Genomic DNA, 72,089 nt, shown 5'->3' with positions numbered 1-72,089 from the left:
CTTTAATTGCACGCTTACATTTCCTTGTAGTAGGATAGCAGTCCTTGCACTGACTCTAAAGTGGAATCCAGTACCTGTTTCACGTAGTGTGCCCAATTTTAGGCACTGAACTTCTGGAATAACTAACAAAGGATTAAATGAAAACATGAAGTTTTAGTTTAGGAAATGAAAGATTTGAAGAGATTAAAATCTGGAACAGGTAACAGCAAAGAAGATCTATCACTGTTGGTGAGAAACAAGATAGAATTCGTAAGTGATAACTGCAGTAAGGGAAATTCATTTAAGACTTGAGACAGATATTTTCTTGAATAGAGTTAGACAAGCATTAGGCCGCACTGGAAGACTCAACTGTCCATTGCTGCAAGTTTTTAGGAAAAGTTAAATATCTATGAGGTACTGTCTAGGTAGAGCTGATCCTGACTTAGAGGAAGGAGGAGGCATGGCCTAGACACCTTTCAGAGGTTCTTACCAATCTTTTATTCCTAATTAAATATTTCCCTAATATTTTGTTGTAATTATTACACAGCTATGCCTAGGATAGAACCAGACTAGTCTGTGCTGAACAAGAGTAGGCCAGGAAAATACTGCTAGGACATGATCCAGATCACTGAGAAGTTTAGGTGCAGCGTAGACCAATGGCATAGAACAGCAACAAATGCCACCTCAAATAATGCTGGAGAAAATACAAAAACGGAGAAATGTTAAAGACTGTCCAAATCAATTGATGGGTTTTATGTAGAGGGACAGATTCAATTCTAAGTGTGCAAGTTTCCCCTATCTTGTAAGCTCTCTGGCAGGAATGGATGAAAACAGTTTTCAAACCTTTTGTGTTGTGGAAAGATTAAATTTCAAATCAATGTGCTGCTTTATGAAAACAATTCCAGACTCTCCTACTGATGAATATCACCTGAACTGACTTCTGCACTGCAAAATACTACCTTTTTAATATTACTTTTGTTTACACTTATTTATTTTTTAATAAGTTTTCAAAAAGGTTTTACATACCTTCTTCAGTTTTGAATTCAGAGTTCTTCAGTTCTTCTGCAATGTAAAGTAAGACAAAGGGAGTAAAATTAGAGTATGGTTTATTTATTATGTGATCATCTGTAAGGGTTTAAAATGAAGGAATCTCACATCCTCAGGTGTATAAGGCATCACTTATTTTGGCCACAAGCAAACTACAGTGAAATCCATTTGGCATTCAGGGGAAAAAGACCTGAGCCTTTTGCATTAATCATGTTGAAACTGGGAGCACATGAACTGTTCATCCTATTTTGCATCAGCTGTGAGCCACAGGTAGAACCACAGCACCATATTTCATGAACTCATGACCTGATGCAAACAGCCTGTGCTATTCTAATATTCTGCACAGGGTCTAAACTGGTGATGTGAAGGTCTTACATAATACTTAGTATTTGAAAATCTGAAGTGTCTTAGAAAACATAATCCAGAAGAAATATGACTGAGAGCAGGTATTATTTTTAAGAGGCACTGCATTCTCTTGCCTTCATAGCACATATATACATTCAGTATGTTATTGCCTACTCTACATCCTTTTATATTAATTTCTGTATATTTTACATATATTTAAGTTGTTGCAAATCAAGAACTAGGTGGAACATACAACATCCATCAATGAAGTCATGAGATGTATTACAGGTTCAGTTTGTAACAGTCTGGTGCAACCAAAGTAAAGCTTTCCTCTTCCTTTTATCCCAACTTCCTAAACAAATCCTGTGAGCCAGTTCAGTTTTCAGTCTAACTTGCAAGACAACAATCCAGACAGAAGTGCAATATTGACAAACAAAATAAAGGATGCTTTCAGTTCTTTCTGTATTAATGTTTTCTCACTGTTTCTGTCTTCCTTTCTGAACAGGAGTAGGTGGAAACTAATTGTTTATTTTTAAATATTTTCCTATATATTACACTGTATACCAGCAATCTGCTGGGAAAAGGACTACAAACACATAATATGCTGAAGAATCCATCACACATATGGACTCAGACTAGTGAACATGTCTGTTACACTGACTCACCGCATGTTACACATTTGCACAGCAAACACTTCACGGATTATTCCATACCCACCTGCACTCCAGACACTCAGCTTTCTATCACCTCTATTTGTTTATAAACACAGTGACCCAGGCTGTGATTCCCTAACTCCATGTGTCAGCTTCAGCAAACTAACGACTACCTTGTGATTAAAACATGCTGCCACAGGATCAAAAGTGCTGTGCTCCAGTCCTTAGAGTTTCAAAACCAATGGAACCAAAAAAAAAAGAAAGAAAAAAAGCCAAAACTAACCACAAAACCAAAATAAATCACCCTTTCAGGTACGTTATCATCAGGCAATGAAGCCTGAAATTTTTAGCAACATATATGGATTAGGTCCTCCTCCCACATTCTGTGGAGCTCGCATATGCCTAGTCTAAGGCTAAGCTAAAATAAGCACCAAACATGTGCAGCCCATATGTAAATCCATGACCCAAGAACAATAACAAAAAAAAAAATAAGTCTCACAGAGCACCAGTGGTGTTATTCTAATTCAAAGCCAGCCAGCTACAAAGCTTTGGTCATATTTTGGAGAGAAGTGGTAATGAGGAACATGTATACATCTTCTTAATTTACACAAACTGCATTATGCAATGCAAAAACTGTAATGAAACAGCCTTCTGGCATAGCTACCTGCTGATTTATGTTCAAGAGGTTGCTGGCACTCTGCCATTCTTGTTTATATTACCATTCAGGTTATTTCTATGCTTATCCTGTTTCTATATGACAGGAAAATCATACTAGTTCTTATTCAATTTTTCTCCTTTGAATATAAAGAAGACACAGTACAGCTTAATAAATTCACATAAAAATATTAAGAGCATTCCTTGCAAAAAATCAGATACTGTTGCTTTGTTTTAGGCATATTCATATATCACATTTGGCAAAAAGGAAGTGCCAAATCTAGAAGTACAGTATTTCTTCCTAATTTCTTTTCAGAACTGGGAAAAAACCTCATACTGATTTGGCATATGCAAGGCCTTCAACAGACACATGTAAAATATATCTTAATGTTCTTTTTTGCCTTACTTTAAATTGCAAGGCTAGAAGGCCAACAGTCAAATATATAACAACAGACAACAGATGTGTAAATCAAATGGAGCAAAACAGCTCTAAAACTATGTGGAATTCTTATCTGCAAAATGCAATGGCAGAGTATTTAAAAAGGGACCCAAAGGGCTCCAGTATTATCAGTGTGATTACAGGAGAGTAAGCCTTACTGTGACAACATCTAGCTAGCATGAGAATTCTGCTTTCCCCAAACACTAGTGCACTGATTGCAGATGACAGAGTATGCCTAAATCTTTGCCAGATGGAGGGCAGGAAATATTATATTGAGATCATCAGTTCCTTCCCTTCCCACCCACCTCCTGGTGCAGGCTCCTTTCAGTTATGCCTTGTGTGACACTTAAAACCTGTTGAACTAATGAAGAAAATCCCTGTTCCCTTGCACAGAGCTGGAGCTCATCTCCGTTCATCGAGGGAGAGAAAGATGGAGAAAGGCACTCTGACTAAGAAGGAACTTAGCTTTGGCAGTCTGACCAGCCTTCAGGAGGAGTATTGTGTCACTTCATTGATGATAAACAGTGTATAGATAGATCTCTTGGTCCAAAAGCCAAGCTAAGTGTCCTGGCAAGGCAGTAGGAATGCTACCTGGAAAAAGTTGTCTGGACTAGGACATGACTTATGACTTAGGTATCTAACAGCCAAGACTAGGGAATAGAAGTCAGAAGAGTACATAGGTGTAGTCTGGTCTTACCAGCCTGCCCATTCCTGTGGCCAGACTTTGCACTGGCATAAGTGGTTTCTACAGTTATCTTCTGGCAGTTCTGAGATGAGGTTACAGATTGTGGTTGCCATCTTTCATCCCAACTGAAAAAAAGCATGCAGCAGTAACAAAACAGTAAGAACCTTTTTTTGTCTAAAGTTTTCCCTGCCGATACTCCTGTTCCTCTCTGTCCAAGTAGACAATTGCAACTTAATTTGCAGGTGCATTTACTCTCCACAGCCTCAACTGATCCCTGGTAGAGCTGCTGGTGCCCAATTTTCATAGAAAACAAAAACCTTCAGTGTCTTGATTCAGACATTTCAGATAAAACTCCTCAAATTAGTAAACATTTAACATCTAGTCCTTGATTACTGCTTAGGAGTACAAGCCAGTGAAGATAAACTAAGTGTTGGAGGTGAATCATTGTTTTTTCATGCTGTAGTTTTTATTCTGTAGAAAGTCTGTAAAAATGGAAAAGCCAGATAATGGATTCAAAGTATGAGATATATATAAAAAGTTAAAAATCTCATTTCAAATATACTTTCCTTTGCCCCATTGACTATGTTGTACCTAAGTATTTGGCTTAGTGTACTGCTGCTTCTCTTCAACCATCAAATTCAAATATTCAAAATGTTATTGGAAAATGTGCAAGTTCACAACCCAGTGACTGAGAAATATTGTTTGTCATCATAAAACAGTGATTACAACAAGGGGCAGAGCACCTGGTAGGGAAAACAATGGCCTTTTCTCCTGACTGCTCCCCCACAGAAAATTACCGTCCTGTATGTATACATTCTGGTTTTGCTTGGCTAAACATCTTAATTTTTTTTTTCAGCTCAGCATTTTAATATGGTCCTTCATAATGCCATCAGGAGTAAAGTGACAGTTCCAAAACAAGCACTTTGAAAGGCAACAACAGAATGGTTGACAATCACAAAAGACTCTCTTCCTCATTCAGCACTGTCACATCTGAATAGGAGGAGAAATTGGTTCTACTATCAATACTCAGCTGCACAGACACTTTCCACTTGCATTGGTCTGTATTCCCAGAACTTAAATGCTGACATGAAATTCCCATAAACATTAATTTTTATGAGCCAGTTAACAATAGGGAACCAGACTTCCTATGCCTGTCTGCGGAAGAGGCAAAAAAGGCATCTTTCTGAAGTATTCCAGTTAGACATACATACCTCTGATACAGACAAAAGCTGTTTACTCACCTAACCCAGGAGACGCAGTGTCCAGCAGAGGGTAGAAAGGACACAGAGCTTTTATTGTCCTTCTTCCAAACTAGCCTACAGATGGGAATCAGTGCAAAATGGAAACACACCACATCTTTGGTGTTTCTCCTCAACTATCTTCAGTACCAGGGAAGTATAGGTCTGAATGAGCATTAAGCACAGGGTTAAGTCCAAACACTACAGCTAAGCTGGAGTTAAAACTTTAGCACCTGAACAATATGACTTCTCTTTCAGATATATAAACCAAAGATTTGTTTAGGTTCTTGAAACTGAAAGAACATTTAATATGTCCTTGTGAGATTACACTAAAACCACCAACAATAACACTCAAATGCTAATCTTTTTAAAAATATCTTTTTTATCCATGTTTGTAAAGAATGAGAGTCTTGTGTAAGAAGGGGCTGTGCTATAAATGGCACATTTGTTCCTAAATGCTCCAACTACCTAGTAACAAAGAATGGAAACAACCAAACATTATGCTAACATTGGGTTGCTTTGCCATAGTTGCATACTCTGATGTTTCTAGAACTGGTGACATTTCAGAGTAAATATTACAGTGAATCATCTGTTCTGTGCAATGCGTTTAATTTTGTTCAAAAGGCCTATTTAGAGCTTTCAGGTTTTCACGAGGTCAATAAAAACTATGTACACACAAAAAAAAGAAAAACGGAACTACAATCACAGACTTCTGACTTCTCATTAGTTAACTGTGGGGAAAAAAAGACAATAGCAAAGTAATTTCCAGGGTCGCTCCTGCATAGAAACCAACTTGCATTTCACTGCAGGAACATTAGTGTCACGAAAATATTTGTCTTCTTGTAGTAAAGCATACCTAAATACCAGAATGGTAAATCACACTCCTTAAACTTATGAACACTGCTAACCAAATTTGTTGTATTTATCATTAATTTTGACATGGAAGTCAGAAGCTACAGAGTTACTTTTGGTGCCAGCCATTTCACATTTGGGAAGAGAAAATAAATCATTGTGTATCTCCTGTACAACAGGAGACAAAGATACTCTTTTTGTTTACAAAACCCCTGTCTATCCCCTGAAAACAGAATTGATAGGGCTAAGACATCAATCTCATAATTTTTACCTGACTGCTCTAAAAGTAGCAAGCACCAATTGATTTGCTTTTCCTCCATTTATAAAATAGACTTAAATTATCAAAGCAGATATGTACCTTCTCCTCATGCCATTTCCTCTTAGAAGGAAAGCGGGAAGAAAACAAATGAAGAAAAGAGAACAAGCACACAAGCCAAGAGGCAAGGTACATCTACCCCATCAGGTGAAGGTATGAGGAAAATACTTCTGCAGGATTATGAGGCATCAGTGGTAACAGATTGCAAGAGAAACCCAACAGATTATATGACACAGTCTTGTCTGAATTCCTAGGCACAACTGCAATCTCATACAAACTGGAAGTCTTAGGTCTGACCTAAAATCCTAAACCAAGAAAAGTTGTCTGGTTTATGATCTCCTTATTATTGCCAGTTTTCAGACCTTAGATTCTTCCAGTACATATAAGCTGAACAGTGCATACATAAACCAAGTGACTTTTAGAGCAGATTAATTCCCACATTTTGAGGCAAACACAAACACCACTGGATTGACACATCATGACTGTTTCTATAGAATTAGCAAAGACTACCTAATCAATGAAAATATTAAAAAAAAAATAAAATGAGAGGGAGCTCTTTCCTGCAGAGAGAAATCAGGCTGGAACCCTAGTTTTAGTGAACTGAAAAGTCTGTGGTTAAAGCAAAAAACCTCCACCCCTATTCACTAACCAAGTCTAAATTTGATTATAAGCAGACTGATTTCAGTCACAGCACAGACTGGCATAAGGGAAAAGGAAGACCTAATATAGTCCTGAATTTAAATACTTAAATTAATACTTAAGTAGTGCTCCGTACTCTCAGACCTTCAGACACTTACGAAATTACGAATAACTGTTCTCCTCACTTCCCATTTAAAGAAACAAAAGCAGCTATGTTAAGCCAAAAAAGTAGTCTTAGAGCTGAGAAAGGACTTGCAGACAGGTCTCATCTCCAAACTTAAACCCATATTTCAATCAGTTTGACACAAAATATAAATTAAAATACCCATGCCCCCCCCCACTGGAAAATTTAGTTTCAGTGTCCCAGAGTCATTCTCAGAATTTGCCTAAGCAGGGTCAGTGCTGAAATGGAAATCTGAAAGACTTTTCTCTTTGAAAAACAACAGAATATCTTAATTTGTTTAAAAAGAATTCGCATTTTTCTCAGCCAGTCATGGATTCAAGAAACAGATTCAGTTCTCCAGAAGTTGTATTCTCAGTAAAATTTGTTATAAATCTAGAAACGTTTTGGGTTGGCTGATTAGTCAAACATACATTTCATTAGACAGAAAATGCTGCCTTCTCCTTGATATGGCAGGGCCCTGGAAAGACTCTTCCTTCATGCTGCTTATTAAAAAACAAACATGCAAGCAAAAAACCAAAGCCCCCTTTGCTTGCAATTTCAGCAGATTATCTCATCAGTATTAGCTTCCTTTGATGAAACTCCTTGAGCCTGTAAGTAACACGTATTTTCACTTGACTGACATTTTGCTATTCTGCTTGTAAAATTCTGTGAAAAGCTACCTATTTATCTTTGCGTGTACATCCACATAAGTTATGTCATTTGACTGTTACCATTGTGATCAAAGTGCTAGGCACACAGTTTATTGACCTCAAAACATGCTGTTTGAAGTCCTTCTTTGACGTAATTTCTGTGATTCTCTACATCAATAGTTAGTTCATCTATTGTCTGCGATATTGACAACTGAGCAAAATAGAGACTGGAAACTACTACTCAATGCAGTTTTCTTAACACAGTCTTCTGTCTCAATACAGGACTAATTTCAGCTATATTAGCTTATAGCCTACTTTTTAGGAATAAGGATGTATCAGTATCTGCATTGAACATGAATAGCTTCTAATATTAGTAGAAATTTAAATTCCCAATTTAAGAATCATAGTTGAGAAACATGAACACCTCTCTAAAACATGCCAGACTTTCCTTTTGCATTACTTCAGCTAAAAATCATTTGGAACTATTTTTATTACAATAACATTTTGTTCTGTATTTTCAATGCATGATGAACATCCAACATGGATGTATCATCTGACTTCTTTAGAGGACAGTGTATCTTATAGCCAAATGAAACTGGGTTCTCACCAACCAGTGACACTGAGCTTGGATATGAGTTAGTGATGCAGAGGAAGGACAGTACCAAAGGGAACTGGGGGAATGGGGAAAGATGAGCAACAGACTTGCCTAATCAGAGGCCAGAAATCCTAAGTCTGTAGTCTGTGTTCTCTCCCCAACACAGGCAGGCTTTGGCATTAGTTGTGGTTTCATCAGATCAGACCCGCACTGTGATAAAACCTGACAAAAGGTAGCCAAGGAGGAGGAGGGGGGCAGCAAGAAAAGACACAAAACAGAGAGAGAGGGTTACAAACAACAATACAGTACCATAATGCTCCTAAGCAAAGATGGCATGGATCTTCCCGTCAACCTCATATCAATGTTTTCAATAATATTCATCGAACAGTTTATTAAGAATTCTGAGGTGAAACGTTTATTCACAGGACTGTTCCTGTGGTGGGCCTTTGATAAATCACAGTTCCTGGATGGAAGGAAACGCATACCATACTAAATTTTCTTTGTCCGAGTTCACTGCTGAGATTCTTGGTCACCATAGCTTCTGTAGGCTGTCTTTGCCATGTACCTAAATCTAAAACCAAAACATCAGTTAAAAAGAATTGGCACATGTAACACATGCTCAAGCAGCACTGTGGCACCATTTGCAGGGTAGAGCTACATTTGCTATACCTGAAATCAAGCCTCATGTTTAATAGTAACAGCAATAGCCATCTCATTAAAACAATAATAAAAGTATAGCATCTATCTCTGAGTCATTTGTCTTGGATAATTAATTTGCCAAAAGCATGAGTCATCCAGTTAGAAATTTTTTAGAGAATGACTCATTTCTAACTTTATACTACTATCCTAAGGGATTCCTTCCTTATACCTAAATTTTTGCATATTTTGGTTCTTTTTCACAAGGCCAAAAACTGCTTTATAAAGAATATTTTGCTTAATTGTTGGAATAATTATCTTCTTTTTAGAAGGTCATTCACTCAAAAAGAAGCTACAGTGCTTAATAAAGGTGTGTGTATTCTTCAGTGCACCCACATATATGATGAAGTGTGACAATACTTGGCAAGCCTGAACAAAAAGCACCTGACTGGAAATGCAGTCAAATCCTATAATCTCTGGAAACAGCAAAGGGAAATGCAGACGCACAAAATGGAATCATTAACAATGTAATTTTGCTGTTTACATCTCAGGTTTTGAAAAATGGGGTTTATTCTGACCACAGAGGGTCAGATCATCCAGTGTTTGATAACACTGACAATTTCAGTGAAAACCTTTCAATTCCTTCAGATTTTAGCTGTGAGCAAACTTTTGGTAAAGAAGACTGGGCTGTTTCAAAACTCTGCTTATCTTTGGCTGCAACATGTTGTGACAACATCAGACAGGACAACATCAAATATGTTGAATTACATTTGGAATATTCTCCCTCTAACGCTGCAGGTCTGGATATGCTCAAATGCTGCAATCCAGCCAGCCACCTGCATATTTGACTCCTTGCCCAGGAATTGCCAAAGGTGCAACTCCACAAGCAATTTAGCCAGTCTAAGACTGCCTAACAGAAGAGAAGCAGTCCTGCCTTTTTGTCCCACCAGCATTTCTGCCTGCTTTTCTGCTGTCTCAGCACCTGTTTGGCCACATAGATCTATTGGCTGATTTGGCTGAAAATAATGGTATAAGAACGTGTTTTTAAAAGTAGCTGTTGATTAATCCAGTCCTTGAGAAGCAACTGAGACTTCATGAGTTGTCATCATCCTTCATCTGGTGATCCACTTTTAGGGAAGATGACTGTGTTTCTCTTCAAGGACTGCAAAGAGCACTGTAGTCTGATTGCATGGCACAAATACAGGCCTTCTTTGCAGTTCATTCTATGCAGAGCAGCTGTCTAGCATGTATTAAGCTCCCTGCCTTCTTTTTTTCCTGCAGGATAGGCAATGCCCAGCCTGAAATACTAATAGAATATAAACTAAAAAAAAAAAAAAAAAGAAGAAAGACAAGCTCAGACCAAACAAGAAATGCCCTGAGCAGTTGCTGTTGTCAAAGAGCCATTATTTTCAAGTCCTTTAAGGACAAGTCAGTGGTTAAGAAACTTGTTTTCTAAATGTTCATTCTTTGCCCTTTTATCACGCTGTAGCATAACTGGGTCACCTAATACTAGACATTAATTTTGATATCTAGACTAAGAGGCTGGTGAAGAAAACAAGGTTCCTTCAGAGGGCAATTCAGGTCATATTGCTTAGCTGTACCGTGAAGCATAACTGCACTTTCAGAACAAGAACTTAACTTGGGCTTGAAACTATTCTGAGCATTTGCCTGCACTGGCTGTACAGGAAGCCCAAGATAAACATCTGAAGGTCAGTGGTGTGACTATCCCACAACAGTTGCATCTTCACGTGAGTTCAAGGAGAAGCCCTGAGTGCCCAAAGCCATGATGACATTCTGAGGAATGGTACATAGTGTCAGAGAACAGCACTACCTTCTGGGGTCAAGACACTTGCCAAGAATAGAAGAAGCTCTGTCTTGGGTGTCAGAGCCATAAAGATGAGTAATACTACGCTGAAATACTGTAATGGGCACACCGTAACATAGCCTGCTCCTTGCTGACACCTCCTGAGCTGGGAGTGCCTGCCAGTGGACCTTCATGGCAAGGCCAAGGGGCCAGCTCTGGATGTTATGTCGACACTCAATGCTCTGGCCCACGTCACCTGTAATTAATTTGATGTCTGTTTGTTTGAAGGAAGAAATGCTGTTGCAGGAAACTCATGCTGAATGGCAACGCAAACATTTGTTTGCTTTCAGGTGACCACCTCTGTGTTGCTTGGTTCAAGGGAAAGCTGGAACATATGCATGCTAAAGAACAATAATCAGACAGACAAACCCAAGCCATTTTTCTCTTCAGCATATGAACGGCTTGCCAAATCATGAGTTCATAAAATCAGCTGTACATGCATTAGAAATAATGACACGTGAAGGCAACTGATGAGAGTAGTAAAGTAAGGATACGACTGTACAGGCTGAAATTAAAAGAAGTGTGAAGTGCATCCCCAGGGCTGTGCAAATTAAGAGATACATAACAAGCACTGCCCTGAAAGATAGGGGAGAAAAGGGGCTGATATGGCAGACTACCAAAAAAGATAATGGAGACATGGATAGCGGGATTAAGAGCACCCTCAGCAAGTTTGCTGATGACACCAAGCTGTGTGGTATGGTTAACACGCTGGAGGGAAAGGATGCCATCCAGACGGACCTGGACAGGCTTGAGGTGGGCCTGTGCAAACCTCATGAAATTCAACAAGGCCATGTGCAAGGTCCTGCACCTGGGTTGAGGCAATTCCAAGCACAATTACAGGTTAGGCAGAAAATGGATTGAAAGTAGCCCAAAAGAGAAGGACTTTGAGGTGCTGGTGGATGAGAAGCTCAACATGAACCAGCAATGTCTGTTGGCAGCCCAGAAAGCCAACTGTATCCTGGGCTGTATCAAAGCAAATGTGACAAGCAGGTCGAGGAAGGTGATTCTGCCACTCTACTCTGATCTCATGAGACCTCATCTGGAGCCCTGTGTTCAGTTCTAGAGTCCTCAGTGCTTAATCTGAAAGAGGGGAGATTTAGATGATATATCAGGAAGAAATATTTTACTCCAAAGGTACTGAGGCCCAGCCCTGGAGGTGTTCAGGGACAGGGAAGGGAAGGGGACCTTAAAGGTCACCCAGTTGCAACCCCCCTGCCATGGGCAGGGACACCTTCCACTGGATCAGGTTGCTCAAAGTCCCATCCAACCCAAACCATTCTGTGACAATGCAACATGCCATTTTCCCCTAAGAAACCTGTGTGGCAAGGAACGGGAGCTTTCTTGCCAGTCGGCTCCAAACAAATCCTGTAGAAGGACTTTGCCTACAACCAGGATGGGAAGGCAGCACTGTCGAGGCATAGGGAAGCACCGCAGAACCAGGAGTGCCAGAGGGAACCTGAAGAACTTTGTTAATTCCCTGGGGTACGTGAATTGCATAAGAAGAAGCTGAAGCCATTCCTAGTTTGGCTGCTGCTCAGACATGCTGAAGGATGCTAAGCCAAGTCCCAGCAGTGTTGTCTGTGTCTCTAATTACTTCTGACAGCAAGGTAAAAGCTAGCTGAGCTATGTTGTCTCACAGGGAATCATCTCATAATTCAGGTGAGCAGACTATCCATAACTTTTGAATTCTGCCCCAAATACAATGAACCTACATTTCTAAGGGTAATGAGGGGAGTTGTTACAGGTAATTTATAAAACATCTTTTCCCCTTGGAAGCAACAAACTCGCTCCACAAGTTATAGAGAATTTGAAAAGAAATGTAATCAAATTTCATGGGCTAATGAGTTAACATTTTGGCAGCAGATTTTGTTGCAACTGGCTGTCCTTGCGCAAATCACTTTAAAGGAGAATATACTGCTGGAGAGACACGTAGGTTATTTACTTAGATGGAGTTTCATCATCTACCTCTCCAAAACAGGCTGGGTTAGTTATGCTGATCTGACGTTTACTTTATCATGGTTCATGATTAGCCAGGAGCACCTGTCAGATTGTGTTTTATTTCACTCTTGTAGTATGCTGGTGGGAGTCCTTTGAGATACTAGTTTCAATTATGCAGCATGTGCAGTGTTATTAAAACAGCTTCAGGAATCTAATATTCAAACAAAGCAAAAATATTTCTTGTACCATGAGCTTTCTTATGCCCCATCTTAGCAAGAACAATTTTCTGCTGGGAAGAGCCCCTGACATTTTTTTAGAAATAGGTGGCCTGACACAAAAAAACCTGAGATTAACCCTATAGCTTGGGAACCAAGAGTGGGAGAGGAGAGACAGAGAGACAGGTATAGAACATGTTCTAACCTGTCACAGTGAGACAAGGCTCAACTCGATTGCTTCGCTCAGTACAAATGGACCTATGTTCAAATATCGATGTTTTCTTTTTCTCATTTGGAAAATGTGGGTGTGCAAGAGTGAACAATGAGTTAATATCAAGTTTCTTGTGAAACTGAAGAAATCCATGACAGAAACTTTTCAAGTATTGACCGAGGCTTGCGATGAAGAGATCCCAAAGAACAAGTCAGTGCTCAAAGGAACCCATTTATTGTCGGGAGAAGATGTGAAAGCAAAAATGATAGAGACCCTCAAAAGCCTTTCTAAAAGTGATCTGCAGAATTGCTTTGAACATTGACAGCATCATATGTAGCTGTAGTCACTTCAGAAGGGAATAATTTTGAAGGTGATCATAGCTGATTTTCTTAATTTGTTAAATAAAAAGTTACAGGCACAGTCTCATGCTTTAAGTGTTGGACCTTGTGTACCTTGGAAAACACTCTGAGAAGATCTTCGTTTTTCCTTTCCAGTAAATGAAAAAGAACAACTTTCAGTTTTGCTCCCAGGAGCTAAATTTTCCCTTTCCTTAAGAGACATTCTCAGTTCCCTCCTGGTATGAAAAAGGTGGTTTGGCATGAGGTTAGCTGGGTGGTTTGAATCCAGTGCTCTGTTCAGGATAGAAACTGAGATACTTTGTAAAAATGTTAGCCCAAGTCTTAAAAAACACGCAGACAAGCTTTTCAGTTTTGTTTGGCAATTTCAAATTTAACGTTGCATTATTTTCTGCTCTTAAAACAGACCAACCCTTGCCACGTGGCCTGCATCTGAACTGAGATCAGGTCTAAGTGTATTACTGATAAGACGGAGCCTCTGTTTAAAGAAAGACGGGATTTAATTTCAAAGAGAACCTCATCAAAGCAGCCGATACAGATCTGTGTGCAATTAGTCTTTTAACAAATTGCTTGCACTAGCTGGCGTTCTTTTCTTCAAACGAAAGAAAAGTGGTTGTGGTACTGACGACTTTCAAGTTGCTTTTCCTTTTATTTCAATTTAAAACAGACCAAAGTTCCTTATAAAGCTCAAAGAATTCCCCTCTGAGACTGAAGTGAAACTTATGGTGATTTTTATTACCCAAATCTGTATATTTCCATGCCCTGATGTTAGAGAAAAGAACATTATCAGACCCCAGAGAACGCCCTGCGCTCAGCCCCGCCCTTCCATTAGCCCTGCCCCTCGATTAGCCCCGCCCACAGCCAGCTCCCGATTAGCCCCGCCCCATTCTTACCACCGCCCCACGCTCAGCGCCGCCCCCATTAGCCCCGCCCCCGCTTAGCCCCGCCCGCCGGCGCCGCGCGTTGCCATTGGCCGGATTTAAAAAGAAGCCGCGGCCGAGCCTGGGGCGGTGCCGGTACTGTGAGCGCGGTGGGGAGCAGTGGCGGCTGTGCCCACCTGGCGCGGCGCAGGCTCTCAGGTCAGTCCGTGCGGGATACGGGGCTTTGCACCGGGGAGGGGAGGAGGCGGAGGCGGCGGGGGGGCTCGGGTAGCGTGTGCGGGGGGAGCGCGGGGCCGTGCGGGGGCACCGTCCGCGGTTCGGGCTGCCGGTGGGCTCGCGGGGACGCTGCTAGCTCCACGCGCAAAGCTTCGTGTTTGGGCTTTGCCTCATAAGAATAAGGCTATAATCTTGATCGATCACACCTTAATGTAAGGTTATGTTTAAAGCAGCTGTTAGTTATCTAACAAATGCGTTTCCTCCCAAAGCCCGGTAAGCATTTTGAAGCGAGCCTGCGTGGCCGGTGAACGAACTTCCTGGATCGTGGCAGCGCGGTTGTTTCTCTCCAGCAGCGCCTTAGAGTCATAGAATAACTAGGTTGGAAGAGACCCACCCGATCATCGAGTCCAACCGTTCCTATCAAACACTAAACCTTAGCACCTCATCCACCCGTGCCTTAAACAATCTCCAGGGAAGGTGAATCACCCACCTCCCTGAGCAGCCTGTTTCTGCGCCCAATGACCCTTTCTGTGAAAAATCTTTTCCTAATGTCCAGCCTAAACCTCCCCTGGCGGAGCTTGAGGCCATTCCCTCTTGTCTTCTCCCCTGTCACTTGGGAGAAAAGGCCAGTTCCCTCCTCTCCACAACCTCCTTTCAGGCAGTTGTAGAGAGCAATGAGGTCTCCCCTCAGCCTCCTCTTCTCCAGGCTAAACAACCCCAGCTCTCTTAGCTGTTCCTCATAAGGCCTGTTCTCCAGCCCTTTCACCAGCTTTGTTGCTCTTCTCTGGACTCGCTTCAGACCATCAACATCCTTCTTGTGGTGAGGGGCCCAGAACCGAACACAGGATTCGAGGAGCGGTCTCACCAGTGCCGAGTACAGAGGGAGAATAACCTCCCTGGACCTGCTGGTCACACCGTTTCTGATACAGGCCAAGATGCCATTGGCCTTCTTGGCCACCTGGGCACACTGCTGGCTCATGTTCAGTGGGCTGTCAACCAACACCCCCAGGTCCCTCTCCTCCAGGCAGCTTTCTAGACAGATTTCTCCTAGTCTGTAGCACTGCATAGGGTTGTTGTGCCCCAAGTGCAGTACCCAGCACTTGACCTTGTTAGTCGCGGTCAGTGTTTGTTGAAGGTGTGATAACGCTTCAGGCCAGTCTCTTCCTGGTTTTCACTCGCTAACACAGAGCCCCTGGGTTAGAAGAAACTAAGTATGTGTTGCAGCTTAGTTCTCGTGTAGACACTTTTCAGATTTTGTGCTCTATGACTGCCTAATAGGCAGTGCTATTCTTGAGCAAAGGGGCTTTGAACCAGCCCTGCGCTGTCTTGTTTTAATGCATTAAGTGTTCTCAGTTAGTATTTGGGCACAATGTCCAAGCTTTGCTGCAGCATACGTGCAGGAATGCAGTATTAAAAGACCATTGAATGGCTTTGTCCAAAGCCTCAAAACCGTATGAGGCCATGCGACGGTTTTCTAGTTCCTATAATGTTTATTGCCATAGTCTATGTGTAGTTCCCCGGTAAGGTGTTTTAAATGTAATCCATAACAAACGCTGCCAAGTCGCATCCGTAGAATAGCAGGAAAGCACAGTAAGAGAGTCAAAATACATTTATATTTTAAAATAAGATGCTTCTTCTAAAGTTTTTTTTTTGATTTACCTGTCTGCTATCAATGCTGAAAGAATTTACTTTTGTTCTTTATAGTGAATTTTCATTGATTAGATTCTGAGATGCACAAAAATTATTAAATTGTGGATTAATAAATGAATTGCAGGTCTGTAACATGACTGAAGAAATGAGTGAAAAGCAATACTTTACTTTGTACTCTGGCGTGAGGTCTTCTCACTTTCTAGAGTCCCCTCAGTAATGAACACTTTCTATTAGCCTTTGCAATGTTTCTTGACTCTGTCTTAAGTAACATTGTGTTGCCTGCATAATAACAACTAATTGCTGAGATAAAGTGAGGTTTGAGTTAATCTCACAATGAGTTTTTATTCTAAATGGGCGCTATAGTGGGGCAATGATGTGGAACAATGACTGTTGTTATTTTCTTATCAGATGTGCTTTTTAGCAAGGTTGTTGTATATGTGTAAGACTTCCCCCCGCCCTGCACCATAGAGTTGTCTTTTATTAAAAGGAGAGTTTTTGTTCTTGCTTCATCATGATGTGAACCCCTCTGCAGATCCTCTCCCCAGCTATCGGGAACTTGCTTTGTAAATTATGACTAGGATGAAGAAAGCTTAAAGAAATTACACTATCTCAAATGGACTTTTTTTTTTTTTGAGGAGGGGGGGCACCCGACTTCAGAAGCTCTACATTATGTGATCAGAGAGCAAAAAATATTTTTATTTTATCTTGTAGGATGGAAGAAACTTCAGATAATGAGAAATTTTGCAGACCATCCTATATTGCTGGTGTTGAGCTGCCTCAAAGAACAGGACTGGTAAATGTGGAAGATATTAAAGCAGATCTCTCTGCTGAACTTTCCTTAGCTTCATTAAGTTCAGACACAAGCCAGGTAAGAAAGCTTTCTTATTAGAATTTTTTGGATTTTTTTTTTTAAAATATGCTTAGTTCTTGGATCAATAAGATTTTGTGGAGGAGGTGAAGAGCATCTTTAATAGGTTTTTAATGCAGAGGAGTTGCATAATATTAGACTATGCATTGATAGCTTGTTGGGTGCATCAGTGTTCTGTGAATGAGGCTGACTGCCCCTTCAGAGCAGCTTAAGGTTAGAATGTGTTTTGTGAGTTTCATCCCTGCTCTCTAGTTTGCATGACTGTGGTGTATATGTGTGTGCTGCAAGAGTATGAGCTCTGAAGTTACCAGAGTGAACTTCTGCAGGGGCCTAAGCACTGGTAACAACTGGTGGAATTAATTACTTTCCCTTTCCATGTCATCAAATAAGTCCGTTCAAAATAACCTGATAAAAATAAAGGTGCCTTACCATGTGGATTATCAATCGGAGAATCTGGTCATATTTCTAACTCCCTTAACTTTTTTTGTTTTTAATCTAAGGGGAGCAGTTTGGAATCTAAGGGACACGTACAAGTTTACCTACGTATTAGGCCGTTTACATCGTTGGAAAGAGAAAGTGAAATGCAGGTGTGACATTTCTTTATTTTAAAAACCCCTTTAAATGTATGGTGGTTTGCTTTTTCCTCTAACAGGAGCTCTTTGTACTTTCTTCATGTCTGCATTGCTTGTGCTTTCTTTTAAATAGGAGTGCGTTTCTATTGAAGACTCAACAAGCATCATACTGAAGCCCCCTAAAAACTCTTTTAGTCGACTGAGTGAAAAAACTGCTGGACAGATGATGCAGAAGTTCACTTTTTCTCAAGTAAATGAGTTATCTGTAATTTCTTGATTTATTCCTGGAAAAAGTTGTTTAACTTCTATTATTTAACCCCAAGCAAACTAGATTTTTAAACTTCCAGTAGTCTAAGCTTATAAACTTATACAATTTAAGAGTCTTAACATCTCTAAGGATTGCTTAAAGAAAATAAAAATGTTTCTTGGTAATGCTTAGGTGTTTGGACCTGAAACAACTCAAGAAGAGTTCTTTGAAGGTGCCATAAAACAACCAGTGCAAGACTTCTTAGATGGATACAATCGTCTTATTTTTACCTATGGTGTTACAAATGCTGGAAAAACCTACACAATTCAAGGTACAAGAAGAAACATGTTCTTGAAGGAATTTCATTTTTTTTTTTTTCTTTTTAAAGCCAGGGGTTACTTCTAGCACAAATGTTATAACTTTTTCCTTTACTTAAGCTGTATGCCTGATACATTGGCTTCTCCTGAGTAAATAGCCTTTGAGTGTCACCTTCCACAACAAGCATCACTAAAATACCAGGAGATTCACTGCCAGATTTTACATAAGCATGTAGTGATATTGCTTTGTAAAGCTATCATAACTTTAGCCAGGTGGCTGTGACTCTTCTTTTTTCATCCAAGTATCTAGGGCATCAGGGATGAGGGGAAGTTAGGAAAATGCATCTTCTATATATCACGATGTCAAAAGTCACTCTCCACCAGGCTAGCATTTTGTTATTTTTATCATAAAGGTCATGCACATCTTATACGCAGTGTCTTCAAGTAAGCAACAGTATTTGAGTCTGTTTCAACTACTACAGGCAGAGAGTAAATGTTTTGAAACATATTTGATTGCTTCCAAGTATTTCTGTCTTGTCTCAAGTTTCTAGACTTACTAATACCTCTCAAGGCTGTGTCTCCTGATGTGCGATTTCTGTACTGTTCAATATCCCTTCTGGTCAGAAGATGTTACTTCTTAGATTATTTTTCAAAACATTTCAACGAATGAGGTGATTTGTTTGACCTTTTTTTCCTATAGTGAAATAGCAGTTCTAGATGCTATACTGCTTGTTTTCTCCACAGAAGTAGTAGAAGGACAATGAGTTTTGTGATAAATGAGACTGATCTTGATTAAAGAGACATTGTCTTCTAAGTAATCTTCTGTTAGGTGGATTATAAGTGAAGTGTAGTGCAAGTACTTTCAGTTCTCGATTATCTAGGGCAATAAAGGGATGCTCTTTCCTGTCCTATCAAATAATAGGCAAATAACGCTCCCAAATTCCTTAAGTGTGCAGTCCTCTGTGCTTGACTAGTTTGGTGTATATTGTGAGGGGTGGGTTTTTTTCAAGCATTTTTAATTCCTGTATTTTTAGGCTCTGGAGAACATTTTCATGGTGTTCTATTATATTTTTGTATTCAGTCAGTGGCAAAGAACTTAAGTGGAAGATAAAGAGGTCTTTCAGGACTGTTTGTTGTTTGCTAGTGACTGTTACTTCGTTAGTTCGAAGTTAAATTATAAGTGGCATTACAATGAGGAAAAAATGATTAAAGAAGAGAGGAGATGAGGAACAAGTGTAATGCAGCAATACTTTAACTTAATAAGCCATTTGGTTACTAGGTTGGTGTTTGAATGCTAACTGTAAGTTCTGACTTTGGCAACACAGCTAGTGTTGCAACTGGTAAAAGCCTATCTGTCTCTGGAGTAACAACAATTATTAGAAACTGTTAGGTGATGCTCTCAGAGTCTGAGACAGGACAGCAGTTTCTCTTCCGTTCTCCACTTTCTCCCCTTCTCTGTGATTTAGAAATCAAAGTTCATTTAATCCTTTTTAAATGTGCATCTGGATTCTGAAAGATCAAGCATGCATTTGTGGCGTATTAAACAGACACAGACTCTGCTTTCAATTCAAGCTGAGACCAAATTTATTGTTACAACCTCATCTTTATACCTTAGTGAAATGTCAACAACAGTCCTGCAAGTCCTTCATAAAAATTTCCACACCTGTTCTTCTTCCCAGCTCCTTGTGACCACTGTGATTGTTTCTATGCCTTCTTGGTTTTGCCACTGATGTTGAATTTTCTCAGGCTGGAGGCTAGCTGGTTATCAAAGCTCTCTGCAGTCTTATTTCCAGAGGCTCTGTAGCATTCATGGTCATTTTTGCTCAGCATCTCTTCTGACATGCACTGAGGCTTCTATTGAACTCCTTTTTTGCCTTTTGGGTGCAAAAATATTACGCTCTGAGAAAAGGGTCTGGAATGAGGAAAGGAGTGAGTCTTGACAAGGCTTTTAGAACTTTCTTTGTAGGGCCCGTGGAATTAGTACAGGACAGCAGCCAAGAGCTCAGTCATCCATCTGTTGAATTTCAAGATTACTTCCTTGAGAGAGAAGGCATCCTGTGGAATATGATTAAAAAACTGCAAATCTCTCTTAAGTGTCTCTTGGTGTTGGTTTGGCTTTTTCCTTTCCGTACCCCAGCAGTTTTTTGCTTTGTTATGCCCATCAAAGTCTTAAGGGTTAGAGCATGAGCTGTTGCTGAAAGCCAAATGCCTTTCGAAATGCTCTGACATTTCAGTTACCCTTTTCAGTTACCCTGAGAATACAACCCCCCTGCTGTAAGTGGCCTTAGAATTCCTAATATGTGACTTGCAATTAGAATTGCTTGCCCTTCCGTATTCATAAATCTTGTTCACAGTAATAATTAGGGCTTTTCTTTTGTATGTTGCTTGCAGGCACAGAAGATGATGTTGGCATTCTGCCAAGGACTATGGACATGTTGTTCAAAAGTATTGGCGGAAAGCTATACACAGCAATGGATCTCAAACCCCATCGGTGCAGAGATTACATAAAGCTGACTAAAGACCAAGCAAGGGAAGAAACTGCTATTAAGAATTCCATTCTTCGCCTAACAAAAGAGGTAGAGGAGCAGTTTTTTCCATACTGATGACTACACACCTTTAGCTCAGTGTTACCCTTTTCATTTTTCAATGGGAAGAGACTACTTGTATTTAAGCATGGTTGTGTCAGATGGCTCTTCAGATTAGCCTACAACCGAGCCACTGATGAAACCTGTTCTGTGGATTTCTGTCCTGTGACTGAATATTTTTTCTGCATCTTGGGCACCTGATGATTTATTCTCTGGAGTTACTGGTACTTAACAAGGACTGAATGCAAATAGTCTCCCCATCTGCGGGGTACACAAATAGATTTGCTCCTTTAAACAACTTACTGTCTTTCAGGATACTTAAAAGAAATGAATGACTTCGAGGTTGTCACCTCAAAAGACCATCAAAGACTGAGTATATGCTAGGAATGGGAACTAGAAAGGAATTACTGCACTGTTTTATTTTTAATGAAAAGAACTGAGCAACTTGCTGCTGGTATGCTAGGTTATAAAGGGATATTTTGACTCTTGTGGGATGGTAAATATCTATCACCTTGTTTTTTTTTTTTTATCCGAGTCATTTAACTGCTGTATTTCAATGTGAAGGCAGGTGGCAGCAAAGCTTTGAAGAATTTTGTTTCAAAACTGCAGGTATATGTTAAATCTGGCTGTAGCAGTTTTTAAGGACTACACAAAAACCTGTCACGCATGTGTTTGAATACACTTCTGCTCTAGTTTCTTGAACTGTGGTTGTCAGAACAATACATTAGCTTATAAATTTGGTGGTGAAGCTAGCTTCTACTTTAACAGAGACAGATTTGAATGGGTGTTTTGTGTGTAAGGCTTAAGCATAGAAGTTTAATAATTCATTATTTCATTAGTTTATTATTACTCATTGATTATTACTTCATAAAGCTGTGACTCCATAAACAATTAATATGAAACATACTCCTGACAAAACATTTAAAAAAAAAACAAAAACAAAAAACAACCCAAACCACTCCTATTCCAAAATGCATTTTTCTTGCCTTAAGCATACTGGTTTTGGTAGATGAGTTGCACTTCTTTGCAGTTCTGTGCCTAAAGAAACAGCCAAATAAAGCTAGTACTGGGAGCAGTTTGAGTTGCGGGAACTTGTTTTTCCTTCTTTTTTTTTTAAGAGTGACACAGAAGACAGTATTCCTTCTGTTTCCAAAGTGTAGACTTTGTTTCAACTGTGAAAGGCTTCTACAGTCAGCATCATGAAGGAATAAATTTCTCGCTTAATTTCTTAAGCAGATGAGTATTCTACACTTAGCTCAATTCCTGAGGGTTGACCTAGGAAGCCATAAGATATAGAATCATGAATTAGCAAAATGCCAATAACAACATTTTAGGACTCTCTAGATTCATCAGGTTGAGTAATGTGTAAACTGCCACTGGACTCCTGCACATCATCCTGTTAAATCACTTGGATTCTGTGTAGGGTCTCACTCCTCTGTTTTTATGTAGCTATTTTTCTGCTTGCTGTTCAATACTATCTACTGTGGTAGGGCCTGATGTAAAGGAAGCATCAGGAATGGCTATTAAGGTAAGAACAACCCTTACAATAGGAATGTACAGATGCATTAAACTAGGCATGATGTGTAGCCAGGATCCTGTTTTGGCAGAGTGCAGCTGCACTGTGTTGCTATCTATCAGGACAATAGAGCTGTTATAAAAGTAACTGGTGATGTACTGTCAAAATATCCTAAAATCCCTGTTTTCTTTTGTAGGCAGACCATCAAGATGGCACTAACAACAAAGCACCAGTTGATTCTAAGGGTATGATTAATATTAAAGGCTTGCATTTAAAGCCGGCAAAGAAACTTTAAGGTTAAGAACTGACTTCTGGCCTATGTTAATAATGAAGTGACTGACTGACATTTTTATGTGACTGTGCATTAGATAGTGAGAAAATAATCAAGGCAGAGTACAGAAGGACGAAATGGTTAAAACAAGACCTGAGCAGGCATTAAATCAAACAGAAAATATAGCAAGAAAAAGTAGTATTACTTATGCTATGGGCCCTAGTAGTATCCTGAGAGGCTTTTAGAGTAGCTATGTGTAATTAGATAAACCTAACTCTAGCTTTTAGAAACTACATAAGTGCTAGGTTTGCTTTAAAAAGTCAGAACAAAGTGTACTTTTCAGTTTAATTCTGACTTCTAAAGTTATTTAAGGGACTTCACTAATTCCAGCCAAACTGTATGCACTTGCTAGAATTTCCAGGTAGAAAAGGAAGTGGTAGGGTAGGGATCCCTTGCAAATAGGTAGGGTAAGCATGTGACTTCCAGATGCTTAAAGGTAGGGAAAACTTCACTGTGTTTTCATTTGGGATAAATATTTTTAGAAGGCTACTGTAATATAAGTGTTCGCTTAATATTTTTTTTAAATGAAATTCACTTTACTAGCCCTTTACTGACTTGTGAATTTTGTACTTTGCAGATTGGGAAGAACTCATGGAAGACTCTGAATGCTCTAGCACAACTGTGAAAAACTGCATAAAGTTTTCTGTGTGGATTTCATTTTTTGAGATTTACAATGAATGTTTCTATGATCTACTGATTCCTATATCAAATGACAAGAAAAGAAAAACGCTACGCCTTGCTCAAGATATCAAGGGATTTTCTTATGTTAAAGGTGATCAGAATATATTGGAAAATGCAAAATTTGTCTTTTCAGTGCTCAGGCTAAGGTTGCTCACTTAATTTAGGTGAAATATCTTTTAGTGTGGTAATGGATGGAATCATGTGATGTACTTGTCCTTCCTTTCCTGTAGAAGGAGGAATCTTGATGTCATTTGACATTTTATAATTTGTCTAAAGCAGACTCCAAAAATGTGTTTCGAGTAAATATTATTCATGGTGTGCATATATTATCCCCTAATCTCTTCTTTCTTTTTTATAATAGTATTTACAACATTATGTTTGTTCTTCCTAAAGATCTGCAGTGGATTCAGATTTCTGATTCTAAAGAAGCATCTAGACTTCTAAAACTGGGGTTGAAACACCAGAGTATTGCAAGCACGAAACTAAATACTTGCTCCAGCAGAAGGTAAGAAACGTTTGGAATAACATTGGGTATAGAATGGTGTGTGGGAGGAAGGAGAAACTAAAAAATGGCTTGTGTTTTAAGGGAGGAAGAGACTCTAACAAGGTCTAAATATCTAGATTTCTGTTCTGGTGTCCTTTAGCAGTGTGTGACCCAGTGCTTGAAGCCAAAAGTTCTCAATCCTTCAACAAGATGAACACATTCAAAAGTTAACAGTCAGTGTTTTATCAAATATTCTTCAAAAGCCCTCTAGCTTTATTCCATCTCTGTGTCCGAGGACAAAGCAAAATAAGAGCTACATAAACATCTCTTTAAAAGCTTGTATCTGGTAGGGTATATGCTTAGATGTGTTGACAGATACAACAATGTTTTGAAAAGATGTAGAGGCTAAAAATATTCTAAAGGCATTAGTCTACTTTATAACTTCCTTGCTATTTTAAACTTTTCCTTTTAGTCACAGTGTATTCACAGTGAGGATACTCAAAATTGAAGATTCAGGAGCACCACAAGTGACACGAGTCAATGAGTAAGTTCAGAGCAGCATCCCCCTTTTTTCTTGTGTTGGTTTACTGGTACTGCACTGCGCACCCAGTGCTCCCTAGTAAAGCCTAAGGTGTGCATGGTAGTTTCCCCACATCCACTCAAGTAACACTTAGCACTCTATCTTAAGTTGTCAGGTTGCGATGCTGTTCTGTATCTTGTCCCTTCTTTTCAGCACAAGGTTCTGCTAGCCTGCTGTATTCCGGAACTCATTTAAGTCACCAGAAGGAAAAAGTCTGGGAGAGGGGAGAGGAGAGCATGGGTTATGAGGGGGATGGGAAGCATGTTGAGAAAGGATTTGGTGGAAAGTAGTGTGAAGTCTGGAGAGGCAACATTTAAAAGCATGGAAGGGTTCATGCAGATGAAAATCAAAAATTTTTGTTCTTAAAGAGAAGAAATATTTTTTAAGAAGTGGATAATTTGTGTATGTTCTAAAGTAAATAAAGTGAGTTTTCCTTATTTGCTTTCAGATTGTCAATGTGTGATCTTGCTGGTTCTGAAAGATATACCAAGACCCGCAATGAAGGTGATAGATTGAAAGAGAGCGGAAATATAAACACCTCTCTCCTGATTCTAGGCAAGTGTATGAATGCACTCAAAAACTGTCAACAGTCAAAGTAAGTCCTTTTAAGAATTGCAAACTGGTTGTGGTTTTTAGGTATTTAGTACAATGTTTTAAAACTATTGTTAACATTGCATGTCTTAAGCAGTAAGTTTTTGATTGAGAAGTTGTATAGACTTACAAATCTGGTAAAATCTTGTGATCTACCAAAGCTTTCTTAAAGATGCCTTGTTTTGCACTTTACATCATTTGAATTCTAACATTCTTTAAACACGCTATTGTAGATTTAAGCAATTTAACTTTCTTTTTCTGAGTTTGGATTATCAAGCAAACTTTGGAATATGTCTGAACACCTTTCTCACTAGTGTGACATTAAGAGTCAAATTTTCAGTGTTTTATTACTGTATTTTAAATGAAACTCACTTTCCATGTACTTCTACTGTAATATTTTTTCATCAGCCAGTGTTGTGTTATATTAATTGTGCACTCTTTAACAAAATCTCTGTCTTCTAGATTGTCACATAACTTTTAATATTTTTTCTTTATCTAGCATATACAGACCAAAGAAGGCCTTGTAGCTATTTATGAATTATAGTAAAATAATACAAAAAGCTAGCTATCTAACAAAACCAGTACTATGTACAGTCACAGCCACCTGTAACTGTCCAGGGACTGCTGTATCCACGGGTTGTCACTTAAAGATCTTTCTCTGTCCCAGAAGATAAATGAACTGTCTGTTGATCAATTATGCCCAGATGTGCTTTGCCAAATTCACTTACCCCTAACTGTTCCTGACAGTCTGTTCAAAGTTTATCACCCCTTAAAATGAAAATAACTTGCTAGCATGTATTCCTGATTAACCCTGCATTTTGTGAATTTATGGTCTTGTTTATCTTCCTGTCCTTTCCAGACAGGAAAGACAAAGCTGGCAGCTGCTTAAAGGGCTGTTAATGTATTTATAATGTCTTTTTCTGATCCTAATAATTGGAATTCTAACAATATAGAAGAAATATTCTGAAGCAAGATCTCCTGTTTATCAGTCTTGCGGCAAAGCTACTTACGAGTTGTGTGTATTCTGGCAAGAGCGTCACTGTCTTGCTGTATACTGTAGTACTGTTCATGTAACTGAATAGCTGTCACATGTCTAAAATGCAAGCAACCTGTTCAGTGGCAAGTGTGTATTTAGTCATGTCTTGGGAATTCTCATTAAATTTCCTATAGGCATCAAAACCTATGCCACCAGCTGTTAAATTCAAGGGCACAACTTCTGATTTAGGAAAAGCCAAACTACTGGGGGTTTGGGGAAGAAGTTCTGGAAAGTATCTCCATGTTTGGTGTGTACTCCTTTTCTTGCCTAGGCACTTGCTATTGTCCATTCTCAGAGGCGAGATGCTGAGTGGGAGACACCTCTGATAATATTAGATACTGCATGCCTAGAACTAGATATGTCCTTTTGATAATGCAGAAAGGGAGAGAGAGGTGGAGGTATAGTCCAATGTAGCGTGAAGCTATGTGGCCTATGCTAGGCTGAACTTCCCTTTTTGTTTGTGTTCCCATTGATTGCATTTCTATAGCATATCTGACCTAATGACTAAAGCCGCACTTGCAGCAGCTATGCAGTCTCTTCAGTAACAGCTTTATTGAGTCCAAAACATTTTTAATTGATTGAAATACTAGTGCTTTTATGAATATTTAAGTCTCCAGACTGGTGACTTCTTGTCACCTGTTCTTTTGTCTTTAAAGGCTGCATCAGCACATACCCTTTCGTGAAAGTAAATTAACTCACTTCCTCCAAGGATACTTCAGTGGAAAGGGAAAGGTATACATGATAGTTAACATAAGCCAGTGTGCTTCAGCATATGATGAAACACTCAATGTGCTAAAGTTCTCAGCTATTGCACAGAAGGTAAGTGTGGTGTAGTTTGTCTTGTTGATCAGTACTTATGATTTGCATTGAAAGAGCAGGTTCTCTCGCTTAAGATTACAAGCTTAGTTACTGGATTTCTATCTCATGTTGCAATTGTATTTTCTAATTACTCCTTGTCAGGCTTTATTTACTTGTAAAGCATTTTGAAAAGGCTTTGGGATGCATTTTTTACTTTGGGGTAGGGGATTGGGAGCATCTCCTACTGAAAATCCATAATTCCTGTAAAATGTCCAGACTAAGAGGGCACTTATATTTGGAAGAAATTCACTGAGGTCTAGGTACGCTTTCTTCTGTACTCATAACAACCTCTCACCAAGGAGCAATTCCAGATGTCCTATAATACTACTGCTGCCTTAATTTGGAATATTGCTCACCTGGAATATTGATAAAATAGGTTGAGCACCAAAGAGATGGAAAGGTTGTCTTTATGTCCATAGAGGCTTCAGTGGGAAGTAGAGGGTAGAGGTTAAACAGAATGAATAGAAGTAGGTGCAGTCAGATAACCCTGATGAAGCCAGAAGATGAAAGTGTCAGATAAGTGCTGCAGCCTTAGTGAAAGGCTTTGGATTGTGGGCTCACCTAAACAGGTGAAGTTCAACCCTAGAAGGAGCAGACTTGTAAGGGTGATACAGCTTTTCCAGAAACAGAATTTGTAGGATGACATTCATGTAATGCAATTAGTAACCCAAGGCACAGGAGAAACAGAAATCTGTTGGTGCATGAGGTGGCAAACCTCTTGTAGATCTTTGAGCTATTGAAACTTTTTGTTCCTGGGATCAAACCAGAGGTTAGACTATAAAGTGACTCCTCTGTACTCTAGCTGGAAACTGGTCTAAGTAGTGACCCTGAACAGAGGATGGGCTGAGGGAGTACTGAGCTTGGGAGACCCATAGGGAAGTGCAACAGGTGTCTCTTAGAAGTGCTTGTAGAGGTTTAAAAAATACTGATGATTGTTCTTTATTTTCTGGATAGGTTTTGCTTATGGACATGTCTGTCCTTCCCCAAGATCAGTCATATGGCCAGAAATCGGCAAGAGAATCATCATTACTTCGTGACACAAGAATGCCAGCTTTAAGGAAAAGAGCTACTACCCTATGGGACAGGACCTTAGAAGATGTGATTGAAGATGCTGATGATGTGATGGAGGAACAGCATGATGCGTCAGGAGAAGAAGCAGTGCAGAAATGCGAAGAAGTTGTTATTGGAAAAGAAGAATATATGGTATGTGCCAGGGTTACTTTAAGAATTCACGTAGTGTGGAGTACTTAAGCAAGGTATTCTTCTCCCAGTTTCCCCTCACTCTCAACTGTGTTATTTTCTCATCACCCTTACTCTATCTACATCCAGCCTTGGGAACTGAAAGTGGTATTGCTCATGACTTAGTGCCCCTTGTGGGGAAAACTGTGGAATGTCCAAGTATAGGCTGGGCGGTAAGAATTGCATATTTGACTTTCTTGCCTTTTAGTAACCTATGGTTAATGCACAGCAAGTATTATAACTTTTAGCAATACAGATGATTGTTCTTTTGTGTTCTATGAACAATAGAACTCTGAAAACCATTTTATAAGGAACAGTAATTTCAGTCACTTCTAGAGAAGACGAGGAGGGAACAGAACTAGAGACTTTTGTTGAGGTTTCACTAATATTGCCCCAGAAATGAACGTTTGGAAATTGAGCCAAATCCTGTGGAACTTAAGCTTCTTTTTTTTTTTAAAGGCAACTTTAAGTTCGTTACAAGAAGTCTTAATGTGCTCTGCAGGTGCCCACTCTGTGCAAACTTACAAATTACTGTGCTAGTACCAAACAGATATTTCAATCTACTGTTTATGAATAAGCTAATAAAAGAACTGAAAGACATTTTACCAGCTGGAAGAGTGAAGTGTTGTAGTGTTTGAGGAATGAGAAGAATCTCCCTTCTGGGAAACTATTTCCTTATGAAAAACTTAATATTACTGGTAATTCTAGAAGCTGCTGGGTCTCGTTGAAGAGTTGAAGAACAACCTTATTGCTGAAAAGAAGAATAAGTTATTGCTGGAACTAAAAATTCGTGAAGAAGTGACACAAGAATTTACCCAATATTTTGCTGAACAGGACATGTTCTTCAAGTAAGTTAGTGTTAAGTGGTTTTAAATTTACTGGTTAAAAAATGAAAGCAAATTCACTTATTTCTTAAGTCTGTCTATTTAATATAAGAGACCACAATTGTCTGTTAGACTTGCTGCCTCTGTTGATGTATCAGTTTGTCTGGACTATGAGTTCAGGGGAAATACTGTTTAGGAAAGACTTTGATTTTTTTGGACGGTTGAGTAAGGGAGTGTGTGAAATCTATAAGCAGCATTTGTTCCTTAGACCTCTCCCCAAGAGAAAAGAGCTGCTTTGGTAGGATGTCTATAGAAAGAGTGACAGTTGCAAAGTCTTTGCTGCAGTCTTAGTAGTATTGCTAACAGGTGTTTTGGTTCAAGCTTAAAAAAAATGCTTGTAGCAAAGTGTTGTCTGTGACTTGTGTATGTATTTGTCTGCCTCTCATCCTCCACAGGGGTGTGTGGCAAATATATTTCTATTTTGATGTGGTAACACTGTTTTGAGTATCTTTCTATTGTGCCAAAATAATGAAAGAAAAACAAAAACAACCATACTTTGTTTAGCAAGCTGTAATAAGAACTTTCTAGTGGCTCCTACTGGCTAATTTTCAATTGACTTATTTTTCTGACTTTAGAGAGTGCCTTTCTCGCCAACGAGAACAGCTTGAAGAAAATTCTGACAGGCGCCTGGAAATCTTCAAGGAACTTGTAAATGGTTATGCTGAAAATACAGATGAAGAAAATAATGTGAAGTATCAGCCTTGCAGTGAAAAAGCTGGACCTCTGGTATTTTTATGTTCCTCTTAATAGCATCCCTTTTAGGAAGTACCTGTTGTGATGTAGTATCACAAGGATTGGAATGATAGTTTCAAGGAATTGCATGTTGTGTAACTATATCATCAGCAAGGTAGTTTATCACATTTAATAGGAGTGGTTGCCGAGCCTCCCCTATGCCTTTAGGAGTCTTTGGTTTCTGCATTTCTGCCATACGGTGGAAATTATTGTATACAAAGAAATGAAAGGCGAAGCCTGCAGTTATGGTATAAAGCCTATTGCATTAAGGGTCTATTTAAAGTGTTTGAAGCAGACTTATGCCCCATGTATGAACTGTACTGAAGTGGTCCCAGATACTCTTTTTTTTTTTCCTCTCAAGGCTGCATAAACTTCTTTCACCTGACAAACTTTTACTGAAATAGGAAAATTTCAGATCTATTCCTTCTAAAACTCTTCACTTGCTGTGTTCTATGTTCTCATTGGGTAAAAAAAAAAATACCTGTTTTTATATGAAGTTTGGAGCGGATGGTTTTGTGATGGGGATATAAAAGGGAATGTGATGATGGAACATTAAATACTATAAATATAAAACATATTACTCAGTACTGGAGACCTGTATGTGAAGGCAGACTGACAATCAAATTGCATATGAATCCACAAGATGGCTTTGAAGCCAGAGTTAAAGGTACCTGTAGGTTTGATTTCATAATAATCTTGGCAATATACTCTGGAAAGAATGGCTATTGTGTAATTATTTGACATTTCTTAATGAATATAAATTATCTTTCAGGCTGAAGAATATAGCATCATGCTAGGTACCCACGTTGGTCTTCAGGGTTTTACTGAGTCTCTGCAGACTGATATCATTGATATTAAAAAGCAGGCAGAAGCAGCACAGGAAGTGGTAAAGGTGCTTGAAAAACAACTGAGCGAAGTGACTGCTGAACTAAGTAAGACCAAAGAAGAGCTGACACAGAAAACCAAAGGTGAGCTGGGTGGGAGCGTAGTGTGAAAAGCAGAAAAAAGGAATGACTACGGTAAAATAGAAAAAAATAATCTAGCTGAGCAGGATTTTGGAAGCAAATCCTATGTACAGAGGAGGGTAATCAATTGTGTGTGTTCAAGTTTCCACAGGCCTTGGTTATTTCATTTTTAAGACAAAACTTAAAACTGTTAATTGGAAACTTGTGAATTGTGGGGTAAAATGGCAACATCGTTGTTTCTTGATTTCGTAGTTATATTGTAGTCCTGGCACTTCTTTCTGTTTCGCTGATATGGTGTTTTCAGGTATCCTGTAGAAAACTCATAGAGGAAAAGGCAGCAATCCCTCATAATATTTCAGCAGAAGTCTTTTGATGCGGTCTGTGTTTTAAATGGGCTGCAAGGTCCAGTTCTCCTACTTAAAAAGCCTAAAGAACTTTTGAAGTGTACCTATGGATTAATGAGTAAACTATGTAGTGGTTGCCTATTTGATGCAGGCTTCTTCTTCCTGTTACAGATGTTGAAATGCAGATGATTAAATTGGATCAGTCTGCTGAACAGCTTAAAGAAGCAACTGAGGTAAAATTTCTCAAGGGAAAAACATGTACAAAATTTGCCTTCAATACAAAATTCCAGTAGCTTCAAATGCTATTACAGTATGCTTCTAGCTTTTTCTTATGTTGAGCTTAGTTTAACTTCTAAATGCATGGTATGATTCAATAATTTAACACTAAACTACTATTCTTTCTATTTCAAGAAAATGAACATGCAGAATGAAAGGATTCAAGAACTAATGGACATTGCAGAGCAAAAAGATGATGCTATTACGACACTACAGGATTTGATAGCTCGTTTTGAAGAAACCATAAAAGACTATGTGAGCCTTAAACATCTCAATTTTCTCTATAGAAAAAAAATCAAAAGCTGTTCTTATCATGATCTTGACTGTTTTGGAAATTTGAAACTTTCTGTACGTAAATGTTCCTTGCTTGAAATGCTAGCAGGTGAAGTTGGTGTTGAAACTAAAGTTACAACAAAACATCTGCAGAGAGATGTGTGAAAAATGGAACGTTTTGGAAGCAGTTATCTGGCTTTATTATTGGAAAACTGTAGATGAGACTGAAGACCCACTCTTTAAAAAAAAAAAAAAGGCATCAAACTGGGAGGAATGGGCATTAGAGGGATTGTCACTGTCTTTGTTTTTGCCTGGATGGGAGAAGGATGGGAGGTCTTGCTGCAGCAAACGGTCAGACTTATGGGCAGTAAGAAGTTAAGTGTGGGAAGGACAGCAGTTGTGTAAGCTGGCAACAAGTTGGTGTGTTCCACCCACCACCACCATGCACGCACATTTTCAAAGAGTGAGAAATAATATGAATATATTGAGCAGAGTTTGAACTAGAAGTGGGTCACCAGGCTACTTCTGTTTTTGATGTGATTAATAACACTTGCAGCTGCCTAGTCTACTGCCAGCTGCCAAAAAGGTAGCTTGGCTAAATATGAGTTGGAAAAAAAAAAATTCCAAAATGCCTCAAACCATGCAGGTAACTTTTTTTTTTTTCCAACCTGATATCCAGTAACCTGAAGTAGTTGTGGGAATGCTTTAAAGAAACTCAGTCAGCACTCTGATCTGTTTTTCTCTTCCACTGTAAATTTAAGTCTTTTGACTGTACATCATCCTCTATTCCCTGTTTCTGCCCCACAGCAACTTATTTTTTTGAGTGGTCCAAGAAGGATAAGAGTTGTGGTAATTGCTTCCTATAACTAGCTTCTTCAGGACCAAGGCTCCAACACTGTCCAGTGTTTCTAGGAAACTCTCTGGCATGACACTTAGACTTGAAGTTTGTGGTCATGTTTTGTTAGATCTTGTTGTACCTTCATATTATCTGAAGGTGCACCTACTTCTGGTTCAGGTAACTGATCTGTAACTGACTTGTTCCTCTGGCAACTGCTATGTGTGTCATCCAGAGTTTTGTAAAAATGTTTGCCTATGGAAGATTACCACTAAGCCTTCTAAGTGCTTACTTTGTAAATGTTCAAAGGAATTGCACTTATTTTAATACAGGAAGACACTGTAACTACCCTTACAAGAAAACTGGCAGAAGAGAGCTCTCACCAAGTGGCTAAAAGCCAGTCCAAGGATTGTGAGGAAACTGCATTGACAGGGGGAAGAAAACGCTGCTTTGAAAACAAGCTCACTGTGGAAGAAGAGCCACCTACAAAGAAAGGTATAATTTCTACCATCCCTTAACAGAGGGTCTTCCAAGAAAACTTGGTTACTATACCAGAACAGAAGCAAAAAGTTGTGAAGCATAAATGTGTCATGAGGAGAAAATATCTATGTAAAAGAGTAAATAGAAATAACTTATGTAAAAATCATGTTTCACTATACTATTCTTTCCTAAATGCTTAAACTAAAAGTTAGCTTTTAGACTCTTTCCTTTTTGCTGCTTTTTCTTATCTGTTAATGTATCTGCAACCTCAGCTGTAGTGCTGAAACAGCTTCTGGTGTTGATGACTTAATATGTCTGAACAATCAGCATGTGCTGTGAAACTTGGTATTTCATTCTGAGTGCTGGCTATACTCATGCCAGCTCTGGTCAAGGTGACTGTGCTGGCAAAGGTGAAAAGCTTTCCACTTGAATGGAAGTAAAATTATTTCAAGCCCCTAGATGGCATATTTTGTGCAACTCTTGCATTTGCGTTTGCACTTCCGCTCTCTTTACTTTCCCTGCTTTATCTGTGAGCTTACCAGGCTTTTTAGAATAAGCTGAATAAATGTGTTGCAGTCAATGCCCTTTGAGGGAACAGGTGAAACTGAAAAGGACGTGGCTCCTTAAGTGATCTGTTTCATTGAAGTCTATTAATTGGCTAGAATGACTTACATTGAGCTGCCTTATGCAAAATGATATTGTAAGATCTGCCTGCCTCTGACTTGAGGACACAGCTGGGCTTCAGTTTCTCACAGAAGTATGGGAAACATATGTGGAAGGAGAACGAAAGATTTTCCCATTGTGTCCCCTGCTTTCTTCCCTTCCTCCTGCAGAGCAGGTATAAGTAAGAAAATCTTGTTGGCGTTGTTTGGGTGAAGATAGTATATAAAAGTAGTAATAAGATGAAAAAGGGGAAGCAGGAAATGCTTTTCTCTACAAAGGGGGATAAAACATGTTAGAAGGAGACTTGTCAAATTCATATGATCCCAGAAAACTGAGGATACAGATGGGCAATAAGCTGAATGCTGAACTGTCATTCATCACATTCTCCACTGAAAGAAAAAGGGAACACTCAGTCTAGTTGAAGATCAGCTTAAATTTATGAAACAAAGCCCTTTGCAGTGAGTAGTGAACAGTGCCAACTTATGTCAGCACTGAGATTTTTTTTCCATTGGGAAGAACAGGCTATTCAGTCATATTGTTTCTTTTGTGGGTCTTGAGAATATAAGGCATCTGATTTAAACAGAGTTAGATGCTTCACACTGATAAGGTTTGTTACTATATGTACTTATCTTTAACCATTCTCATTAGGTATTCTTGGCATAATAAAATAGTGAGCACAGCTATACTGTGGTGGTGTTTTTGCAGAATTTAGATATGTTAATGGCCTATAATCAAAGTTTATTTTACGAGAAGCTAGGGTATAGCAGCTTGAAGTTCAGGGTTTTGTACCCTTCTCCAGGACGTGCCTCGTGTTTTGGGGTAGGGCTTTTTCTTTCTTAGTACTTGCTACATAAAAAGCTTCTGGACTGAATATCATGAATCTTTTTGCGCTAATATTTTTCCTGCTTTGTTGCATGACTGGTTGTCAGTATAAAACATTAAATAATTTCTAAATCCTTTTGTGAGTGGTCATATCCTTCTCCCTATAGAATCATAGAATCACCAGGTTGGAAGAGACCTACCAGATCATCAAGTCCAACCATTCCTATCAATCACTAAACCATATCCCTCAGCACCTCATCCACTTGTGCCTTAAACACCTCCAGGGAAGGTGACTCAACCACCTCCCTGGGCAGCCTGTTTCAGTGCCCAATGACCCTTTCTGTGAAGAATTTTTTCCTAATGTCCAGCCTAAACCTCCCCTGGCGGAGCTTGAGGCCATTCCCTCTTGTCCTGTCACCTGGGAGAAGAGGCCAGCTCCCTCCTCTCCACAACCTCCTTTCAGGTAGTTGTAGAGAGCAATGAGGTCTGCCCTCAGCCTCCTCTTCTCCAGGCTAAACAACCCCAGCTCTCTCAGCTGTTCCTCATAAGGCCTGTTCTCCAGCCCCTTCACCAGCTTCATTGCTCTTCTGTGGACTCGCTCCAGAGCCTCAACATCCTTCTTGTGGCTAAGCTGCTCCTTTGTTCATCTTGCTACCTTAAATCACAAGGGTCTCAAGACCCCTCAGCACCTCTCCCTTTTAGTGCCATATATAAAACTACTCACACTGGACAGGAATATGGAGTAATTTTTCTGGCATGTTAGGACCACACAACTGGACTTTCGGAGGGAAAAATCTCCCAATTCTAACTGTCTAATCTAGAAGGATTTAGAAGTGTGGCTTTACAAGCCAAAGTAAAGCTGTGTCTAACCTAGCAGGATCATGTGATATGTCTAATTAGAACTGAAAAGGTACAGGAGGAAAAAAAAGCAGGAGGGAAAAAAGTCACTCCAAAAATAATCAAGACCTTAAAACCTGACTTGATATGGAGACGCTATTGCTAATCCCTTAGTATGACTGCTTCTGCTTCTAGGGAGTATTGAAACTGGTTGGACCTGTTCAGAGGATGTTCCCATGCAGTATGTATGTAGTCATGTGCTTAATGGTCCCGAAGTGATCTGACTGCTAAACGCCACCACAGTGTAGTGGAAGTACTTGCAAGAATTCGTAGTATCTCTCTAGAGTACAAAGTTGTGATTTCCTCACCCTTAGGCTTAATTTTAACATTAAAACTCAGTGTAAGCATTACTGAATGGTCACTGCTGGATTCTAAAACATCTCTGAAATGCAGGTAGAGTAAATTTGAAGGTGGTGAAATGCATGTGATTTTAGTTAGAATTGCTCATTACTTGGGGAAAAACTAGTCCTAAGCTAATAAAATATTTATGGAAATTTGGAATTGTGATGGAATGTTGTACATCTTTCTTGGAGAACTTTACGTGCAGCACACTAGGTATGGGCACAAATATTTATCCTTACATCTAGTTTTAAAAACAGTTGAAAAAATGAGAGGAAGGTCCCAAATACTAAATAAGAAACTTGTGCTGGATTTTTAGCTTCATATTTAAAGCAAGGAGGTGTTGAATATGATGAAACTTTTGAGAAAAGTATTCAATATTGTTGCTCATCTAAATGTAGAATGAGTGCTGGCTGTTTTAAAGGGATTGTCAACACAGTGAAAGTAGAAACTAGATATAGCTGTGAATGTTACCTAGCTCATAGGTGTTACTATATAGTAGTAAGCTAGTTAGATTTTTCTACCAGTGGTGCAGAATAGAAGGCTGGAATAGAGGCAAGGCAAAGTGTTCTTGAAGGCTTCTGAACACCTCCTGCTGCAAACTATGTCAAGAACCTGAAGAGGCACCTATTGCACATTAAACTGTTCAGAGTGCTCTAACTACTTTAAGACTTCAGAATGCTGTATGAGATGAGTGTGGCTTATGGTATGAGATGGTTGAGTTTTCCCACGTTGTAATTGCTGTTTGGTTTTGCCTGTGTCTTGTATTATTGATTTAAATCAACCTGAGCTGTATATTGTGGTTTGGTTTTTTTTTTTCTTAGGCGATATGGAGAGTTTTGATGACTCTTTAGAGCAAGAGAAAACTAAGCATGAGAAAACAAATACTCCTGAGAATTATACAGAAATACCAGCACTGAAGGAAAGAACAGAAACCTTGGAAGGTCAGCTACCTCCACTTGAAGAACAATACAGAAAAGAAAACAACAAAAAAGAACAACTCCATGGGCAGATAGCAGACCTGCACCTCAAGCTCTCTGCTTCTGAAGAAAAGGCTTTTAGCTTAAGTGAAGAACTTCAGCAGTGTCGAGCTGACTATCAGGAGATTGTATCTGAATTGAACAAACAGAAAACTATAAATATGGAACAAGAAGAAAAGATTATTCAGCTAAATAATGAAGTAGAAGTTGCCAAACAAAACGTAATTGATAAAGTGTCACAAATTAAAACAATGCAATCTAAAGTAAATAGGTTGTATAAATGTCACTTAGGGTCTTATGCTATGGATATTGATTCAGTTAATGTAAAGGACTCCTTAGACTCTCAAAAAGATGAACCAGAGAGAGCTCAAATGAATTCTGTATGCGTGCAACCCCAAACTGCTTCTACAGAAGATCTGAGATGTGAAAGCTCCTTTCACTGCATTGTTGAAAACATTTGGGAAGAATGCAAAAATATGATTGAGGCTTTTTCCCAAAAAAGTCAGCGCATTCAAGAACTTATTCAAGAAGTTGAAGACTTAAAGAGGAGACTTAATGATACTGAGAATTATAGTAATCAACTGAAAGTAATGTTGAATGAGATTGCAAATAAAGATCATCAGTCCATAAAGGAAAAAGATCTTATGAATCAGTTACAAGCACAAATCCAGAAGAAAACCCAGGATTTTGAAAAACAGGCTGCAGAAGATCAAAGAGTGATTGCACAGCTTGAGGTGGAAGTTGCCGGCTACAAAGGAAAAATGAGAGAACTTGAATGCCTCTTGCAGGCATTTAGAGCTAAAGATGATGATGTAACAAAGTTAAAAGCAGCCCTTAAAGAAAAAGAATCTATTATTTTAAATCTAGAAAGTAATATGGTAGCTTTGCAAGAGAAATGTGTTAATTCGGACAAAACCGTGAAAGAATTAAGAGATCAAGAAGCAATTCTGAAGGAGGAAGTCACGCAGCTAACAAACAGTTTGGAGAACATGAAACATGCTTTTCAGGAAAAAGAGAAAAAGGAGGATAAGCAAATACAAACTATAGAGTTGTAAGTAAATAGTGAGACAACTCATAGCCCTTTGAGAATAGACTCAGAACTACAGTCTATGAACATTGTTTATTTTGATAAAATGTGTTTGCATGTTTATCAACTTTATTAACCAAACTTCTTTTTAAGAAGTTTTAATACACTGTTTGAGTGTATTTGCATACCCTACTGGCTGTGTTTTCCTATCTAGACTTTAAAAATTTAGATCTAAATCATGTGGAAATGTTGCTGGGGGAAGCAGGAGCATACAAGGAAACAAGTTATTTGGAGATTTCTGGTAGTTTTGTGGTGGGTACCTTTTCTTGAGGAAATGACATATCGGTTAATGTTATAGCCCATAGCTTGTATAAAAGCAGGCAATGTTTTCTTCAGAAAGGACTGAATGGTAAAAAGGAAAAGGAGAAAAAATAAAAAAACTTAGGGAATAAACAGTAAACCCCTGGTTTTGATAATAGCTGTTCTAGGTGAACAGTAATGGGTGTAGGAGGGTAGAACTTCCCTCAGTTCCCCCTACTTTTTAAATCTTTAGGAAATAAGAGATTAAAAGTATTTTAGAGATTATATTGGCTATATGGTAAGGAGTTGGCAGTCATATAAAAACAACTTTAAGAGTCTATTGGTGTCACATCTGTGGGTGTACACCTGTATATACTCTAAAGTACAATTGATCATGAAGGTGTGGGGATCCCAAAGCCTTGAAAAGTTTTCCTTTTGAGGAGTCTTGTGTCAATTTTAGAATCTAAAAAACCTTCTGTAAGTTTTAGTTTTAAAGTAAAAATCCAAGAGGTCTTACTGTAAACGTTTTTAAATAAAAATGACTACTTAAAAATAAACCCATCACACTTGTCAATTTTGTAGCACTTGTGACAGCAGTACTTGCTGCAATGCTCTTGATTTTCTGTTCTCTTGATTTTTCTTTATTTTGAGCCTTACAAAGTCTGGGATGGAGCTATCAAGTTTAAACTTACTTGATATTAACCTTGATCCTTTTCTGACTTTCTAAGGACGCCTAAGGATAAAATTGGTTGCTCTATTATGTGTAAAATTTAAACCTTGGCAGGGTTTAGAATTCAACCTGAGCAGTTTGCTGTTTCAGGATCATAAAATAAGCTAAAATCCAAAAGTGAAATGAGAAAGCTTGTCATGGATTTGATAGATCTGAGATGCCATTTGTAAATAAATGATGTGTAAAAGCTCTTTCTTTGATGTATGTAACACTAATGTTATTTGTGTCTCTTAAAAGGCTACGTAAAGATATTTCAGAGAGCTCAAGCCTCATACAGAATTTGAAAAAAGATTTGGAGAGGAAAGAGGAAGAATATACAGATTTGAAAGAGAAATATTCTGATGCCAAGAAACAAATCCAGCAAGTAGAAAAAGAGGTTTGTAACCGTAGGCCAAGTGTTTCTTCTGTGAGTTTATGCTCAGGATTCCTTTGTTAAAACCTGTTTTCACAAATCTCAAGCTATGAATGTTAAAAACTGTTTATAATAGGGCTATTCTGAGTGATCCATTTAGAGAATAACAGAATCTTGAGTTATGTTGCCTTTGAAGCTGTAAGATAAAGACCAAGTATCAAAACATTATTTAGTATGTGTATTGAAGGGATGGGGATGTAAAATTTCTTAATACACTTGAAAAAGTTTTGTGAAAACTGTGGCTAATCTGTGGAGAAGGCCTTTACTGTTGTTATGAAGATTATAGCCTTATGCTGTCATTTGTGATGAGTTCAAAGACTTGTGGAAAATCCTGATGTCTAAGAGGAAAAGATGGATTGATTAGAACTTGAGACTAAAAAATCTGAGCTATGTTTTTCTCTCAAGGCTGGTGAGAAGAAATGAAAAAATGGTGTAACTCTTACTGATGTTAATTGTTAACATTTAGTTATCAAACAATAGGATTTCTTGGAATTTTATGGAATATCACAAGATATTAAAATCCTGAAGATTATTGCAAGAGTTTGGGCTTGAACGTTAAGCCTTGAAGTATTAAGGTCTTCCCCAGCACCCTAACATTTGAGGACCTTTTTCTCCTCAACATTCAGTGTGTAATCCTCTGTTTGAGAAGTAGCAAGGATAGGATCAGAATACATTCTTTTTTTATGTTAACGCAGGGTTTTGTGTGCTTGGTTCATTTTTTTCTCCATCCTGCTTTATTCTATGATTAATTTCTTTCCTAGGAAGGATATACAATATAGTGCACTTCCAGTTCCTGAAATGTAGCTAAGATGCTTGCAAAAATATGACTCTTAAAATATCTGGCTATTTAGATAACTTTGACTGTAAAAAGCTTGTAGCTACATTTTAGCTTTTCTTGCTGTCTTTGTGTGTTGCTACAGGTGTGTACAATGCAATCTGAGGAGAATTCCCTAAGGAAAGAAGTTAATGAACTTCAGAGAATGAAAAGCCAGCTTGGTAAGGAATTGGAAATCAAACAGCGCACAATTCTGCAACTTAAAAAGGTATTTTATTTCTAAAATTTTGCTTGCTGTTATTTGTTTTAATTAATCACTTAATGAGGTGAATTTTTTAAGCAACAGGATAAAGTGTACAGAAGTTGGAGTAAAAATCATAGAATCATCAGGTTGGAAAAGACCCACCGAATCATCGAGTCCAACCATATAAGACTAGCCAGCTGAAATTATTTTGAATGGATGAATGAAAGATGTTTTAAAAACTTCTTGCTGTGAGGCATTGTCAGATTGTTTTAGGTAGAGTAATTTGGCTAGTAAACCCATACTTCAGATGTACAGATAATTTAGATTCATGACAATTACTTATATTAGTAGTAATGTATACCTCTAGACATTTTTTATCAGCTTGAATGCTCCTTTACACTGTATGAAAAACTTATTTTTTCTGAACTCTTTGTCTTAAATAATGACTAAAGCTCAGAATGAAAAGTTACTTGTTTCTAGTATGTATGTTTCTTTCAATGTGTTTTCTTTTATTTGATTTAATGTCATATTTAGGAGCAGTTGAATATTAAAAGACTGGAAGAGATTTCCAGAGAGTATGAGAAAACACATAAAGGTCAGAATAAGCCATTTTTGTTCAATTTTTTGGTGTAGGGTAGCCGCATAGTGAGTTGCCATGTTGTGAACAAATCTGGAGAGTCTTGTGTATTGATATTTTAAAATATAGTGAGAAACTGCAACCTGGATGTTAAAATGTTATGGTTGCGAACTAATTTTTATGGAATATAAAAGGTGTATTTGAAAGCAAAGAAATGGTCTCAGAACCAGAAACATAAGCTCCTGAGAAAGTGTGGCTTTGCTGTATCAGTGTTAACTTATTACATGTTAGCGTTTACTTGCCATTTTAGTTGGCCATTTTAACAAAATCAGACACTGAAACATGAACTAAACCAATAACAGTTTCTACACATTTGATAAACATTTAGCCAGTTGAACAAGGGTTGATTTCTCGTATAATACAGGATATAGTCTGACTGTTGTTAATTTTGAAACCCTCACCTAAATCAAGTCAATGAGAGTAACTTAAGAATTTTGGATTTGGAGAGTTCAGTAGAGATTCTCTGTTTCTTTCTAACAGAGCTTTTGATCTGAGGGAATGGGGTAATGGCTGTAATGAAGGCACTTTGGGAGAGAGTGGTGGAAACTAGGGAGAGGGCTTATTTGTATTTTTAAATCTTCAGATCTGTGTGTAAAGGAAAAAATAATTGAAGATATGAGGATGACATTAGAAGAACAAGAACGGACTCAGATCGAACAAGATCAAGCGCTTGAAGCCAAATTGGAAGAGAACAACAGATTAGTTTTGGGTAATGTCTCCATAGGGGTCAGAAAGGCAAAAATGTTTTAGATGTCTTGTCATAGCTGCTTTAAATTTCTAGGTTTATTTATTTGCTCTAATGGAGGCATTAATTTTATCTAGTACATAGCAAAAGCTTCTAACAGTTAAAGGCTTCTGTTTTTCCTTTGTAGTCATGGCTGATAAATCTAAGGAACTTTAGTAGAAGGATGTGAATGGGGTCAAATATGCCCTTGAAACTATAAATTATATAACCTCGTTTTGTATACTCACTAGAACTGGAAGCATGGAAGCAGAAATATACAGAGTTGAATAACCAGAGCGATGGTGACTGGCAGCAAAAGATGAGCAAAAATGAGGAGAAAGACCTAAATGAAAATGAGGAACTCGTAAAGCTGCAAAAAGAACTGAAGGTAAAACATGGTGATGTAATTCATGGCTAGTTTTGAAGCTGTAACTTTCATTTAGGGGTTTTAATTTTTTTTGTGTCACTAACCTCATGAGCTATGACATAATATCGCAAGCTGTTACACTGGTAAAGGAAACCTCCTTTAAAAGCTGTGGTGCCCCAGTACAGCGAAGTCTGGATGCAGCATCTTTGTAATGTATGACATCACTGCTGCCCTGTAATGGAGTGCACCCTTCCTAACTTCATGCTGCCACAGATGGTGCTTCTGTAGGTGAGCTCCTCTAATATTGGTCATAACCAATCCAACTCCTGAAATCAAACTCTTCCAAGATGATGTGCTTGCTGTGTGACCTGTAAGCCCTTGCTGTCTGGCTGAGGAATTGCCTGTAATTCTTGTTGGATTAGAAAGCAGACTTCTCCAAGCAGCTTTTCAGGTGCCTTCTGTCTTGTCGGACATTCTCCCAGACAAGAGATTCTTGCATATACACTATGTCTGCCTACCATTCAAATTGTGCTGCATTCTTTGCCTTTCAGACTTGAAGGAGCAGTAAGTTTTCTTATACGTCCTGTAAGGCAGCATGAAAAATTGGGAATTCATAAGTTAAAAGGGTCTCTTTACAACTACTTTTCTTGTAACTTTTATAGTGTTTGTGAATTAAACGCTATGCACGATATCCACATTTTAGAGGAAATATCTGTTCTGTGAAGACGCGCCAGTCAAATAAGAAGTTTTCAATAGAGAAGAACAAAGAAGATTGTAATGCTTACACTTGGGAATATGCTGGAGTAAAACTGTGCTAGTATTTCTGTTATCTTTTTGAAATGAATCCATTTAATGATAATCTAGATTTTAAGACTTGTTTGCTTAAACTCTATCTGTGGTTTTATATCTGGTTTCATTAAAATAGGTGAATGAGGCAAAGTACCAAACTGATAGAAAGAAGTGGCTGGAGGAAAAAATGGGGTTCATAAATCAAATAAAAGAGGCTGACAACCTTCACAGCAGAGAAATGAGAAAATTTGCAGAGGACAAAGAACATCATGTAGAACGACAAACAGAAATTGTAAGTGACTGGGGGTGTCAGGAAGGTCTTAGTGTGGTCCGTAGTACAAAGCAAACATCCCGGAAAATGGTAACAGTGTAGGGTAGCTGGCTGTGGTCAAAGTTGCATCACTATCACATGGCAAAGGCTAGATGGGATCGCAATATGAAAAAGAAAGAATAGGAGGGTCACAAGAGGAAAAAGCTTAGTACTTAATGGAATTTAACATGCCTGTTCCTTTCCGTCTGATTACCACCACCATCTCACTAGGAATTCTTAAAGTTTATCTTGTGAAAAGGAAAAACTTCACTTTGCCTGTTCACTGGACTGAACTGTGTCAAGGTTGTAATTTTTTAAGCATATGAAATGGTTATATGAATCTGTACAATCTACACCTGTGCTTGCACGTAGAAGTAGTTGGCAATGACTTTTGGGATCTACAAACAGTACAGGAGGATGTTAGCTTAGGCCTGATTTCACTTTGGCTGTGGCTTTGCTTGCCTGAAACATGATAGTAATAAAATAACAAAGCAAGCAAGCAGAAGTGGTGGTTCTTAGCAAAAATTCTCTTCAAAAGAAATATAAATATAGGCACAGATTTTCCTAATTGAAGCAAGGTTTGCTTTTGCATGTTTAAAAGAAAAAAACTCATCTCAAACCAGTTAAAGATCTACTTAAGTTCTCAGGTTTCCTAAGGCAATAAAATAGTTCTAACTGTGCAAAACCAAGCCATTAGAACAGTTAAGAGAGAATTGAACACCACTTCTGCACACTAACTTCTTTTTTTCCCCATTTAGGAAAGACTTGCTGCACAGTTGGTAGAAAAGGACAACAATCTTCAGAAGTGGCGCGAAGAAAGAGATAAATTAGTAGAAGCTTTGGAAGTAGAGCTCAAGACTTTGGCTTCTAATGCCATGCAGAAAGATAAAGAAATAGCAGAACTGAAAGAGGCTGCATTAAAGGATTCAGGAAAGGTCATCTTTCATTCTCTCTTGTTCCTATGTGATTTTATTTTTTTGTTATCCATTAGTTCTGCAAAACACTATCCTTGCTCTTTGCATTTTGGCACTATTTTTTGTTCTTAAACACTGTCACATTGAAACCATTTGCAGCAAATTTAAAAAATTTTAGGTACTTTTGAAACAGTATTTATAACAGTAACTGAATTTTCAAAGTATTTAGTAGTTCAAACAAACACTCAAGTCTGTTTAATCCTCTGATTGCCAAGTTGGACTGGAAATGTGAAACAACTGTCACATACGCTGCCTTTTTCACAGCACCATGAGCTTCATAAAAAAAATGGGAGGTGAACTTCCTATAAGCCTACAGAATTAAAGTAAAACTTCCTAGGCGGTTATATGACTTTTCTTCACTTTAAATAGTGGCCACTCATGTGTGAAACTACTGGCTTTTTGTTGGATAGCAGCAGTTGTAGCCTGCAATTCTAAAACTAATGCTGCCAAGTAATGTAAATGATGCTTGCATATATGTAGTTTATTTTGCTAATCGTGCAATTTGTGGCAATTTTTGCTATCTTTATTAGGGTAAGGAAACTGAGATAGAAGAACTAAGAAAACAGCTGGCTGAGAAAAATGACTTAATAAAGGAATTGAAACAACACAGTAACTGTGAGAGTCTTAAGTCTTTGGCAGAAGTACCTTTACGTGAAGAAGGACAGGATAAAATAGATCAGTCTGTAAACAAAGAGGTATGTTTTTGTGGTATTTATAAAAGTTATGTACTAATGACAATGCTGTTAACTCTTGTTTTGTTGTTTTCTCAGTATATGTTTCAGCAACATTGGGATTCTCTCAAAAGTTACTTTTCATTCTTCTTTGTACTTTAACTATGTTGTTGGTTCTGCATTCTTGTTCATTCTCTCTCCCTCTTTCATGCTCATTCTCAGAAAAAAAGTACTTCATTTTATAGAATAGTACTTCTCTCTACATTGTTGAACTTATATACCCAAGGGAAAAACAGGTTAACTCATTCAGGCTCTAGAGATTTGAAGACCAGGCTGGATGAGGCCTTGAGCAACCTGTTGTAGTGAAGCTGTCCCTGCCCAGTGCAGGGGTTTTCAGCTCAAACAGCTTCAATGCTGTTGCCTGTAATGTGGTAGTGAGAGATGCTTCTGTAATTAGAGCTGCCAGCCCATATGGGTCTTTACAAGAGCAAAACATTACCTTGCATCACACTCTAAACCCAAAGCAAAACAATATGTGGTGTTTACACAAATAAAAGGTCAGCTTTGCCTATTTCCTGAACAAAAATTAAAAGGCTTGCAACTGTACTCAGACTCCTGATTCCGAGTGAAGCCTAGTGTGCTGCATTAACAGTATGTAATGAGATAGTTCTGCTAGACTGAATTAACGTTCTGTGGCTCCACTGCTAATTAACAGTGGACAGGGCTGAACATGGATTTCCTAGCAGTCCCTCCCCTGGCTGATAGGAGATGCAATTCTCCTTGTTGCAAAGTGGGACTGAATGCCCAAATGCCTGTCAGTCTGTTTCCTGTCTACTGCCCCATAAGACTGGCTAGTTTGCTGCTACTTTATCAGTTCACCTAGGGCTGCAGAGAGAAAGCTTGTCATGTATGAGGGAAGACAAAATAGTTCTCAGAATGGTTACTGCTTTGTATGGCTTTGTAATAGCAGCTAAGACAGCATCATAAAATGAGTTAGTTTTGCTATAAATTAAGTTACAGAGAAGAATTGTCATGAACAGTTGATGCTGAAGTATTTAGATCAAGCTGGTAGCAACAATACTTGATGTTATAAGCAAGGAGAGGCTGTTAACAGGCTTATTGTGAAAAACTGAATGACGGTGTTGAAGTGAGTGGGGTGAAGTTTTGGGAGGAAGCCAAATTATTTTCAGGAAAGACCTGGTGGACCTAAAGAATTAAAACTCAAACTCAAGGTACTATGTGTCTCCTGCCTTGTGAAGACAAGCTAAGAAGCTAGCACTTTCTTTAGGAGAGGTTAAGGCCACTGGAGGGTTATGGGGTTGAGGCTTACAAAATCAGGGTTGAGGTGGGTAAACAGAAGACAGAACTGTCCTTCCTAAAATCCTGCAAGGACTGGGCAGCACTTGATGAAACTAATAGAAGATTAGTTCTGTGATCACAGAAGTGTTAACTTTTAAAAAATATAACGAAGTTTGGGAAAATACATGTTATGCTCTGCTGTAGCTAAAGTAATTTCTTCAGTCTGAAAGCTAACAACTGGAAGATGGAATGCTTACTTTGCAGTCTACTGGGAAGGGATATGTATTACAGTTTTTTTAACTAACTGGTTATTTTAGAACTCTCCTCTTAAAATTTCCATATGCTTGTAGGACCATTCAGAAATTGTCCTTGACTCCTCTAAAGTGTCCACAGAAAATGGAAGAACTAGCCGTTTCCCAAAACCAGAGATGGAAATCCAGTTCACACCTCTGCATCCCAATAAGATAGAGGTGAAGCACCAGGGCAGTAACTTACCAGTTACAGTTAAAATGCTCAAGTCAAGAAATAAAAGGAAGATTGAAGAGATGGATGAGGTATGACCTAAACTGACTTAAAAAATATGTTGTGCGCTTTTTCAGTGTATTACTCTGATCCCTTATTAAAATCCTATCCTTATCTTCCTATTCTCACTGAGATCCTAAGGATATACGTAGGATATATTTAAACCTCCCGCCCCTCTCTGACAAGTGGTGCATCTCAGGCCTGCGTTGAATAAGGTCATAGAGTTCAATATATCCAGTCTCTGTGCCTCCAATTTGTACTTTCTCTTTACCTTTTACGTTTTTCTCTCTCTGCTGGTACCATGTGCTCCTGTCTCCAACTCTATTCTATGGGATTGCAGACCAATTCTATAGAACTGCTTCTTTTGGTTTAGGCAGTTGTTGATATGAATTTATAACCTCTTCTACTAGACAACTACAAGTTAAGCCTCCGGGCTCAATCAATGCATTTCAGAGTTTCAAGACCACTTCCTTTGCCTTTATTTCCCCAGCCTGTGTATTCTTTGATCTTTTTGTACTTAGAGGGACTATATGAAGCTAACTGCACCACCACCTGAACCTCTATATTTTCTGTAGATCTTAATTCCTCTTTTATTCCTTCAGTTGTGTTACGTTATATGCTCCGGCCTTCTTAATGTGCTGTGGTGTTTACATGTAAGACTAAGGTTCCACAGCAACTCAAGGTGGTAAATCTTCACTGCTCCTACCTGAACTTTGTTCCTTTCCTCCACCTTTTATCAGCATTAGCACCAACAGAGCAATCTCTAATATGCTTATAAAACCTATGAAACGCTAAGACCATGTTGTGGTGGTAATTACATACTTGTAATTCTACTCTAGGGCGTAGGAATATCCATATATCTAAGGACTTTTGAAGCTGATGGATATTTTTTTTTAGAAACGAGCAAAATCAAATCCTTTCCAGAGACTCTCTTCTAACTAAATGAAGAACAAAATCCTCTTTCCATTTTCTGACACTGTTATCAGTTGGTATGGCTATGGGTTATCTGAAATCTCTTGGCATCACCTCACAAGAGAGAAGACATCTTTTAATGACAGTTTAACAGTGGTACTGTGCTACCAACCTGAAGCAGGGGAAATAATAGAAGAAAATAGAAAATGTCAGAACAATTTGACTACAGGTATTTCCAGTTCACATCCACAATTTGAGTTTAATTCACTTTTGAATAGTTTTCTCTCTCCAGCATTAGCCAATGCTTCCCTATACCTAGTCATAGCATTTAAGCAGTGGCTGTTTCTGTAATATAAATAACTGTTTTTCTTTCTAAAAGGATCCTGGTTAAAATCTGTCATATTTATTTTCTTAGGATTTTGTGAAAAGTGAGAATAAGAAAAATACAAAACCTGCTATGTCTAACTCACCTTCTACAAGCAACAAGAAAATGGTTTGGTTTGATTTTGTTCTGTTTTTGAAACTGGTTTGGTTTTGTTCTATTTTTGAAGCTAGTTTGGCCTTTTTTTAAAGGCAGACTTGTGAAAGGAGCAAACGTTCTTACGAAGCAGTATCTTATCCTTATCTATGTACTTGAATAGGATTCTTAAACACATAGGTTGTTTTCCCCTGGACTCTATAAGCTAACCCAAGAGAATGAGTCTGTCTTTTCCAAGAATGTGTCCTAGCTGCAGAGTACAATGATCCAAAGGGGAGGATGTTGCATACTGAATAGTTATGAAGACTAGACTGAGCGTACTACTAGTATATGTGATATTACAGGCAATGCCTTTCAAGTAAAACTACTATAGTTCATGTCATCTCTATTCAGGACAATGATAAAAAGATTATTTCAGGTCTTGGTAGTAATCTGGGTGGGTTCAAAGGGTGGGTGATAGATTTATTTTCCCCATCAGTTTCCTCCTGTTTTTTTTGTAACTAGAACAGCTTGTCTGATAAAATAGTCTACAATTTTGAATCTACTTTTTTTTTAAAAGAAGCTATTTGTTTCCTATATTAGTCATGCCCTTAAATGTGTTCTGTGACAATTAAAGAATTTTGTTTTCTTCTGGATGTGAAATGAGATTCTCTGTATTTCTTCCTGTGGTAGTGTTGTTAGTATAATGAACAGAGGTGTCAGTAGCAAAGCTCAGTGTCAGCTTGACAATAACCTTGAAAGCAAATGAAATGGAATTAAACTTGAAGACCAGTCAGCTTTCACCTTAAACAATGATCTCATCTTTACCTACAGGTGTCTACTACAGAGTCATTTAGAAAAGAATACCCTTTAAGAAAGCAGGAATCTACTTCAAGTAAGAAGTCGGCTAAAAAGAAAGATGGAACACTACAAAAAATTGGAGATTTTTTTCAAAGTTCTCCTGCTATTATGCATTCTAAAGGTTTGTGCAGAATCAATAAGGCTTATTCCATGTTCTCTGGGCATTGTAGAATGTCTTTTTTCTACTGTAATCTGTTAATGTAGATGTTAAAAGACACCTGCTGCATTAAGTGCTTTTGTTTACAAAATGCTGGGGACTGCTATATGGAATCTTGCAGAAAAGGCTGCCTTGATTGCAAGTTGCACACAATTCTGAAGATTAGGTTAAGCGTGTCAGGTAAACCAGGTGGAATGAAAGGATGCAGTGTTGAATATGTGCATGTTTCTGTGGAAACTGTATTCAGGAATTTTGATGTACCTGTGTGGGAGGGGAAGATTAGTTCTACAGAATCTGAAAGCAGTGTCTCATGAAAATATTTTGAAAACTCAAGTAAACTGACTATGAAGTAATTAATGGATTTCATTAAGTTTAAACAAAGCCTTGGGAAGATTAGCTGCTTGGACTTCCTACTTTTTAAAGATTAAAAATAGCAGAGGGCACAAGGAATTGACAGTGTTTAAACTGTAAAAGACACTATTTGGTTGGTTAACACAAGGTCAGCCATTATTCAAGGTGGACAGTTAAAATGAAGGTGTCTGCAGAAGTTTTCAAGTTGGTACAGAGTATGTGTTTCTTACCTGCTGTGAGACAGTCTGGATGATGTTAGTGAGATTTTAATTTTCCAGGTCTGTCAGATTGGTTTCAGGAGGGCAATGTGTCATTATCAGTGGAAGCTGAATTTGGTGTACTCAAAATGTCACCCTGAAAATACTTAATTTGAGCAAATGCGTTCTTTATTACCATGTCCTGTATTTTCTCATTTTGCTTAATAGTCTTGTTTGTGATTTGTTCTTTCCCTCTAGCTCAGAATATGCACACACTCATCTCTTTATAAAGCGAGTATTAGTCTGTAGAGAAAAGTGACTCTACCCTGTGCTTCTGTCAGCAGGAAGTTGTCTATTTTTCTACTCCTGTTTAAGTGTTTAACTTCCAGTGAAATTGGAATCCTAACTGAATTTAATGTGCTATCTCAATGTGTCCTTTAAGCTTTTACATCTGAAGCTAAAGAAAATTGTTTCCAGCTATAGAAAAATGTGGTAGTCACATACCTCTTCATTTAAACTTCTGGCTATGTTTAGTTCATTTAAAACTATTTTTAATAAAGCTTGCTTTGTTCTTGAATGTTGAGGCTCACAAGACCAGCAAGACATTAGTTTATGATAAAATTTTAATTCTAGCAAAGAAGCTGATTGCGACAATAAGCTCCCCCACGTCTGCAGAACCAGTAAACATCAAAGAAAATGAGCTCAGGCCAAAACGAGCTAAGAGAAAGCTGTATACAACCAACATTTCTAGCCCTCTGGATATCCCTGCTGCTTCAGTAAGTGATTACAGGTTACTGTTCTGACCATTGTAATGTTTTTATGTACTCTTGGATTAAAATAAACTATTAGGGAGAAAGAGCAAGCCTAAAGGTCTGAAAAGATGCAGAAAAGGTTTGAAAGTACTGACTTATTTCTTGAGTCTACCTAACAACTCATTTTGATCTTTTCTTCCTGCTGATTACTAGGTCATTTTTTTCTGTTCTCTCGCCTATCTTCTCTGTGTTTGCTGACTTACTGCATAGATGATACAGCAATCGCAGAGGTATCTTTAAATTTGGATGCACATGTATTTTAGTTGTGGTATGTGAAGGATTCCTTTTTCCTCTACTACAGCAATTGAGTTTTAATTTGTTTTTCCAGTAGCTGGTGTTCATTTACGGGACAACAGAAATAGAGACCATTAAAGTATCCATAGATTTGAGACAGTGTGATTGAAACACTGAAGTCTGCATGTACAATTAACTCTGCAGGGCATGTAAGCACCTAAGGCAATTCCATTTATGCCCAGGTGATATTTGAGTTACTTTAGGATGGGCATAGATCCATTCTTTTCCAAAGCACAGCCTTCTGGCTGTACTTAAATTGTGTTGCCCTGTCTAATGTAGCCTACAAAGAGTCTTTCAGGCCAGAGTTTGATGTATTGTTTCTGAAATATAGCTTTATGTTTTTGACAGTAACTATTGTGCTGAGTGTGCTCTTACTCTGGAAGTACATACCTTCATTCTGTTCAGTCCTTTCTTTCCTTCACTGTGGTGAGCATTTGCCCACACTGAGACAGAATTGTCTGTAAATTGTGTGAATGGATGCTGGCACAAGCCAAAATGTTGCCTGTAGGAGGGTGAAGAAAATGACAGAGATGCAGAGCAAATGCAGCTGCTTGGAAGTGAAATACTGAATCCTGGGAAGTCAATGAAAGCTAAGGGAATTTAAACTAAAAATGTTTTCTGAATGCTTCCTGTTTCACAAAATGAGTTAGAGTTTAGAAATGAGAGCTGCTTTTGGATCACATTTTTTCTTTGAACTTTAGTGTTTTTCAGCAAAAATGGAATTTTGTATGTTCCAAGTATTAGTTGCTTATTATGAAGTACTAAAGTGGTCTGTCTGTCCTGAAGACCTCTGACTTAAAGATCATAGGCAAGCTTCATTCTTAAACAGTCTCTGTGAAAAACCAAGGTATTGGTTAGAGGGCTCTAGAATTATGTAAGTTGTCTCTGAAAAAATGCTGAGTAAATCTTGAAATTTATCTTTTTCAGATCTTAATAGAACAAAAAGAGAAGGAAAGTGATCATCTAATTATCAAGAGAAGGCTACGAGCAAGACCAGCTAAATAATCTTGCAGAAGCATGTTTGTTTCCTAGGTAGATCATATTTCTATTGTAATGTTTCAGATTGTTTATAGGAAGTAAAAGATACTCAGTCATGTTCTGAAGCCTGTATATTGTTGTATAGAATTGTTTGATGGCTTCCAATTCTGACTTGATTAAAGTTTAAATACTGCTCAGGCTCTGTGTGAACCTAGTTTCTTTTTGAGGAATGGTATCTTTGGAAGTGGCCATAATTTACCCACCTTGGAGTAAGAACTATGCCTGTGCAGAATGGTTTAAGTTGCTTTTTTTAGGTGGCCAGGATACCTTACCATAACTTCAAGTAGGAAAAAAAATGACTATATATCACAGAATCACAGAATAACCAGGTTGGAAGAGACCCACTGGATCATCGAGTCCAACCATTCCTATCAAACACTAAACCATGCCCCTTAGCACCTCGTCCACCCGTGCCTTAAACACCTCCAGGGAAGGTGAATCAACCACCTCCCTGGGCAGCCTGTTCCAGTGCCCAATGACCCTTTCTGTGAAGAAATTTTTCCTAATGTCTAGCCTAAACCTCCCCTGGTGGAGCTTGAGGCCATTCCCTCTTGTCCTGTCCCCTGTCACTTGGGAGAAGAGGCCAGCACCCTCCTCTCCACAACCTCCTTTCAGGTAGTTGTAGAGAGCAATGAAGTCTCCCCTCAGCCTCCTCTTCTCCAGGCTAAACAACCCCAGCTCTCTTAGCTGTTCCTCATAAGGCCTGTTCTCCAGCCCTGGCACCAGCTTTGTTGCTCTTCTCTGGACTCGCTCCAGAGCCTCAACATCCTTCTTGTGGTGAGGGGCCCAGAACTGAACACAGGATTCGAAGAGCGGTCTCACCAGTGCTGAGTACTGAGGGAGAATAACCTCCCTGGACCTGCTGGTCACACCGTTTCTGATACAAGCCAAGATGCCATTGGCCTTCTTGGCTACCTGGGCACACTGCTGGCTCATCTTCAGTGGGCTGTCAACCAACACCCCCAGGTCCTTCTCCTCCAGGCAGCTTTCTAGACAGACTTCTCCTAGTCTGTAGCACTGCATAGGGTTGTTGTGCCCCAAGTGCAGGACCCGGCACTTGGCCTTGTTAAGCCTCATGCCGTTGGACTCAGCTCAGCGGTCCAGCCTGTCCAGATCCCTTTGCAGAGCTTCTCTACCCTCCAGCAGATCGACACTTCCACCCAGCTTAGCGTCGTCCGCAAACTTGCTAAGGGTGCACTCGATGCCTTCATCCAGGTCTTTGATAAAGACATTGAACAGGGCTGGACCCAGCACTGAGCCCTGGGGAACCCCACTTGTCACTGGCCTCCAGCTGGATTTCACACCATTTACCACCACTCTCTGGGCCCGGCCATCCAACCAGTTTTCCACCCAGGAGAGTGTGCGCCTGTCCAGGCCAGAGGCTGACAGTTTCTCAAGCAGAATGCTGTGAGAAACTGTGTCAAAGGCTTTACTGAAGTCCAGGAAGACCACATCCACAGCCTTTCCCTCATCCAGCAGCCGAGTTGCTTTGTCATAGAAGGCGATCAGGTTAGTTTGGCAAGACCTGCCTTTTGTGAACCCATGTTGACTGGGCCTGATCACCCGGTTCTCTTGAATGTGCTTCATGACAGCACTCAAGATCACCTGCTCCATGACTTTCCCTGGCACTGAGGTCAGACTGACAGGCCTGTAGTTTCCTGGGTCCTCCCTGCGACCCTTCTTGTAGATGGGCACAACATCAGCCAGCCTCCAGTCCAGTGGGACTTCCCCAGTCTTCCAGGACTGTTGGAAGATGATGGAAAGGGGTTTGGCCAGCACATCTGCCAGCTCCTTCAATACCCTAGGGTGAATCCCGTCCGGCCCCATAGACTTGTGGCTGTCCAGTCGGGCTAGCAAGGCTCTGACCACCTCCTCTTGGATCATGGGAGCCTCATTATGCTCCTCTAGCTCCTGGGTTTGTACACAGATGGAACGACCCTCCTTGCAACTAAAGACTGAGGCAAAGAAGGCATTAAGTACCTCAGCCTTTTCCTCATCCCCTGTCACTGGTGTTCCTTCTGTGTCCAATAGGGACTGTATGGTCTCCCTAGTCCTCCTTTTATTATTTATATATTTGTAGAAAGATTTTTTGTTATCTTTCACAGACTTGGCCAATCTGATTTCTAGTTGAGCCTTAGCCCTTCTGATTTTTTCTCTACACAATCTCACTTCCCTCCTGTAGTCCACCCAAGAGGCCTGTCCCTTCTTCCAGAGCCCATAAACATTTCTCTTCTTCTTGATATCCCTCAAGATCTCTCTATTCAACCAAGCTGGCTTTCTCCCCTGCTGGCTTTTTTTCCGGACCACGGGGATAGCTTTCTCCTGAGCTGCTAGGATTTCCTTTTTGAAGAGCTCCCAGCCCTCATGGGCTCCCTTGCCCTTGAGTACTGTCTCCCATGAGACTTCGCCAACCAGCCAAAATTTGTATATCCTTAAATTCTTTAAAAAGGTTACAAAAAAAAATCTGTAAAGAGAAAAAAATGAAGGAATTGAGTGATATTCTTCATCACTTGTGTGGTTTTAACTGTCTTTTACTTCTAAAATAAGTAATTTGTAAGGATAATTCTTTCTTTGGGGATTATTGCATCCATAAATAATTATCATCTGCTTTTAGAAGTGACTCACTCTTTGCACAGAGATTTGAGATTTTACTCTAACCATTCTGTTCTGTTCAACTAGAGCAACTACTGTTTATATAGTAAGGTTTTAGCTTATAATAAAAGAATGAGTAAACATTTAGATTGGAAAAGACCTATAAGATCATAGAGTCCAACTGTAAACTTAGCATTAGAGCTGTATTTGGAAACTGGTTAATTAAGTAGGATGATTTACAAAAAGTGTTGTTCTTATCCAAAATCTAAAATGCGTGCATTTCTATAGACAGTGTGAAATCCCTGTTGTTTTCCAACCTGTAGGCAAAATCTCCCCACACTGCCAAGTCCATCACTAAACCATGTCCCAAAATACCACATCTACATGTCTTTTAAATACCTCCAGGGATGATGATTCCACCACTTCCCTGGGCAGCCTCTTCCAGTGCTTGACACCCCTTTCAGTGAAGTAATATTTCCTAATATCTAGTCTAAATCTCCCCTGGCACAACTTGAGGGCCTTGCCTCTTGTCCAACCACTCCTTATTTGGGAGAAGAGACCAATACCCGCCTCACCAAAATCTCCTTTCAGGCAGTTATAGACAGCGATCATCTGCCATCAGCCTCCTTGATTCCAGACTAAATAAGCCCAGTTCCCTGAGCTGTTCCTCGTAACACTTGTCCTTCTTCCACCTTCTCTGGAGAATGAAGCAAAAAGATGTTTTAGGGCACCATTTACCTTTTACCTTCTGACTCTCCTTGGTGAGTAGTGCAACTAATTAAAAGCTGAGCATGAATATGCTGCCTCCTTATTTTATTTTTACCTTAGGGTAAGGTTCATTAACCTTTTGTTGCAGAGCACAGAGAATAGTTTTAGTCCATTAATGGAGGAGAGCTCAATTCTTTACTTAGTAAAGGCTAAGATAAGCACCATTTAATGGAAATTTGGTCTATATTTTGGATTGGAGAACACATATCTGGTAATACTTCAATTTTACTTGTTCTCTTTAGAACTTTCTTTACTGTAGGAAGGTTGTAGTCCAACAACGTTTTGTGATCTATCTGTCACTGTGTATCGTTGGCTGAAGAGGACAAGAGCTTCTATATAAAACTGGGTCATGCAGTGCTGATATCCTAAGAGAACTCAATCCCACAGAGAAAAGCCTCCTAGTATAACACCACTGCCTTCCACTGTTTTGCTTCCCTACTGCCACCCATGTAAAATTTGAGTAAATCTGATCTCTGAAACTAACTGAAATAGAACAACCTAGTTCAATCTCTTCTGTTCATTGAGAACTTCTGCTGCTTAAAATGAAGTTTTCTTTCCCTAAGGGAATAAGCTTAGGTCCTTATAACTTTAATAACAGAGTTTTAAGACTTGGTCTCACTTCTTTGGTGTTTTGTTTTCCCAAGCAAGAAAGGAAACTCTTCCATAGCATGAAACAGTTCTATTTCTACTAATAACATCTGTATTCTGCAGAGTGCCTTGTACAGCAACACCATTGTCTTTGAACAGTTCCTTTGAAGCGTAGAATACTGTGAGGGATAATGCTTAGAAAATAACCTGTTATATTTGTATCAAGCTGCCTCAAAATTCCTAATTGTTAAGCCTCATCTTGAAAAGATTTCCTTGCTCAACTTCAGCTGATTTGGGGTGAACATTTCTTTCTTTTGTCATCCTTATGTTACACTGATTACAGACATATTGAAGGTTTCTGGAAGGAAAATATGAGGATGCTACTTGATGTAGGTCAAGCTTTTGTCTTTGGCAAAAGAAAACAAGGAAGAACAGTGGCGCTATTTGATCAAACAGGTCATAAAGCGAGGGTAATGATTTGGAGTTAAGAGTGAGAAAAGGGAGCAGAATATTACTGGAGTGATTTTTCAGTAGCAGGGAAGCTTTCTGTAGATAATGCAAGTACATGAGCGTTCTTGAAACTTAATTAGGGCTTTGAGAGAAGGGCAATAAATGTGCTTTATTAAAACATGCTGACTTGGGTCCCTACCAGCTGATTAATGTGGTCCTGGCGTGTGGCAGTAAAGTCCTGGGGAGGTGGCCACTCGCAATCTTGGGGTACCAGGCCAAGAGCTTGGGGTGGTGGTGGGGTTGGGATGGGGGTAATGAGGGGCCAGAGAGGTTTTACTTTGTTTTAAAGGAACCCACTTGCTATCCCATTTATCCAAGCTTCATAAAAAATTCAGAATGGGGCCTTGCTGGACTATAGGCTCTTGGCAAATTCCTAGTCCTCCAGATCTCTTTTTGCTGCTGCAAGAACACTATGGGTGCACACGAGCAAGCAGCATACAGCCCTGCCACAGAGGATTTTGTTTCTCAGGTTGGGATTCTGAAGTGAAGTTTCATCCACGGCTGCACAATAACATTTCACAGGAGTTTATGTACTTTTCTCTTTCAATGAAGATAAAAGGAATTAATGAAGAATTTGTTTCTGAAGTTGCTGTATTTAATATTTATAGATCTTGGTCTTGATGGATAAAATCAGACAATATAGTTGTGCTATAGCGTTGTTTTGGTTTTTTGAATGAATGCTAGGATAAAGAATTTTATAAGAAGCAAGCTTTGGCTTATTTTACAACACGAAAATGCAAAATTGTACCTTTCTACTGTGCACTGAAGTTTCCATGTGCTTTCAAATTCAAAATATGAAAATCCTAACTGAGATCAAAGTTGTTAGAGTTTAGTTGAAAGATGGGATTTTTTAATTCATTAAATAACTAGAAAAATTGGGTAATATAAGCTTGCCACTTCTTCAGTTTATTTCCAATTGTTTAAAGTGTGTTTTGCTTTTAAAAAGGAGTTCTTCTAATCATAGATGAATTGCTAGTGTGATGCATCAGTGCTGTTTCACGTCTGATTGGAGAAAACAGAAAATTCTGGCTATCAAAACCCCTATGGATAGAGGACAGGCAGCATGTGTATATGAAATACCTCAGTACATTAAACAATTAAATAACATGCCTACTTTAGATCTTAAAATATCATATCTTATGAGCAGATATACTTTATCGTCTTAGAGACTTCACGTAGAGTGGATAATTTTGACTGTACATTTGGAGAAGGCTATCAAGCTGTGCTTCAGTGTGCATGACTAATCTAGGGAGACTTAGAGATTTTGTCCTTGTAATCTGTAGTCAATAGCCCTTAAACAGTATCTTTGCCCTGACATGTGTTAATGCCTCAAAGAATAGTAAAAATAATTGCAGAGGTTCTGTGCAAAACTCCAAATACTAATCCTCCCCTCAGTGACCTTTAAAACTTTGGATGCAGTCAGATGAGCCAGTTGAAATGTTCTTGGCTGGCAATATGTCCCTGTGTAATCTCCGATGGATTTGATTGCTCAAAGAGTAGAAATGTGGAAGGAACCTGACATGAGTACTTGAGTGTTTGACAGAATGAATTGCCTTAAAAGCAGCTGACAACAGAATATGATATGGGTTTATTTTCTGAAGAAAATGGAATCACAGTATTTGTTGCTGTACAAACAAGCTTTTTCTTTGCTTGTAGGCTTGCAATATCCAGGTTTATGTTCTGGAGAAAATGTTTCATGGAAAAATCACAGAAATTATGTGTTTATATTTAATTTCCTCATTAAAAATTTGAACTTTGGATACTTAACTGCTTGGTGTTAGCCAGACATATCTGCATATGGATGCCAGCATGGAGGTTACTACTGATCTGAAGAGGATCACAACATTCACGATTCCCAGAAGAAAAAGGCAGCTCCTACACAAATACCTAAGAAGGAATTAATAGACATATACACTTTCGAAATCTTTGTCCTTACCATTTTTTAACCTATTCCACATAAAACTGTTACTAGATAACATTGTTTGAACTTCAGCAGAAACCATTTTTAAAAGTTTCATTTGACTTTTTTAAGGGGATGCATGCAGTGTCTTACTCCACAGGGAAATGTGTGTATCACATCCATCCATAACAATAGTTATTTTGGTTTATGTTTTAGGATATCATTGGAAAGGCAAAAAATAGTAATATTAAGATGGGAGACAAAATTACCTAGGAAAAAGGAATCCAATCAGATAAAAACTGTTATCTCCTTCCAGTATTAATTAGACCTGGCAAAATGCTTCCAGAGGATGGCAGAATGCCTCAGGGCCAGACCACAAGATGAAACCCTATAGCTTGAAATGATCAGTGAGGCCATTGAAGCTGACTCTAACTGCAATCTGAAAATTGCTTGACCAAATATTTCCATTCCAGAAATCTGCAAGTTATTGTCTGTGTGACATAACAGGCAAAGGCATTGTAGCGGTGAGAGTGAACAACTTGGAACAAGAGATGTTAATAGAGCTTTCATCCATACAAGATGTTTTGTGATATGCAAATAGGCAGTGGTACATTTACTATACTGCTCTTGTGCTTTGCTGCTACAAATACAATAAATACTTTGTTATGATTAATATCAGTCAATCCCAAATATGAGATCTTACTCTGAATTTTGCCAAAATTCATGTAGAAAAACTAAGTGATGGATTTCCCCAGAAATCTTATTTCCTTGTTTTAAATTAATATTCTTTTCCATGCAATATATGCACTTGCAGTCTACATTCAAACATGGTGAGCTTGATCTGGTTTGTTAGTGTGCCAAAAAGATTAGGATGAGATAAGGGCACAAGCATTATAGGCTGAGACCTACAGGCTTTTTTTGCTCTCAAGAGAAAATGTCTTCTCAAAATGTTTATTGAAACCTAGTGATTTCAGCTATATTGTGCTGGGATCTGCACTAGCTTACTTTCTGAACTGTGGAAAATTGGCAAAAAACCTTCACGTACAGAATGAATGAAAGGGATGAAAAACTCTTACTAGCTGTGATTTGTTAAATTGATTTTTTGAGGAAGAAATAATTTGATTTTATATTTTCATTTAATTTTGGTTTTGTTTATTTTAGTCAATAAAATTCTGGATCAAACCAGTAACAAAGTATTGACAAAACAAACAGCTCAACTGATGTAAAGTACAGCTTATTCTGAGATTAGAATGTGACTTTAGAATCTGTTTGCATGTTTTAAAGTGGAAAAATATATAAAAGCTGAAACTGTTCCTTTCTGTCATCCTTAAACAAAAATAACTTTCCTCTCAAAATTCCAGAGGCAAATTGCAGGGTCTTGTTACAGGCAGAGTGTGAGCTAGGCTCTGCAGTATTTATGAATTCTCAACAGAATTATTTATTGAGGTAAACTCACTAAGGGTTTCAGAGTTCAAAGGTGTCTCCGCAGGGGCAATTTGAAGACTGGGAAGTTGCTCAGGCATTGGTGATGATGTCTGATTTAAGAGATATTAAGAACAGCTGAAATCGTTAGCTAGATAGAACTGCTGGAGCTGGAGTGAAGGGATTTGTGGGGTCGAAGTACGTTGTAGTGTCTGCTTTGTGTTCTGGAGAGTGGAAGAGAAAGAGTTTAAGGAGCAGTTGTTGTTGGAAATCTGTGCTACTGAGCACAAGTTTGGGGCTCTGTCTGTTGAGGATAACACCACTACAGTTTTAGTCCTTTGCTAGGTAAGAGCTGGATGTTTTTTGTTTAGGTTTTTTTTTTTTAAAAAAAATAAGTTTCTTCTCTAGTATTTAATATTTTTCTTCATCTGTGAAGTGTTTCTGCTGTTTATCTGGAAGGTTATTGAAGCCACTTCTGACGTAGACTTCATCTTTTGTGGTGCAGGAAGAGATAAAAATACAAGAGGTTTCTTTAGGTTCTCTGAGTGTTATCTAGCCTGTGTTTTGTAAAACTTTATTTCCTTTCAAAGAGTGCTCTGCTTACATAAGAACTGCAGTGAGTGGTTTTAAAGAACAGTTATTCCTGCAGCAGATTAAAAGACCTAATGATTTTCCTAGTGTTTTGGGCTGTGTGTTCAGTGCTGTGGAAGTAAACACTTGACTAAGAACTCCATTAAGTTCGTGTTAATTTTGGGCTTTACCAAGTGCAGTGTGTTGGTTTTATCTCTTTAATCTTAAAATAAATGTGTGGGCAAATGTTAAAAGGATGTCAATTTAACCAAATATTAAACAGAACTTTTTGTTTTCCTTTTTTTCATATAATCGCAAGTAAAAAGCGGTTCTGTGATGACTCTAAATAAAATTCACACTTGTATTTTAATATGAAAAATGTAATGGTTTTACAGCCTTACTCTCAAGTTGTACAGTTGTTCCCTTCCCCCTTTGCAGGTAACTCTGCAGGATTTCTCTTCAGTACACTAGACAACTTAAAGGATTAATTATGCATTACTCAATATTTCTAAGTTTTGACTGTAAAAGCAAAAAGTAACTACCAAATGTTAAAATGCCTGTCCTGAAACATAAATTAATCAAAACTGTCTTTCAGCAGAGCAAAGCTGTGCTATGAAATTATTGGGCTCAGCCATGACCAGATTTTTCTGCAGGACTGTGATGTCACTCTCTTGTGTGATGGTGAGCTTGATGCCATGCACGTGGACAATATGAGGCCAAGCGATGGGCTTCCTACATCAAAGGTGTCCTTGGGGTTTGCTGAAGCTGCTTGTGATGAGTTTGAAGAGAAAAAATGATGTTCTGTGTTTGCTTGTGTAAAGACTGGGTTAAAACAGCAAAATGTAGGGGCGTGCTTGAAAAAAGTACTTTGCTCTGGGAGAAATGTGCTTGAAACCATTGCATGAAGTGTAAACAGCTTGGGGAACTGGAGGATCTACAGATGATTTCAAGTGTGGCTTTCTGTTATTATTTGTGTCAAACCTGTTTAATTTCACAGTTCTTTTAATTCTTGCTGCACACATCCTGAGACAGGAGTAACTATTTCCTTGAAACACAACAGTCTGAAAGACCAAGTTGTGGGTTCAAGCACATAAAGTTTGCATGATGCGTACAATTCCTCTGTTGCTTGTCTCATAAAATATGATAAAAAGTTAATTGCAAAAGTACTAACACCCAAGGACTAGAATTAAAACTTCAAGCAGGTGTGGGAAGGAAGGAAGGATGGACAGCTCTACCTGTGAGTCAGCTACATTCAGTAAGCCATGATTGCTTTCAGTAGATCTGGTTTCTGTCAGTATGTGCTCTGCCAATAAAAGAAATCAGGTGTTTCTACTCAAATGTTGAACTTTCTCAGCTGTATTTCCATCATGACACCTATGGATTGATACTTTCAGCAGATGGTTAAAGCAAAATGTGTTTGGGATGCTAAGAAATACAGTCAAGACATGTAGCATATGTTTTGTGGAATACCTGCCTCCCTGTTAAGAGGGAAAGTGTGGGATCTGACAGAAGGATGGTTTTGTTTGCTGGTTGTTTCTGTCTACATGTGTGCGCAAAAGGCTTTGTTCTTTGACTAGGTCTGCCCCAACTCTGTCATTAAATGTAGTAAAAGTTGTTGGGTAAAAGCTTGTTCTTGATTAATGATATCAGTTTCAGCAAGATTCCACCATAGGAAAATCCTGAAGTATACTAGGATTTGCCTAACTTTGCTCACACCCACTGAAGCTGGTGGGGAATGCAGGCAGTTGTTTGCATTGGATATAACTATACTGCCAGATTGGTTAGGGCTCCAGGGTGCTGCAAGATTTGGATAAAACAAGATACTTCAGTTTTTCAATGCGTTTGTGTGCCTGGCATCTGAGAAGACCCAGTATGTCTTGCTTAAGCACTAGTTGCAAGTCTTCACTGCTGAGATGTGGAAGTTAGCCTCCCATAGATCCTCTTTGTGGTTAAAATGAAGAATCATATGTAATAAAGAGTAATTGGGAAGCATTAAAGTGGGCTGATGGCATTGTAGGAATCAACATGACTTATTGTACAGACTTAGTTGCATGGGGAGTTGCGCAATAGAAATGCTCTTGGGCATTACTCAGAGACCAACGTTAAGAGACAAATTCAATTTTTATTGTTGAGTAGTTGAGTACTGCTTAACTTGGCATCCTGGAAGAGTACTAAACATCACTTGGCAGCCTTAATTTTTCATTAATAAAGCTGTTCATCTAAACTTTTTGGATAAAAAAATGCTTAAAAGAGAAGATATTATACACTCATAAGAAAATGCATTGAGTAAATCATTGCTGTGTGAGAGAAAAAAAAAAACCTGTGACCATTCTGTGATTTCTTTTTTTTTTTTTTTTTTTTTTGACTCTTAAATATCCTACCTTGCTCATGTACACTACCACCTTTAACAGAAGTGGCTGATGCCAACTTTCCTTTGTGTTCTGGCAATAATACAGTCTTATACAATGGTTACAAAGAACCGCAACTGTCTTGGCTGTGCCTGGCTGCTTCTTCTCATATTTAGTTTTATATGCAAGTACAAAGCATTTTAGATGCAGTTGCAATTTAGGAGCTGGATATTTGGTCTGCACAGACATAATTTGTGACTCTGAAATGTTAAAAGTTGCCCAAGTTGAAGAATTGAGTTTTCTTTGGAAGTAACGGTGGAGCCTGGTTGTCTGCTGTAACTCTTCAAGGCAACCACAGCTTAGCTTCAGGCTGGAGGGTGGAGATGAATCATTGAGCAGGTGAAGATTAGGAAAGGCATTAAGTGTCTTTAGATGTTGCTGGGTTTGTGGTGGTTTTGATGCACTGTCAGCTGCTGCAGTGCACCTGCTATTGGAGGGCATGGTGGGAGGAAGAGGGCAGATGGGCACCTTCACCATCTGGCTCGTGCTTCTTTGTGTAGGCTTTTGGTCATAGACCTAGGCAAAGCTACTCCTGCATACCTCCCCTTTCCACCCCTCCTCAAGTCTCCTTTTCCCTCTGATACACTGTGAAAGCAAATGTTAAAGCCACCAGTTTCTCCCAAAACAGAACTCTCACTCTTGCAGCTAGTGGTGTTTTGACAGTTGATGTTGCTACGAGATGAAAATGTTTAATGAAAGCTCTCAAGAAAATGAACAGACCTGGTTAAGAAAGGCTTCCTAAACTCTTACTATTTAATAATAATAATAAAAAAAAAAAATCTAGAAAAGTCATTGGTCAACAGCTGGTGAATCATGGAACAGGTCTACCAGAAAATTATTACAAGCTAATTTCAAAGCCATAATTCATACTTGGGAGACAACAAGCAAGTATCTTTTCAAAGAGATTAAAAAGACAGGCTTGTCATCTCCTCATAATGGCAAAATAAGACCAGTTCATACAGAGACTCTAATTTGAATGTTATGAAGAATTAAGGTCTAGAAGTACAACCAGACAATGAAATTGATTATCCTGGATTTAGGATATGTACAGCAATTATCCAAGTGGGATGATATCACCAGTGCAGCTATGAGCCAAGTTTTTCTCCATTTTTAATATCCTTATGGAACTAGCTACTTCTCTTTTCCACATAATTAGGGAGCTTTATCTATAAATCTATACAGTCAAATCCTTTTTCTCGCCTTGCTCCAAAAGCCCACACACTGTACTGCTCATGCTCTTCAGGTTCACAAGGTATTGCTCAAGGCCAGGCTAGAAATGAAACTGGCAAAATTAACAGGTGACAGACAAAAATACTATTTTTTATTTTTATTATTTGTATATGGCAAGAAAGCTGTCTTTATTGGACCTCTGACTAACTTGTCAAAGTTTCTGGAGAATGATGTCCTCAGTGTGTTGCATGATCCAATTAACTCGGTCACTCTCATTTCTTGAGAAAATGATAGTCCAATTCCTTTGTTTTTCTTGAGATTTTTACAAGTAATTTAACATCTTGTAAAGCTTAATGTCTCAAAAATGTCATTTTATTATTTGCTTCCATCTGATAAGCAAGACCAAATTAGTAAATTTCAATTAATGCAATAATCTGTCTTACTGGATACAAATCTACCTTTAAGCACTTTCTTTTTAAGCTGAAAGATTTTAACAGTACTAAATATTACTGCTGAAGGAAACCAAATTCAATCATATAATTTCTCTGCCCACAGTACTCCATTGCAGAAGTTACAAGAAGTGGTTGATTTGACTGTTTCATTAACTCTGAAATATTTCAGTGCAGACCTCATTGGATTTGCTGAATAGATCTTTCTGATCTGACATGCTCTTGGATGCTCTTCATGATGAAGTAATCGTATTTCTTGGTTTGGGCTTTCTTTTTTTTCAGAAAAATTTAAAATGCTGAAAGGAATAGAATTCATTCATGATCCAGCTTTAATTTTCCAAGACACAAATAATTCAGGTGTTATTCACTCTATTGAAATAATTTTGATAACTATTTTGGCCTAGGCATTCAATTCAGATGCTTAAAATTTGTCATTTTTAATTTGTGAAAAAATATTTGGGGTTTTTTTTTAAATGTCCTTTTTTCTGTACAAAATCTGATATTTGTCTCTTCAGGCAACATTTTATATGTATACACACATGTATATTATGACTTCCATTAAAGAGATCTGTATAGCTTTTGAAAACCCTCAGCTACTCTTTCTGTCACTTTACATGGATGAAAATCTAAACAGGAGAAGCAGGTGTTGCCTAGGTAACTGCAGTGTTCATAGTTCTGATTCTAAATGATACTTGACCTTACTGTTTCTACATATTTATTTATAGTTCTAATTGATCCTTAAAATTAGCAGTTATGTCTTCCTCCTTTTTCATGCTAAAATTAGCCTGATCTCTCTGCCTATGTCCTCTCCTTTTCTCTTTTACCTGGATGCCCATGTGCATCTAACTTTGCTTGAGTAACAGGCTTAAGAAAGGTGTCCTTAAGTGTGTTCGTAGGGTGAAAGTAGACATATAATCATTTTAACTTCCTGGCTATCACCTAATGAGGAAAAATGCTTAATGTGTTGTCACTGGGGTACAGAGAATCACCTTCTTTTTCCTGCTTGTGTCTCTCCTGGTCCTCTGTAACATTGCGAAAGCTGGCATACATGCATTGCCTTGTTGGAATATGAGGAAAGATAAGGCAGTGCTCTTACAAAGAGTGTGGTACTCCAGTCTGGTGTGTAGGTGCAACAGACTGCTGGGTCTGGGAGGAGGGGGAGAAACTCAGCCATTGCTCTTGCAAAGGTTTTGTTTACTTGAGATGTTTTGTCTGAACTTTATCTCCTCAGCAAAATCTCTTATTGAAAGTGAGTAATCAAATATGTTTGGGGGAGACTTTCACTGAAGTGAAAGTAAATAACTGCTACTGTGTGTTATAGCATTGTAACTGCTTAAATGCAAAGAGTAATGCAGCCTGCTAGTATAGAGTTTGTGTGTGTGTAGATATGTAATACTAGTTGAGTGCTCAAGTCTTCTAATTTGAATGTATATGTGGCTCAGAAGAAGCTGTTACATATATGCTTCAAATGTAGATAGTATATGTCTCAATAATGTGTATTTCCCAGATATTGCTGATTGAAGTGCATTAGTTTTTCTATTTCCTTTGATTATATACTGTAAGTAAATTGCCTGTTTAGAACCACTTAGCTCTGCTTTGTCACTGTCTAAAGAGCTTCCCAATACCTGTATTATGTCCATGTATGTCATAATACTAAGGGAGGGAGAAGTCTTATTTGTTGCAGACGTGTCTCTTTATGAAATATAGGGAGATTTCAACAGCTATACAATGGTAAAGAATCCACCAACGTGATTCCTCTCTTCCCCCCATCCTCACAGCAGCATTGTGCCTTTCTGTCAGGTGACTGGGGCCACTGTCTTTTTGAGGTGTGATAAATACCATCCCTTTTCTTGCCAAAAACTTCACCTCTGTGTCCTCAGGGACCTGTGCTTAAGATCTCTGGCACATCAGGAGAAACTAATGAGATGATAAAAAGATAAGTCACTTAGGGCTGGGACTGTACAGTTATGCAAAATGATGACCTCAGGACACATATCAGTACCTAGAGGTCTCTTTCTTGGATGTCCCTATCTCCACTACAATACTGCCTTGATACTTTCAGACATTCTTAAACCTGGAACCCATGTGTGTATGAGGAAATGTTTCTTCGTCTGCCAGTACGAAGCACGAGGTGCAGTCTTACAAGCCTTTGGGCTCTAGATACCTCATACCAGAGGGACCCTGCAGTGATATCCGTCTTTTCTTCCTGTGTGTAATTGTATAACATATTAGCTCGAGTCATGGGCCAAGTAAGTGACTTACTGTCATAACTCTGGATTTTAGCCATGCTGAGTAAGTGTATCTCCCTCAGCCAAGTAATATCTATTTATAACACGATGGTTCATTTTTCTCTTGGCCTGGAGTATCTATTCTGTCATCTTCAGTTTATACTCAGTCTATGCTGTATTGCATGTTATTAACAACCCTGTGTTTAATCAGCCTGAAACTAAACTTTAAAATCCATTGCTTCTTTACCATGAGAAGGGGTAGGAATGTTAGTCCTGGTGAGAAGATAGTATTTATTGATCTGTCTCAAGTCCTGGTTGACTTGAGTCAATCAAGAAAGAACTCTGATCCTTCAGGATGCTGATATAAGCTTTACAAACCATTCTGTTACGGGTGCTCTCCTTGCAGCAAATAGGTGCTTTGATTGAGCCTTTCCCAAAACAAGCTTTGTCCTTCCTGAGAGCTCTCTTAAACCATTCCTTCTATGTAAATGATGAGTTATTACTACTTCATAAATTTTGCATTATTTAAATAGTAGATGAAATTATTTGCACCATGGTAAGGTAGAACACTGAGGACCTGTTGCTTTATATTATGTAATGACTTGTGTCTTTGTCAGGCAACAAGTTTGTTGCTGTTCACTTTACTCTGTAAGACCCACAAGCTGAAAGAGTGAAGCTGCAAGTATAGTTCTGACTCAGCTGGTAGCCTGTGGTCTCATATCCTTTTTGAGTAGGTTGGTAGCTTTTGTATGTTTCTTGCTGATCTTTATTTTCTACTACTTCAAGCAAAAAAAGAAATCAAAAAACATGTCCCTCAAGTCTCCCTTACCTCAGATTGATTCTGTCCACCACAACGCCTCACTTGAATGTTCTGCCATGCTGCTAGAGCGCTTTCAAAAGGCACTAGTTATGATTCTGCCGATGCTGGGATGTGATACTTGGCATGCAGAAATTTCAGCAGTTTGCCCTTAGTCAATGTTTTCCACTCTTAACCTTAGCAGAAGTTTTCACCACCTCTGCTTCATTTTTGTGTAGGAGATTATAGCATGAAGAACCAACTTGCATAACGATTGCTGTAATATGTGAATACTCCTTTAATTTTTTCTTTTTAGCTTATTCTAAAATACTAACTGAGTCATAGAGACCCTTTGAAATAGAAGTCATACAAACACCACAATACAAAACCTTCTATAGTTGCATGTATCTATAAAAGGTAGCATTAAAAATAAATTGTTGTCTGGTACTTATTTTTAATGTTAGAAGACTTTATTGCAATTGATACTTTATAAGGCATTTGTCATACTGCTGTTCCAGACTCCCTTTCTTTTCAGTTCCCTCCTACACATCTCATCATTTTAAATCTTAAATCCTTGCAATAAGATTTAACTTTTTGATATTAATCTATCACTTCAAGGAAAAATAGACCAAAGGCTTTGAAAACTGGAAATTACTGCAAAATGACTCTGCAGAAGAATACTGTCAAATTTGAGTAAAGTACTAGTGGTAAAACTTGCCTAAGCAGTCACTCTGAGATAATAGTTAGTTATTATGGAAGTTTCTCTGGTGTAAACGTCCAGAGCCAGCTGGTCTTTGGTCTCATAGAATTGTAATGTAAACAAGCAAAAACCAGTGTGTTAAAAATCTTTATGGTATGTTGGTCAAACTTCTAGCTCCCTAACTGAGAAATTAAGGGGGATGATATACTTCTGTGTACTACTTGGGGTGTGGGGAAGATGTTTCTGTTGTGGGGAAGATGGGTACAATTTTCCAAGTACATGACACTGATATTAGGGCAATGTCTTTTATTAACTTCTCTAGTTTCAGAGACCGTTAAACCTGAAACAAACAGTTGACGGGAAGTTAAACATGAAAAAGGAAACATTCAACCAATGTACCTCCATACACGTGGAGTCTGTCTCAGCACTTCATCTTGTAATTAAGGGTTTGCTAATATTTGCCTGTCTTCCTTCAGCAAAGTTAGTGTTGATAAAACTGAAAGGCAGAAATGGTCTAATCTGATATCGCATATCTTAAAGTGTCAGATTACTACAGTCATCTGGAAAGGGTCAGGATGTGCCCTCTGATTAGTTAAATTTGATGGCTCAAAATTTTAGCAAATCATAGAATCATGGAATGTTTTGTGTTGGAACGGACTTTAAAGATCATCCAGTTCCACCCCCCCTGCCATGTGCAGAGACACCTCTCACTGGATCAGGCTGCTCAAGGCCCCATCCAACCCGGCCTTGAACACCTCCAGGGATGGGGCAGCCACAGCTTCCCTGGGCAACTTGTTCAAGTGTCCCATCACCCTCATTGTGAAGAACTTCTTCCTAATGTTTAATCTAAATCTTCCCCTTTCTAAATTCAAGTTATTCCCCCTCATCCCATCACTACATGGCCTTGAAGCTGTCCCTTTGGAAGGGAGTGGGGAATGCACTTAGGGTTTTCATTAAATGTGACATCAGATGAGGCTTAATGCTCTAGAGTTGGGAGGTGGAAAAAGATCATGCCGTGCTTGTCGTTGTCTTGACAAATATTCCTTGCCAAACACTTCTCTGTGGAGACGTTTTACAGAGAAGGCCTGGATGCTGTGGGACTGATTGATACCGAGCAATTCTAACGTGGCCTTGAAACAGAACTGAAAGATAAACAAAGGTCAGTTTGGTGAGGAGAAAAGACAACCTTCTGATAAGCAAAGGCCAGCTGAAAGGAATACAAGAGCTACTTTGGTGGGAATGAGTACCAACTGAAAGTAAAACAATGGAAGAGAACTATCAACATAGTTAATTTTAGTGTAACTTGGTTTCTTAGCATGTGCGGTAGTTTAGCCAATAATATGTTAGTAATAGCTTTATGGACAGCTACCTTTAGCCAATAATACACTGTAGATACCCTCGTGGGCACCCAGTTGTGTAACTAAAAAGGGTTTATAAAGAAACAGCTAAGCTCAATAAAATGTCTTCGATCCATCAGATTGAAGTCCGTGTGATTAATCCCCCCACTTCTCTACTTCATATCTGGAGTTATGAAGACAAACACAGAATATTTCTGTTGCTGAAAATAACCAGTGAAATACAATAGATTAGCACAGCTGAGCTGAACAAATGGCTCAGCAATTGTATCCCTTCCAAACACGTGGAAAAGTACTGCTTTGGAAATGTTGGGGAAAATGAGTCAAATCTATATAAAGATTAAAAAAAAAAAAGGAATTATAGCCTACAGACTTTTGTGCTGACACTTGACTCACTGCCTTTGAGAAATCTTATTTATGTACTGTAGTGCATTTTTGACCTTTGGATGTGAAGACTAATATACCTGTTTGGCATAGGTGGTGCATTGTGGGGTTTTGCTTTTACTCTTTACAAAACACCTCTATAGTAGTGCCTGCTCATGTTAATTTTAAGACTGGCTTAAATGGGGATGGATGTGCCCTTTCCCTCTTTGAGAAGAAACTCCCGTGTCTTATGCTTGTTAGTTCACAAAATGAAGATACAAAAAAGTTGTATTAGGCTTCTGTCAAGGCAAAATGACTTTAAGGAACAGCTTTGTCTCAAACACCATACCATTTAAAATAGATAAAATCAGTAGTAACACTGTTCAAACAAACAAAAATCCATTCATAAGTAATCTACCATAATACTGTATAGTTTAACTTATAATTTTAGAAGCTTTTCAAGTTTTCAACACTTTCCAAGTAATTGGTATGTGACAAGGCAAGAGTAGGATAAACTATGAAATGACTGATGCTAAACTTGTATAAAATTGTTAAGAATAACTTAAACCTTTCATAAATAAAAACTAGAATTGTTTTAACTTCATAATCAACCTTTTCAGTTATACAGTATTAGAGAAAATCTGACATATTTCAGGCTTTCATTTATTCAAGTGAAGAATCATAAATGGTGATGGATTATCTATTCATGGAGCAGAAGAAGGAAGGATCTTGGGGGATTAATTACTAATTAAAGTTAACCTGTGTTGCATAAATAAGATGAATTTATTCTAAGTGATTTTCTGCTCTGTTGGGATTTTCTCTGAGGAGGTAGAACTATAAATCAGCAAATATCACTCTCTATTATGCCTGGATATCTGCCTGGATGTTTGATCTGGATATGCACTATTCCACACAGCTCACTGGAAAACTATTTTGAAAATTATTTGAACCACCTTTTGTGGTTCAAATGCACTTTCTCTAATGTGTCTCACTGTGAAATTAAATGATAACCATAAATTCTGTTATAAGACTATTACCCAGTGACTTTTTGCAATTAAGTCAGATAAAGCTGAGGCATTTGGAACACCATTCTTTCCCTAAACTTTTGATTGTGAAGTAATTGATGTAATGTAGCTGTATTCTTAGATGATTTAAATATTTATGTGTATCTTTGGCATTTTAACAGTAGATAAATGCTGGGGCTGCTGGTTGTAGAGTGTAGTGTGGGAAATAAAGCACATAGAGACAGAATGGCTGTAAGCTGGACATTGGGATGTTAGATCCGAGTATGTGATTATTGCTTGGATGGTGATCTGTCTTTACAATGCACTTGTTTACATTTATCTTCTGAACCAGGATCCTGAAAAAAAAATCTTTATTAGTATAAATACTTAACTGGCTTTATTATGAATAAAAGCAGTCTACTTTACTCTGTGGTTTTTTGTTAATTTCTAGGTAAAAGATATTCTCCTTTACCTTGCCTTCAAGCTATAGATAGACTGTGTTCATTTAATTCTTTCCAGACAAAAAAAAAAAGCACAGTTATTTTTCTTTTAGAATGCTTTTGTGCGAAACCTGAAATGTCAAGACCTCTTCAACCTACCCTCTCTATCCTCTGTGGTTCTGAATCTTGCAGAGCTGAGTTCGTGCTTTGCTAACACTGCAGCCACTTTGTCACATACATCTCTTTTGCACAGACTTAGGGTGATGCACATGATGTGCGTGTCCCCAATTCTCTTCTTGAAGCTGGCTCTCCTCGGTGAGCAATTCTGCTGTGGGGTTGCAGGGACTCACTCATGTGAGTCAAATGATAGTCTGAGGATCCATGAAAGCTGATGACTGTGAGGCCATTAAAATACAGGTTATGTATTTACCAATTTATTTGTAACCTGGGTAGCAGTAAGGGAAACATAGTCTCCATGTTGACTTAATGCTTTGCAATAATGCAAATTAAATCATAAATGTTATCTCTATCCTATTAGGGAAATGAGTTCTTACCCATTGTGGCTGGTACAGTTCTCATTGCCTCTTCCTCAGTGATGCTTCAGGAGATTTGGAGTGCATTTGTTGGTGAGTTTTGCTTAGCCAGTGTTCTGGTATGGTAGGAACTTTTCTCAGGGAGATGAAAAATATCTTCCCGAGTTGCAGGGAGCTTTGTTGTAAATCAACAAGAGCATGTTTACCAGAGCTGCTAAACTCTTCAGTGCAGACTGCTTCTGGATTTCCTGATGCCTAGAGCTAGTAGGAGATCTAATTTTATATCCATTTTACTTGGAACACTCATCACTATGCCTGCCGCTCCTTCAAGGCTATTGCTTTTCAAGAGGGAGAGAAAGAAATTTGAAAACAGCAGTGCTTCTAGATTGACACTCCTTTCTGACAAAAGCGGAATTGAAGGACCTCGGAACTGGACTGTGGGCAGAAGTAAGTTCCTAAATTGAACCCCACTTGTAACTGGCCTCCAGCTGGATTTAACACCATTTGCACGAGTGGGTTCGTATCCCATCCTCATCGTCATCCTTCTATAATGCGATTCTGACCTGTCTGGTTCAGCAATCTTGCCTTTGCAAATATTTAATTTGTAGAGATACTTCACAACATTTAATTTAGCTGCACAGTTTGAGCTGAGATGTTCTGCAGGGTTTTGGAAGAGGTCAGAATGTATTTGGATGCTGGAAATAATTAGTTGGTCTGCAGTAAAGCCTGGAAAGGTTAAAAGTACTTTATTGATATTGATCAGTTAGGAGCCTGGGGCAAAGTTTCATTGTGCACAATTATTCTGTAAGTACAGAC

General features: G+C 38.6%; 1 protein-coding gene across 1 annotated transcript; it reads left to right on the top strand.

The window, feature by feature from the left end:
* Positions 1-16,934: 16,934 nt before the first annotated feature.
* Positions 16,935-51,673, top strand: KIF20B (kinesin family member 20B). The gene is made up of 32 exons (XM_069864340.1): positions 16,935-17,090; positions 17,591-17,677; positions 17,796-17,912; positions 18,102-18,240; positions 20,618-20,802; positions 22,524-22,572; positions 23,236-23,430; positions 23,733-23,844; positions 24,296-24,367; positions 24,852-24,998; positions 26,687-26,849; positions 27,843-28,091; positions 28,836-28,975; positions 29,587-29,737; positions 30,516-30,711; positions 31,224-31,285; positions 31,464-31,583; positions 32,769-32,931; positions 36,462-37,668; positions 38,912-39,050; positions 40,007-40,129; positions 40,640-40,700; positions 41,326-41,451; positions 41,718-41,854; positions 42,759-42,914; positions 43,691-43,867; positions 44,437-44,601; positions 46,227-46,430; positions 47,726-47,803; positions 48,602-48,749; positions 49,967-50,109; positions 51,367-51,673. Exons 1-32 carry the CDS (start codon positions 16,935-16,937, stop codon positions 51,442-51,444), a joined length of 5,445 nt encoding a protein of 1,814 aa, XP_069720441.1. The 3' UTR covers positions 51,445-51,673.
* The last annotated feature ends 20,416 nt before the right edge of the window (positions 51,674-72,089 follow it).

Source organism: Phaenicophaeus curvirostris, chromosome 9 (assembly GCF_032191515.1).
Source record: "Phaenicophaeus curvirostris isolate KB17595 chromosome 9, BPBGC_Pcur_1.0, whole genome shotgun sequence".
Lineage (NCBI taxonomy): Eukaryota > Metazoa > Chordata > Aves > Cuculiformes > Cuculidae > Phaenicophaeus > Phaenicophaeus curvirostris.
Note: the sequence above shows the minus strand (reverse complement) of the source record. Positions and strands in the feature narration are given on the sequence as shown.

Coding starts and splice junctions, on each gene's coding strand:
- KIF20B (XM_069864340.1), top strand. CDS start 16,935: ATGGAAGAAACTTCAGATAATGAGAAATTTTGCAGACCATCCTATATT. Junction 23,845..24,295: donor AATACTTGCTCCAGCAGAAG/GTAAGAAACGTT, acceptor TTTTCCTTTTAG/TCACAGTGTATTCACAGTGA. Junction 29,738..30,515: donor GTGAAAAAGCTGGACCTCTG/GTATTTTTATGT, acceptor ATTATCTTTCAG/GCTGAAGAATATAGCATCAT.